Genomic DNA, 64872 nt, shown 5'->3' with positions numbered 1-64872 from the left:
TGCTCTGTTGAGCTATACCCAGACTGAGCAGAAGATGCAGACAGGCAGGGAAACAGTCACAAACAACAGGCAGCACAGGAATATCGAATGCTTAAAGAAGAACCTAAAAACAATATGGAAAAATAGTTTAAAGAGTAACAAAGCGGTGTATTTTAGCAAGTGCCCTCCTCAATCTAGGCAAACCCATTTTTTCCACCAAGTATCTTTCAAGTCTTTCTTTTGAAACAGGTTATTAACTCCAACATGACTTCAGGACAGCATAATACTCCTGCTGAAATCACAAAAATACCAGGAAGTTAAATATACACAAATGCGGGCTTCCCCTTTCTCTCCCACCCTTTCCCAAAAAAGAAAACATTCCTTCCTTTTACAACCTGCTGAATCATGGCACAGGCAGGCAGCCCTGGAGCTGGCTCCTGCCTGTGCTGCTTTGTCATTGAGGAGAACAGAGCAATGTAAGAGTAATTTAAGTTACCAAAAAAAAAAAAAAAAAAAAAAGAAGCATATCTTATGCAGGGATTTTCAAGATGTTTGAACTTAGATAAAAGAAATGCAGAATGAACACAAGAGAGATAATCCAAAAGGAAAACAAAAGGGATGAGCAAAGGAAACAGGAGAATCATGCACCAGAGATTTAACTTCTTTGGCAGCTGAGAAAGTGATATTTTTAGATTCCAGAGTGCCAGGGTGGGGAAGATGAAAGAAAGAGGATGGCAAACATGATATAGTCAAGGAAAAACATTTTGGTGTGTTCAGGCTTTATTGCAGCAGATTTGCTTTGTCCCACTGACAAACACTCAGGAATTGTGTTGTTATCTGACTTTGGCAGTACAGTGGAAAGGCAGAAATCAGGCAGTGCAGTGAGACTGGCACAGCCTGAATATGCACTCCTCAGAGGTGAGAGGCAAAACTCAGTTTATGAGTGCAGTAGAACTTTGAGTAATTCCATTCTGGGGAATTTTCTTGTCCTGAGTGTTATCAGACAGAAACCTCATGTGCTTTCCACTGTTATTTTCCTAATTGCCTCTAACTTGATCTTCAAAGTGTTCCTCCTTTCTCAATCCCTTCAGGGCACTGCCACTTTGCTAGAGTTCTCCTTGCATTTCAAGCACTAGTAGTACATTTTTCAGATTTGTCTCCTCTGTAAAACTGGCAAGAAGTGAGTGGAAAATCCAGCAGGTCACTGTGACACCACACTGGCAGTCAAGGCAGACAACTGATGAGAGAACAGTGACTTTTGCTCTTTCAGACTTTGAACTGCAGGAGGGAAGGCAAGCTCGCACCTCTATATGGAGCAATGTCCATGTGTCCTGGAATGCTTTCTATGGAAAACACGTTTTGTTACAAAGACGTCTCTGCAGACAGTGCTGGAGGGAAGGATGGGAAAAGATGCATGAACATTTTCAAAATGGGGTGGAGGATAATCATTGTAAAGGGAAATAATGAAGTCCTGCCATTTTCAAAGCTAATAAACATGGATGTAAGAAGTGTTATAAATTAATTGTAATAAGACGAAGCAGATAAATAGAAGAAAAATTAACAGTGAAGCAGTAACAGAGCACTCACAGATGGATGGAAAGAGACAGGCAGACACGGTACTGAGGTAGAAGAAGACAATCTATCCACCTGATACCATTTGCACAATCTGGGAAGTGTCCCTGGGAACAGGAACTTTACAGACAACTTCTGGAACCCAGAAATTCAGAGTTACCCAAGACAAGACAGTAGATGTAGGTTTAGTCTGGATGTAAGCTAGGGAAATCCTGATGACTGTACACAGCTTTCCTGGCTCCCAGGGGCATTGCACCAGTTTGCTGGGCACCATTTGGCATCTGTTGTGCCCCTTTCTGCCAATTCTTTCATGGACCTGGTGTAGGTTTGCTTGAGAGTGGCCCTCATATATCCCCAGAACTGTGTCCTTCCTGAGGGTCTTACACGTGAGTATTTGTATCCAAGCATGGTTGCAATAACAAGAGTTATTCCCTCACTAGGGAAATGCAGGTTACCCTTTGGATTTAACACAGCTGAAAACTTGCCAGCAGCAGCAAGAGGCTGCCAACACCTTGGTGTCCTGAGGGCATCAGCAATGCCCAAAACCTTTTGCAAAGAAAATGCTCAGTCCCCACAGCTCTCTGAGAGCCAGGGCACAGAGAGGGGCTGTGAATGTGATTAGGAGCAAGGCCAAAAGAGAGATGCTGTGCTGGAACAGAGTCTTTCTGCTTTAGATCACACATTTCAGATTCACCAGATCAGGGATTGACTGACAATAGCTGCTCTCCCCCAGCTGCTCATGGCACTGTGATAATTCTTCTACGATAACCTCTTGATTCAGTACCACCTTGAATGGTACCTCTGGGGGCTCTCTGGCTCAGGTCTTATGCTTTATGTGTTTGGAAGCAGCTGTTCGTTTTCAGGAACAAAAAAATCCCCCAAACCAAGAACCACCCCCAACCACCAAAAACACTCACAAACCCACAATAAAAACAAACAAACAAACAAACAAACAAACAAGCAAACAAAAACCGCTCCTCCCCCGCCAAAAAAAAAAAAATCAATCATTTTTCAATGGTCAAGTTTCTGAATGTCTGAAGTTTTGTCAGATTGATTGAATGTGATTAATGGCAACTGAAATTCCATTAAAACATAGAATATTCTAGGGAAAAAGGAAAGCGATAAATGGGTTTGTTATTTAGGGGGAAGAGAGGCAAGATGATGTCCAGACTGCCTCTAGGAAAGAAGCAAGGAAGGATGAAGAAAGGAAGGTTCTTCTTCTCCTGTAACAACATCGCAACAGTGATTGCTCTGGGTCACAGCGAGATCCCATGGCCAGGATTGCCCAGGAGACCCCCAGCCACATCCCACTTTCCCTTTGGCTTCAGGGGACAAAAACCTCTCCAGCCCTGCACAAAAAGCCAGGCATCTGGAGCCAGATGCAACCCTGAGTTAACTGAGCTGGCCTCAGCACAGTGTTCCTCCTCAGCTCTCTGGCTTTCCCCACCACATCCTCTTAAAAAACAAGCAAAATTATGGTTGAGTTGCTGCATTCCTGACATGCCTTGTAAATAGCACAAGGCCACCACCTGGAACCCCTGGCCCATCCTAATCCCAGTTTACTGAAGTCAATAAACAAGGTATTAGCAGCACTTAACTCAGTAACCTCTCCAGACTGGCCACTCTCCCACTTGCAATCATCAGCTGCTGGAGCTGGAGAGGCTGGATAACAGAAAACATACAATTCAGCCATTTTAATGGGTCTTTGTCTATGTCTGATGAAAAAACCCTCACCACTCTTCTTCTTTTAAGGAAGACAGAAACCCAGATGTGGTTGGTACCCTGCACGCTGTCTTTTGATCCCTATTTTTTATACTTCCCTACTGTTTTCACTTTAATCTTGCATGTGGTTTTGCACTGAGCCTCTTTCTATTACCAGCATGCCACCCTCCATGTGGCTTCCTCCTGCGTGCTTGTGTGGCTGTCCCGTGGCTGGTGTTGGGCGCCTGTCCCAGCTGTAAGCAAATCAAGTAAAAGAGACATGGTGTGATCTCTGCTGGATTAGCAGAATTGGCTTTTCGAGGAGCAGCAGGGATGTAGATGTGCCTGAACAACTTGAGAAATTGGACCTCTAACACCCAGTGCAACTACTGATGGAGGCAGGCTGTTGCTGAAACACTGCACTGTCAGAACAGCCCAGGTGGGACATAAGCCCTATTCAGTTGTCCCTGCTATGGAGCATCATCTTCTGGTGGATGACCTTTTGAGAAAACTGAGACAACCTATTAATTGTCTTTAAGAGCCCTGTAAGTCAGAGAGCTCTGTAATGTGCAGGAGGGACTTGCTTCGGAGAAACAACCCCCCAAGGAAAACCACTTCCCAGTAAAAACTCCTTCCCCATCGTGTATGAGATGTATGGAGGAGCAAGTGCAAGCAGCCAGCAAGGATTTTATGTGCATTCACTGTATCCCTAATAACCACAGGTCATAGTTTGGAGCTGCAGGGCAGAGGGACTTTGCACATTTAGCTCCCTCTTTAGAAACAGCAGCAGTGCCGCAGCTGCTCAAGGGGTGGTCCGTGCTGGGGTGGAGTCCACACCTAGGCTCACCCAGAAAGGTTTCAGTGGATGGGAGGCCGAGGCAAGTCTGATGCATATCTATTTTCCAAAGAAAATAATAAGAAAACTGCTTTCTCTCTACACTGAGGACAGCAAAGTGTAACAAGGCAGGTTATAGTCAGCAGAGGGAGAAGCTCCTTCTGCTATTTCTCCCTGGGGCAGGTCCTGCGAGCACCAGCTGTTCCCAACCGCAGCTCCTCGCTGCCTTCTGGTGGCAAAAATGCATTATGGATCTCTCTCCGGGCCGGGATTCTCCTCCCAAGCCGGCGCCAAGGCACTTGCACAGGGCGTGTGGTTTGGGGCCCCGTCTCGCACCCTTCCTGGCCTCGCGTGTCCTCCCCTCCCTGCGGAGCCGTACTGAAATTCCACCTCTGTTCTGCAGAAAAAAAGCTCCATTCTGTGCCAGAAAGGAAGGGGATAAACAAACCCTGTGTTTTGAAGGATCCAACTCTGCCTCCAGAAATGAGACGTCTCCAACACTTCTCTGCTTCACAGGAGATCCAAGATCCTGGCAGCCCTTTGCCAACATCTCCAAAAAGTGCAGGCGCCTCTGAGGCTCCAGATGCCCAGGGTTAGCTGGTCAGAAATGGTGAATGGATTTCCATTCCTGGTTGCTGGGAGCAAACCAGCCAGCAGTGAAGGGCTTACAGGATTTGCTGCTGTTTGTATTTGTGATAGACATCTCCTAGGAAAGGATTCGCTGCGGGATCCGGAGGTGGTCCCGCACCTGCCTTTGTTCCAGAGCCCAGCAGGAACAAAGAGTGTGCTGAGGATTTTGTCACTGCTGGAGTGCCCAGGGACAAGTTGTGCCGTGCCCAGGGACAGCAGTGAGTGGCACAGATGTGACACAGTGATGAAGAGACCAGGGCAATCCCCTGCTTCCAGCCCACTGCATGGGGCTGTGCGCAGTGAAGGTGACCTTGGCGGGTCCAGCCTGGTGCTCCTCCAGAATTTTCTGTGGGGATATGCTGCATTTTTTTGCATTGTTGTGGCTGGCAAAACCAAAATAACATTACAGTGAAGTGTGCATTCCCTCCCTTGGTTACAGATGAAAATTTACTGTCAATCGCTTGTTGTCAGTCTGGACTCTTCCCCAAAAAGTGTCTAGAAACAGGCAAAAAGTGTGCACTGTGGAGATGTACTGGAGGTTTCTTTTATGGGACTGTCTAAGTTTTTATTGTATCTCATCCAGGAGACCCTTGAAGTGTAGGGTGAACCTGAGACACAGCCTGTGTTATCCTTATTATCTTTGCAGACAACTGCAAACCCTTTGGCTGGGAAGCCAAGGCTGTCCACATCATCAGCAATCACCCTGAGAACCCTTCAGCCCTATCCCACACCAGAGAGCTCTGCTTTGGAGCTGCTTGTTCATGATAAAGTAGAGAGACAATGGTGACTGTATTAACACCAAACATTTCTGCCCGTTCTGGCTCATTCCAAGGCAATAGCAGAGCCTGTCTTCCAGGCTCACCTACTGAGTTTGAGCCTTGCTGCCACTGGTGTTTAATTATTAGAGAATGAAAGGAAATTATGCTTAGTGCTATTTCAGAAATCAAATAACCTTTTTAAAAATCAGATGTAAGCAAGAACATGTCAACCAAAGAAGGCAATAAGTGAGAGTCTGAGATCCACAGGATTTTCTTTCACTTCAGAGTAAGGAGAGTGAGCAGCCTAACCCTAAGGGTGTGATGTTCTTGAGGCTCTTTACTGTCCTGATCTTAGCTTCATCCCAGTCTTCAGTGCAGCTAAAGCTGGAGATTGTTGAAACCCCATGAACATGGCCATTCTAACACTGTTTCCAGGGAAAATAGTGAGTCAGAGATTATGAAGCAGCCCTGTGGCTGTGTGCAAGTGCAACAAGCGGTGCAGTATTCTCTGCAGAGTTAGGAGGTGCAGAAACCCAAGGGAATGCGGAGGTGGGGATTTTTTTCAGAACTGGCTGGCTACTAAAGCAAGCAGAAGTTGGGTGGTGAGAGGCTTCCTTTGCTACTTGGACCAATAGGAAAATGAAGGTGGTCTAGTCAGTCACCGAAAATGTTTGGCATGAGAGGGAGAGGAATGGTTAAGGTTACACAAGTGAAACATGACAACCTTTGCTTTCATTTTCAAGTCAAATAGCTCAGAATTAGATCTTATCACTCAAGACTTGAATTAATCATGAGGCAAGTATTTTAACTGAAAGAAATAGATCAAATTATAAAGGCAAGTTTCTACCAAGCTCAATGGAAACTCAAAAGAATGAGGAGGAATGAAGAAAGAGATCTGATTAAGATTAATAAAAATATCATCTGCACCTTAGGGAATGTTGGTGTTCTCAAACACAAATTCCAAACTCAAGAATATGGTGCTTTAGTTTTCCATCAAGATACTGGGCTGGGTAAGAGCTTGAATTCTTTCAGAGTGGGCTAAGTCCTCCAAGATGAAGAGGCTGAGCTGAGCTGCCCCCTCATTTGACTTTGTAGAAACCGTTGGTAATAAATATCGGGTGCATATCAAATAAGCTCACTATTTTGATTTTACATTTCTGGTTCATTTCTTTTATTGATTCTAAATGTCTCCTCCATTAGACTCTCCTTTTCACAAGTGCGTGTACATGGAACTGGAATCAGTCACTGACTTACTTTGTAGAAGCTCAACATTCTCTTCATTATTTTGGGTTATTTTAATCTAAAACTTTGTACTGTGAACAGGTACATTTTTAATCTGTCCACCAACTCAGTGACAAGGGCCTTTCCTTTTGTTTCTTCTGGACAAGCCCCATCCAAGTTAAAAGTGGGCTGAGCTGTGAGCTTTCTGAAGTCCTAGACAGACTTTTGTTAGAGGATGTTTTCTAATACTTTTTTACAAGAATCAAAGATCCTTCTCCCTTTATGAATATATGGATGTAAATCTGAGGTAAATTTAAATTTTACAATTAAATTTGACATTAAATTTGTTTCTAATTGTTTAATATTTTTTTAACTGAATACAAGCCAGGATCTGCTTTTGAGCTCTTCATAGATTTTAAAATATATATTAAAAATCTGTATATATATATACATAATCTATATTTAATGAAAATATACATAATAAAAAATCTACCTGTATAAATCTGGTTAAGAACCCCTGTATTAAGGATGAAGAAGATCACTGGTATGATAAATTATAAAATCTGAAAGTGTTGATCATTTGAGGACTTCAAGAGTGATTTTAACTAATTTTCACAGGAGTAAAAAGAGTGTTCTGCAGATAGTAGTTGACTGTGTTAATCTACAACAAGTATTGAACCTCTGGAAATTATAGGTGGAGATTTTTCTGTTTGCTTTAGTAATAACTTAAACACCGTTCCCTGATAAGTGCTGTACCAACAGACTGGATTCGTTTTGGATCTCTGCAAGTGCTGAACAAAAGCACTGAATTGTGATGTAAAACAGTGAATGCCAGCACTCATGTCAGGGCTTTCAAACAGCCCAGCCCAGGCTCCTGTGCACTGTGTTGAACTGTGCTTTGCCTCCCCAGGCCCTGGATAAAAGGCTGCTCCCATCCTGCAGTGCTGGGAGGCAGGGAATGGACGCTGTCCTGCAGACAGCCAGGAGGCATCAAGCACTGATTTGGCACTGAGAACTCTCCTAACAGGAGAGGCCACCATCAGGACATGTCAAGGCAGCATCCCAGTCCTGTGCAGTATAGAGCAGATAGGTGGATGCTGGAAAAGGGGTGTTTTAAATTGAGATACAACAGGCAGCAGAATGCTCACTCCCAGCGCTGTCCATCTCACCTTACAAATCTAAACCACTATGACCACATGGTTTGACGACAAACATGACAGTTTCTGAGGGATTTTTATCAATAAGAAAGTCTTCCTTAAGCATTGAACACCCCTCACTGTAAGAGAGCAGTGGAATCATGTCAGGAAACTGGAAGCAGTGGAATACTTCTTGTGTAAAGGCTACAGGAAATTCTGGAATTCCAGCAGGTTCTTTCTGCCTTTTTCCCCAGCAGAGGTCCAGGGTGCCAGTAGAAGAGCTCTAGCAAGGAGCTCAATAACTGCCCCATGTCACTCAATGAATCCTCTTCTTGTCAGAGCACTTACAGACACCATCCTTCTTCCAGGCTTTGAGGGGCAGAGTCACCAAAGGTAGCATCATTTCAGTTGCCATTTCAGCCTCTCAGTGGTTAAAAGCAAGGGTATGCAGGCAAGTCTAGTATTTAGCACTGTTTCATTAAATTCTTTGACACAGTTGTGTCATGCAGCCATTTCACACCCTAAAAATAAACCCAGCTGGTTCTAAAGCGAGCCCTTTGTCCCAGTGTGGAATTGGTCACCACATTATGACTGCTGAGCAGTGGTTTCTCAGGTTTGGCCAAAGCTCCCTGTTGTTCATACTTCTTAAAGGCCTCTGGGAAAAGGAAGATTTTCCAACCCTGTCTGACTGTCCTGGCTTCCCAGGGCACAGCTCCTCGCTGCCTGTCACTGTGGGCCAGCATCCCCACAGCTGGGGAGGCTGAAGTCACTCAGAAGATGCTAGAAGACAAGTTCTAGGATGGTGCCTGGTCCCAGTGGCACCTCTGGGATTGTTCTTAGCCCAGCTTTACAACCCAGAAGCTGGAACAGAAAGGGAAAGGCTCAGAAGATGTCTCCATTGTTGGTACTTTAAATGGTGCCCCCCAGCTTGAGATGCTGGGGTAGGAGTTACCTGCCCTTGCTGGGGTAAAGCAGAGCTGGGTCAGCCTTCACACAGAATCTGGGCTCCACATGAGGCTAGAGGAGTCACATTCCTGTGGCAGCTCTCCCCAGGGACAGTCCCCAGCCCCACTCTCCCTGCAGCTGCCACCACTGCTGAGTACACACAGGTCAGCTTGACCTTGGCCAGTCCCTGCAACACAAAGGCCGCAAGAAATGATGGCCAGTAACCAAAAACCTGTCTGCTCCCACACTCACATCATGCTCCCATCATCTGTAGGTGCTGCTGTCACTCTGGTCTGGTGCCAGCAGGACATGTGGAGGCTGGCTCTGTTAAAATTCTCCTTTGGAGATGGGATAAGAAGCAGAGCCTGTTTGTGTCCCTCTGTGCTCAGTGCTGTGTGACCCAGGCAGCCTCTTCACTCTGCTTCCAGTGCACTGCTGGCAGTGTCCCACCCGCTGCCTGGGCTCCATTCCCTGCCCATCACTTGGGGCATCTTCTAGGATGACAGTGAATGAGTTCAAAGAACAGTCTGAACAATTGTCTGCTTTCATTCACAGAGTTTGCCTTTGATTCGTTCTGAAGATACATTTCAAAACTTTTTGAGACTGCTGACGTCAATGGAGCTCTAGAGAAACATCTGTCAGTTTCCTGCCCTCAGTGCCTTCTGCCCTTGTGCAATTTTGTCCATGGGCCTCGTGCTGATGGCTGGACACCCCATGGTCTCACCCTCTGTATTTCTATTTACAAAATTTTATTATTTATTATTTATACAGTATATATCTCACCGGCTGAGCTGTGTCCCAGTGTCATGGATGGGGTGACACAGGGCAGGATGCTCAGCAGGACTCAGGTTTGGGCACAGTCCCACAGCTCTAAGCAAGGAGAGGAGAGCATCTCCAGTGAGAACATTTGGCAGATCCCCCCCAAACCATTTCCTTCAACCCCATATGGGACTGAACTTTGGCGTGAAAAGTCACCATAAGGCAGAGGGATCAGTGCCCTCCTGATTGCCCCATCCCTGAAGATATTCCTTTGCACAGCAACACCTCCCCACTTCAAGCAAACTCCCCTAATTCTTTCCATGTTTCTGACAAGCCTAGAGTCTCTTCTTTGCAGGAGACATATTAGGAATTCCAGTCTTCCCCCTGGAAAATGTCTCCTTAGGGCGGTCCTCACTCTGCCCCTCTCCAATGCCTTGCCCAGCTTTATGTCATAACCAGCTAAGGCCAGCCAGCACCTGGGTGTGCTGGTCCAAACAAGACAGAAGTGTTGAACAGCTCTATTTCTTCACCTCTATAATTCAGGAAAAGGGAAGCTGCACTTCATGTCTGCTCTTCAGACTTTGATGTATTCTGATGTACCCTGTACACTTGCAATTTTTTTCCCACATCATTGTAGGATAATACTAAGTATATATTAACATAAGAGCTTCCAAAGATGTTTGAAAGGCTTGTTTGTCCCTGTGCAAAGGGAAATCCTCCCCCTCCCTGACAAATGCACTTATTGCTCCAGAGTTTTATTCTTCAAGCAAGCCACTTTCTGGCATTGTTCCTTTTTGTTTATTAGCTATTCCTGACTTTCTGTTGAACAGGAGGCAGGAAAATTGGCAAAACACACAGGAAAGGCTTTCCTGGTATTGTGACAGTAACACAAGACAAGGCAGGGCAAGAGAGACATTTAATTAATACTTTTAACGGATGTTGATAATAAATGAAGGACTATAAATCATTTGCATGTACCGGTGCCTTCAGATGATGAATTAAGGGGAGAGTTTTTGGCATTGCTTTTATGCTGATGTGCCCTTCAGTCAGACTTAATGTGCATACGGATAAAGCTCAACAAACTCCATTAGAATAAAACTCTAAAAAAAAATTCTCCAAATTATCCCTTAAAAATGAGTATATATATTAATTTATGTGGTTTTCCAAAGACTCGGTTTTCCATCTTGCTTTCTAGAAAATTACTTTTGATGTTTTCCCTGTTTGATCTCTAAAGTGAAGCCCTTCACCTTTACTGAGACAAGAAGTGCTGTCAATAGGTGCTTGGCTGTGGTCCTGCTCCGTGCAGACGCATTCAAACAGCCCAGAGACTGGTTTGGCCCTAAGAAATTTTGCTATAACTAAATATTTGTGAACATTTATGTGACCTCTTTGGTCTGCCACAGATACATAAATGCTGGAAATATGGTCTGAAATTTGTCTGGATGAACAGGCCAAGTCACATCTCCAATATACAATGAGTTTATACTCCAAGAGATGAGTTGTAGAATGCCAACATGGATATAGCTGACAAAACCAACCAGCTGCTTTTTTGTGAAAGGAGGACCCTCTGGATGGATGCTCATTTTAGAATGACATGGTTATTCTTGTCATGCAAAGTTTTAATGTTTTTTTCAAAATTCAGAAGCCAGAACACATTTCAATGCACTCAGGAGATCTGATCCAGCTTAGGTCTTGCTCTGAGTCTGTTTGGAATCACAGAGCAGAAACTGTCTGCAGCTGTCCCCACTTCCTGAGAACATGTGGCCAGTTGTGCCCTCCTAAGGAAAAAATAAAGAATTCTTTTTTTCTTGCCGTATTTTTAGCGCGTCCTTTTCCAGATGGAAAATTCAAGAATTTCAGAGAAATCTCAACACGTGTGGATGTGAGGTCAAGAGAAGCCTCCAAGGGGATGGGAGATCACGAGGGCGCATTGCCAACCCCACCACCCCGCCCTGAAGAGCTGGACTTGAGCAGACTCTGTTGCTTGAGGCTGAGCGCTCTTTCTTTCTCTCCAACTAGAAAAATTCTTTCTTCTCTGTTGGAAAAAATCTTTCGATTCCTTTTGAATCTTTTGAATCTTCCCCTCCTTTTTTCTTTGTGGTTGTTACAAAGACTGTAACTGTTCTCGCAAGCAATCCCACAGTCACGGGTTTGGATGTACGTAGGGGCTGCAAAAGGATTCCGAGGGAAAGGAAGCACAAGTATGACCTGCACTAGGAGATATTTCCATATTTGTGCAATGGGATTGGAAGAATGAGACACCTCCATGCTTCACAGCTGAAGGGTGAGTTGCTCATCTGCAAAATATTCTCCCTTCCACCCACAGAAAGCTCTTGAGCCGTTGTCTGCTCCTGAAATGCATTTCCAGGGGATGCTACTGCATGTAATGGTTCTGGACTCAGCACTGCTGGCTTCTCCCTGCCCTGCTGCTCTGGGCAAGTAATAGGTGCCATAAACTCTACAGATGCTGAAAATTCCTCCCAGGCATTGTGTTGGTCACTTTTCTTCCCAAGATTATTGTTAATCCCTCTTGGTGTCACAGTTCAGCTCAGAGTGTAGCCCCACAGTGAAAATTAGAAGGCAGAAAGGATTATTGGCTGCAGGAAGAGGTGGCAGAAGCGACCATGGGCACAGAAATGCCTGCAATGATGACTCAGTGGGAAGTATGAGGACTTTGTGCACTCTGACTCTGAGGTGGAGCCACATTCACAATGGCATAGCTGGAGTGCAGAGCCGGGGAGTGGGAGAGGGGTACAGCATTTCAGTAGCTCCTGTGCAGCAAATCCACCCTGAGGTGGACCTGGGACTGCAAGACTTGCCTTTGCCTAGAAGGGAACTTGTCCATGTCAGCCTCAGAGGGTAAGGTATCACAATGCACTGTGGTCTGCAGGTGCAGAGACTGCCCACCTGTGACAGTCTCACCCAGGGGCATTTGGTGCTGGGACCACAAGGAACTTGTGCCTGTTCCTTGTAAGCACTGAGGGAGAATGGAAAATAGAGTTCTGATGGTGAGACACAGGGACAAGGAAAGGGTTGTGCTCTTCAGGAGTTTAAAAAACAGCTTGAAAAATTATGCTTAGGGAGCAGGGAGGAGGAGGGGGGAGACATCTGTGCTTGTTTATTCATTCATGTTTCTATTGGCCTTTGTTTTATTTAGACCATGCTAAATGATGAGACTAGAAGTATTTTGTGTTTAGTGATGATCCAGAGAGTAGGAGTGCTCTGTGGCAGTCTATGCAGCTCCTCCTGTCCCAGATTCCATTATAAACATTTGACACTGTTGATGCAGCTTACAGAGCACTGTCATCTGATGGAGGTGTAAGCTCAAATCTTTTCTGCTCAGTTGTTTTCTTTATTTTCTTTCACTGGGAGGCTGTTATCAGACAGGAGCAGAGGGAAATTGGAAATCAGAGATCATTAAGCACTGCAAGACCTCTGCCCTTCTTGAGCTTACACAGGGAAGTTCATAATTTCTTTGAACAATTAAATAGAAAAGAACAAAACGCAGTGTTCCTCACACTTCTGAACAGTCACTGCAGTGAAAAAGTTTCAATTCTGATATAAAGGAATTAATCTTAGAGCTGGTGTTAGAAAAACAATGGGGTGTGTATTTGATATTTGGAAAAATACTAAGCTGGGACATTATTATAGCCATTTTGGGTGCCTTTATAGCTTATAGAGAGGCAGAAAACCAGAACCAGCATATTGCTTCTTAGAAAGCCTATCAAAGACATCAGGTGTACAGTGTAATTTCTGTAAACTGCTTTAATATAACTTTCTATAACAGTGGTGTTCAGCAATCACTTTGTCTTAACCTGCCTTCCTTTTTCCTGGTCTGATAGGAGAATTCCTTGAATAAAGGGAGAAGAAGGAAACAAAGCTGGTGGTCCCAGCAGCTTCTGTCTGCAGCAGCTGTTGTGCTGCTAAGCTGGGAACTAGATAAATGGGTCTCTTCTGACATGTGAAAATGTAATTTTCTTTTTGCTATGTCTTGATGAATTCTGCAGGTTTTTCCCCACAAAGAACTCACTCTGGTGTTTATGGTGAGAATTCATTGGGCTGAGGATTGATCAGAAGCCTTAAATGCTCATCTCCCAGCCCTTCTGGGATGATGTCTGGCTCTGAAACCCCCTTGGTGTCTGACAGTCATTCTGCAGGACCCATCCCCAGATAAATATCAGTGTGCAGGACAGATCTAGGAATCTTTTATACTTTATCACATCCTCTCTTACCCCCTCAGAGCTTTGTTCACACAGGGTCTCAGTGTTGTGGCTGTAAGTTATTCTCTGTGCCCAACACTGGCTCTCCAGAGTCTGTGTAGAATTATCTAAACAGGGACTTGTACCTTGGAATGCTGCCTGTGCTCTGGTGTGACACAACAGACCAAACACAGCTTTGGTTTCTCCTGCAACATCAGCAAGGGGATGTGCCCTGGCCTAAAGCAAATACCCTGGGGGGAATGGATTAGTGGACTATTGAGATTTGTCCATCCATTCAGCTCCCAGTTCCCTTATCTCTCACATTTGTCTCTCTACTGGCTTTTCCACTTCCTCATAATTCCGTTCCTGGAAAAGGGCGGGCAGGAACGGAAATGCTCCATTATACCTCTCTCCACTGATTTCCATTTCCACAGTGCATATGATAACAGGCAGCCAGGCTCCTCCTGGGTGTCAATACCACACACTAAATCTTTGGCTTGTTTGTTCATTCAATTAGAACAAACCTAGGCTGCTAGATACCATCATAAACTGCCACCTCAGCAAGGACTGAACCTGGCCAGAGGAACTTGTGATCAAGATTTTTTAGAGTCTGGAAACGTCAGTATGTTGGATCAGATTCATTGGCTGGCAGCTGTGACAGTCCTGGGAGTCCTGGAGCAAGGTAGGGATGATTGGATGCATGTGCTCAAATACTGGCTGGATCAATCTACTGTAACTCCACTGATTTCCTTCTGCTTTCATATTTAACATCTCCTGTTGCACTGGCATTTCGCTGCTTTTCAGACAGTGAACTGATACCTTGTCTGGGTTCTGGAGAGCATTCAACCAAACGAGCACACAGGAAGCTCTTTCTGTGAACTGACTCCCTCCATTCAGAATTTTTTGGTAGATCTTTTTCTCTAAAAATATGTAGAATTTCCTTCTTTGCGTTTACAGCAGCTCCTGAAGTGCATGTGGATGTGAGCATACAAAGAGCTCTGTGGTGTGAAAAGGTGGAAGGATGGGTTGTGGTGGGTCACACAGAACATCTCCCAGCCATGAATCCACATTGTGTGACAATTTAATTCAGTGTCTGGTTGGCTTATCTGTGGCATCAGCTATACAGAAGAGGAAAACATAAAAATAAAATAAAAATAAAAAACTTTTTCCTAGAAGATGAAAAAATAAAAATATTTAAAAACCCTTGAAATTGTCAGTTTAAAAAGTACATCTGAATTGTGTAACAATTTCACCATCTGCTGATTATGCAAGAAAGCAAATAATACTGGTAGTATGTGAGTGTATATTCCTTGCTTCATTATAGCTCTGGGTTATTCCTTTTCCTTATCTAAAAGGTACCTGGGATTTTATTCTAACTTTCTTTGCTGTGTGGGATGTGGAGTTAGGAGGACACTGCAGATCTTTTTTCCCAGCCTCTGGCCAGCTCCTGACTCCACTGTACCCAGCCATAGGACTGACCACTGCTACTTTTCTTTCTTTTGCTGCAGCCTACTTCTTCCTCCAGGTGATCTATGCTAGGAGGCTGTTTGGCATTTCACCTCCAAAGATCTCAGGCCCTCCTGAATTTGAAAGGATCTTTCGAGCACAGTAAGAAACCCCTCTTACTCGATGTTTGTCAGATCTCATGTAACTGCACTGCCTTTCCCCTGCTTTGCTATTCCTTGCCTGGAATTGTAATTAAACAATTACCTCCCTTGAGGTTAATTAATGGGTTGAAGAGTCAACATCAGGATTGGGTTAGCTCTTGAGTCCTAAACCAGCTGTTGCTTATAGGAAACACTCAGGAATCTCTGCTGTGCAGTGAAGGGCTCCCAAAGACACAACCCTTGATGCCTGAGACAAGACTGGATTTATCCAAGCGCTGTCCAAACCTCAGGCAGCTTCAGCCCTGCTCTGAATCTCACTCACAGGGAACGATGAGTTCCTAGAGAGATCTCAGCTGGAGCTGGGATGAGGATAACCCAGCATCTCTGCTGTGACTTCTGCACCAGGGCTGCAGTGGGGAGGGAGGAGCTTCCACTTTTTGTTGTAGCTGACCACAGGAAAAAAAAACAACTGAGTAGCTGAAGCTGGAACCCCTCAGCCACCCCTTTCTTTGCTCCTTCACTAGCCCAGACTCAGCTTCATGCAGCATCTTTTGGTGATACTTTGGGAGGACAGGGCATGGCATACAAACAATCCCAGCAGTTCTGTGCTCCCTCCAACTCCTGCACAAAGCCCAGGCTGCTCTGGCCTTATCTACTTGAGGGACAGATCTTCCCTACAGCTCAGGGCTTTGGGGCATCGACAGCAGGGTTTGAGCTGCAGAACTTGGGAAGGAGCAGTGGGAGTGGTTCATGGAGCCTTTCTGTGCACAGTCTGACCTGGGAATCTTTTACTTAGTTTCTTGTACCCTGGAGACCCTGTTCTTTCCACTGTTTAATTTCTGTGAATAAAGCTGTGAGAGCAACTATGGGAAAAGGAACAAACCTAGAGGGTTTTTATGGCAACATCAGTTGTAAAAAGCAAAAGCCCAGAAACTGCTAGAGGAAACAAAAGAGGAAGAGCTTCCTTCCTTTCCCTAGTTTATGACCTTTCTCTTTCCTGATAGGGTGAACTCCTCTGAGTATTTTCCCATCTTCCTGGCTCTTCTGTGGCAGGCTGGACTCTTCTTCCATCAAGGTGAGAATATCCCATTACCTGGTTTATAACTGGATCTGTTTCCCTGTGTGCTGCCTCAGTACTCAGGTCCTGATCAACTTCTGAACAACAAATTAAGCAGTAATTCTGACTCTGATGGGAGGGTAGAACAGAGGACACAGGGTCTCTATTCCTTTGCTTTGGGTTACCTCCTTGGTTCCACGTAGCTCTGAAAAGCCTTTGGAGATGGTCACTGTGATCTCTCCTAAATACAGGTCTGGCTGCAGCCTTGGGCCTGCTCTATCTCTACGCCCGCTACTGCTACTTTATGGGATACAAGGCATCATCCTCAGAAAGGTAAACACACTCACAGACACTCTGGCATGCTCTTACACACTTACACACAGTTACACACTCTTGCACACTCTTATACACCTGCTCTTGCAGACTCTTACACACTAGGACACTCATAGACACACACGGAGTCACACACACACACACACACACAGTTACACACACAGACAGACACACAGTTACACACTCACACAGAGTTACACACACACAGACACAGAGACATACAGTTACACACTCACACACACGGAGTCACACACTCACACACACACACAGTTACACACACACAGAGTTACACACACACACAGACACAGAGACACACAGTTACACACTCACACACACATACAGCAGCACTCAGTGGAGTACCTGGTAACCCCTGAGGGGTTGTACTTGGGAATATAATGTACTTTGAGGAAGCTCAAGACTCTTGGGTGCTCTGGGGTTCCTGCATGACTCAGCCTCGTCTCTGAGCCATGATGTGAACATGGATATAGGGCTGGGGCAACAACACAGGTACAGGGCTGGGGACAGCCAGGGACTGCCTTTCCACCCACTGCTGCAGGGAGGAAGGGGCTGTCCCCAGATGGGAATCTCGGTGTCAGCAGCTGCCTCTCTCCCACCAGACTCGCCCCCATATACTTCAGCGCTGGAGTTCTCTGGATTCTCATTGCAGTGTCAGCCCTGGGCATCCTGCATTTCTTCCTCTCTCACCATGTGGGGCTGAATGTCCTCCAGCTTCTCACAGCATGACCCACTCTGTGCTTCATCAGTCCTCATCTTCGAGTCCTGCTCCTTTCTGCCTGCCTTAATAGACTGTCTGCAACTCAACAGCCCTCAATAAGAAATCCACCCAAGCCCAAGTTTTTAACACCTCCTTCCTCACCGTCCAGCACTGGCAGGAACTGCTGAGCTGTTTAGGAGGTATTTTTCCCCCATGGCACTTTGTGTGCCAAGTGCTTCACATCTGGCAGCTCCATCATGTCTGGTGCGGAAACAATCCCAAACAAGGACACATAAAAGCAAACTCTTCTCTCAGTCTGAGCTTTCCAGTGGGTTGACAAAAGGAAGTGCCATGTGTTCCCCATGCTCCAGTGGCTCTGCCCTCCACCCGGGCACAGAACACAGATTCATGCCAGTTTTCCAAGGCACACACCTAAGAAAGGCATTTGTTTGGAACCAGATGTGGGCTGAGACATAACAAAAGAGATGAGGGATAAACTGGAGCAGCCACCAACCGTGCTGGTTACCAGCCACTGCTGTAAATTGGACAGTGCAAACTCATCACCACTGCTGCACGTGCCACTCCAAACTTGGCCCAGTGACAACAGGCACAAATAAAAGGTCACTGAACTTGCTGTCCTGGATGTCTCTTTGTGAGTCTGCAGCTAGCAGAGAACAGAAATGTGAGTGTGTGAGTGCAAGGTGGCTGCCTTTGTTTCCCTGACAAGCAGTCCAGTGAAGCCTGTAACCCAGTGTGCCATGGGAGGAGAGCTCTGAGGAGGGAGAAGCGATTTTTGGAGATGTTGAGCTCGTGGATTGGGTGCTGAGCCACTCAGCACCAAAAAGTGGCTTACCCAGGTGCTCAGGTCCCTCCTGCATCAGGAGGGGCTGGATTTTCATGAATCTAGTATTCACAATACTGATGCTTTTGGCCACTGATGCCCTCATGTTGGTGTCACAGCTCAGGAAATGCCAGCAGTGCTCTGTGTGTCATCATGGGGGGAATTCACACTAAACACAGAGAGTGAAAATAATTGCATGAGCACAATGTCAGTCCAACCACATTGTAAAGCCCAATGCTCTGCCCTCCTTTTCCTAGCAGTAGGCATATCTGGACTGTAAGAACAAAAGGTAGGGGCTTTTTGGAGGAAATGATTAATTTTTCACATTGTTTCTTTTCCTCCTATGCATTTTAAATTGGTTTCTCCAGCAAAGCCCCCAGTCCATTTCCCTTTCAGGCTCTCCTGCCTTGGAGTCATGCTGCTGTATTGAAACTGGCAAATGTTGCAGAGTGAGGCTTAAAGCCAAACAAAAATAACTGTACAATATTTGTCTCTACAAAGCTTTCAGTGCAGCAGGGCCCCATCCTCACCGGAATCCTCAGATATCACAGCAAGATAAACAGTGACTTTTTCTACTGGCATCTTTGGTGACACATTTCAGAAAAGTCTGAGCACAGTTTAACTCTGGCTATGCCTTAGCAAGGTCAGGGAGGAACAGATTTCACAATGAGATTTCACTTAGCCTTTGCATTAGCAGGTCCTACCATCTCCCAAAGTTATTCCTCAGACCTCACCTTTTTATCAGCACAACCAGTCACCTCTCAGAGAGTAAATGCAGAAGGACCAGCCCCAGCTGCTGGTGCAGGTCCTGACTCAACATCAAAACTCTGCTTTCTGGGGTTAGTCCAAGTGGGTGCTCACTGGTGCTGCAGACACAATCTCTGTCTTTTATCCTACAACCAGTTTTCTCATCTCTCTGTATCAACCTGCCCACCTCAGCCCCGCTTGTGTCCGCTCTGTGTGTGACAGGGCCGCAGGATGACTCAGAGGAGGGAAATTAATGATTCAGCAGTGAGATTGTAGCCGACTTCTCCCCTTGGATGCACAGAACACCGTTAAAAATCCTGGCACGGCGCAGTCAGGCTCTGGCCTTGGTGGCTGCCATCACCAGTTCTGCCACAGAAAATCTGACAGGCACATCATCAGCCCTTCCAACCACTGTCAGAGGGGCCATTACAGCTGCCCCGAGCAGAAGGGAAGCTGCTCCCCTCCACCAGGGCTGCTGTCATTGCTCTGGTGCTTCATCAATCAAAGAAAATCACTTTACACTGATTGATGGTTCAAACAGTTGATGATTTTGGGATTTACTCAGCTCATGATGCTGCTGCCCAGCATGCTGTGCTGGCGTTGTAGGCACCTGTTTGCCCACCTGAACGTGCTGCAGAAATGCTGAGAGGCCGCTGGGCTGGCACAGGGTGTGCTGGGGGCTGCACCTGCCACCCCGGGTGTCCCGCAGGTGTGACAGCCACCTCGTGAGCGCCACTTTAAAGGTGATCCAGCTGCCAGGGCACTGCTGCGCTCCCCTGGCTCTGGTGCAGCGCTGAGGGGGGGTCCCACCGCTATCCTCACTATGGGGCCAGCCCCGCTCCCGCCGGATTCGTGTCCCTATTCCCTCTGAGATGCTGTCCCCGCTCCTCCCGGGCTTTGTGCCCGCCCCGGCCCCGCTGCTTCTCCCCGGCGTCGGGAGAGGGCGCTGGTGCCCCGCGGCTGAGCGGGGCCGGCCCGGGGGGTCCAAGGGCAGCGACCACCGACGGCTCCGGGCCCGCCGCCCGCGCCCCAGCACCGCTGGCTGCACCCGACACCTGCCCGGGGCACAGCCGGGCCTCCGGCACTCCCCACGAATCCGCCTGCTTCAGGTTTGATCCGTGCTGGGCCAGGCTCTGCCTTTAAGATATTGGGTAGGAGAGTCCTGGAGCCTCGCAGGAAGCTCCTGGGGACGCTTACGACACACTAAAGCAAAGCGCTCTGCGGACTCCAGAGCTCCTTCCTGCTTCCACCCCTTACGGCTGCCCGTTCACTGCCAGCAGCGAGGAGAAAAAACGTTTGGCGAGCGGTGTTTGGAAGCAAATCCGCTCTGATAGTGCCACACGCTCCCAGCATAAACAGCCAGCCGGATGGGAGGCCAGCAGAGAGCAAAGGAAACCCGCAGAACCAGCGAGAACTTTTTTATCACGAGAGCTGCAGAGGCTGAACTAGTAAACAAGGCTGTGTCCCGGCGGGGCGGGTTCCACGCGAGGGGCGGTGGAAGGGCAGAGCTCTGCCCCCGCCGCACACACCGCAGCACGAAGGCGTTGCCATCACCGTGTTCTCAGGATCCCAGACAGGCCCCTGCAACGCTTTTGGATCACGGTGCAGAAGTTTGTAGGTTATTATGGTGAAAAGTCCAAGGGCACCCACGTGTACTTCCCTCTCCGTGAGGTGCTGGGCCCGTGCCGTATCCGGGCGGGATAGGTCTGGTGCGGGCAGCGGCGGCTTCACGAGTGGCCACCAGACCGAAATGTTGTGCCCTGGCATGAGGAAGAAGAGCGCTGGTGCCCCCAGGCCCACGGAGAAACCCTCCAGTCCCTCCGGAGCACGGCTTGGTGTGACGGATGGAGGACACCCTTGAATTTCCCCGGGAAGCAGGGCTGCTTTCTTTGGCGGGGTGTTTGGGAGGGAAACTCCCGTGGGGCCGGGAAAGGAGGGTGCAGCTGGTGGCCCCGGCTTTGTGGCACTGGCATGTCAAGCAGGTTTCCATAGCACCAGCATCCATAACACGGGGCCGAGGGGAGGGAGAGAAGTAGGTCAGACAGGGCTAACAATACCCAGACGTGTCTATCTGCGGCACAGCCTGACCCAGGAAAGGGGTGAAACAGAGAAGAATGGGAGAGGGAAAGAAAAAAAAAAAGTATCCACAGTCTGAGCAATGCATTTCTTTCCCTCAGAAAAATAAGGACTTTTTAAAGCCACCTTTGTGTATCAGCGCTGAGCAACCGAGACTAGCACCCACCTCCTGCCCATCTGACAACGGGCTACAAGGGAATTCAAATGCTAATTTGGAGCCAGACTTCTCAATGGGCCTTTATTTCTGCAGCAGCACCAGGATCAGAGCTCTCGGGAGCCAGCCGGCAGGGGCTGTGAGGATGCAGTCTCAGAGCAGGACTGGGGACACTTCCCTTTCCCCTCACCATTCCTCACCTCACTTTGTTACCCCTTATCTTAGTTTGACTTGTTTACATGCAAATGACTTCAAGGGCAAGGAAAAAGAAAGGCGGGCACATGGAATTGTGTGAGTGAGCCCCCGCTACTGACCCATTTTATGTGCTGAGCCTGCAGAGGCCTCCCTGTCGCTGTCGTTGTCACAGCATTTTGGGGGTTGGGCTACGTGTCCATCAAGGCCAAAAGTAGGAAGAACATTATGGGCAGTGAGATCCAGAGCACTCTTGATCTAAGCAAACACATGGACACACCGCTGGGTGTGTAACAGAGCAAGGTCACGGGGAACTGGAGAGGGTGAGTGCAAGAGCACAACCATCACTGGAGAGGCTGAGATGGACTAGGGCGCAGAGCGTGACTGTGGCTGACCTGCATCACCCCCACACCATCACGGAGGAGATGGAGCAGTGGATGCAGGCACAGGGTGATTCAGACCGGCCAGTGAGAGCAGGCCTCTCACCTGCAGGCAAGTTCTCACTTTATATTAACCACAGGCCACAACCCAGTGCAGTAAAAACCGTTCTCGCACTTGATAGTGCAGTACGGTCTAAGCAAAACCAAAGCTATCTGCAACTTTGTATGTTAGCAGGTCGGGAGGCCAGGAAAAGCCACACTCCGAAGTTACAATTTGCCTAATTCTCATCAGTTTCTACCTCCCAGCAATTACTAGTTGTAAGAGAAGTCCTAGAATTCCCCTTTCCCCAGATAAGGGCAGAGCCACACTATACATAAGATAGACATGGCTTAACATGGCCCTTTGTGAGTGCCTTCCCTCCAAAGGCAAACTGACCACTTGCCGTGGAACCTTAGGGAAAAGCATGCCCAGCTCCAGCCTCCACCAATGCTGTGCCAGATTCTGTGTTCAGGAACTAAAGGTAAAAGTTATGTAGGAAGAGACAAAGAAAAGAGTCAGCACCCAGGAGGACTCACAGAGCACTTCTAGAGAGAATAAAAGATCTGTGCTGGAGCACGTCCATCAGCTGTGTTGCTTTGATGTGGCACTCGTCGACAAGAGAAAGCTGGGTGACCCCAAATTACTAAGGCAACGTTGCCTGCAAGGGGTAAAAGTCAGGGATCATCATTCCAGTGAGGTCGAAGCCAGTGAGCTGTTGTGGTCTCTGCTTCTGAGCCTGCAGTTGGCGAGTGGCTAAAATAGGCTCAGTTTCATGAATGCGGTTTGCCAGGATAACAAGAGCTCAGGGCTGCTGTCTGCCCTGATACAGCACCACAGCACTCTCCCAGCACTGGACTGAGTCACCTCACTGTCCGGTATCTACAGCTTCACAGCTCATTTTCCATTTGGGAGGGTGTAAAGAAATGCAAACAAGGCTCCTTGGAGGCATGCGAATGGCCACTATCCCACCTCTCTCCTGGCAGCACACTGATGAAGTGCCAAAGTACTGCGAATGTTCTGCCTGAGTGAAGAAACCTTTCCCGGGAGCAGCCTGATGAGCTCAGCACGACGCTGCTCAGCCAGATGGCTCCTGGACCAGAGCTGACTCATGCCCACAGAGCTCAGGCAGCAGGACAGGCAGATACCTGCAGCACGCTGTGGGAGACACTCACCCCGGCTGGCCCTGCACTCACAGCGGTGCAGCTCCAGCGGTAAAAACCAGGTGTTCTGCCCACTGCTATATTTCTAAATTACAATTATAACGCTGCAAAACTGAAATGGTGACAGGCCTGGGTTCCACAGACAAACACCAGGCTGGTGAACTCTCAGCCCAGCCCTGAAAGGGTGCAACCATCGAGGGAGCAGAACTCTTCATTCTCACAGTGGCAAAGGATGGTGAGCACAATCTGTCGATAAGCTGATGGCACAAAGGGAAGGGTGATAGCTTCTAACAGTGGCCTCAGAAAGAAAAAGGGACTCGGGTATCTGCTTTCCACTAAAACAGTGTTTATCAATCTCTCCAACTATTTTCCAGCTTGGCTTCTTAGTGAATTACAACTTGGAAAAACTGAGAAACATGAGCTACATCCAATCCATGCTGCAGACCATTTCAGAGAAATCAATAAAGGTAAAAAACAAAAGTGAAAAGGAAGAAAGGTGAAGGATAGCCAAAAATCCTCTTAAATTGTCTAAAGCAAATATGGGAGGGAGACTGCACTAGTGAAGCTGTGAATGGGCAGCATTAGTGGGTGGTGAACATGGCCATGTTATCTAATATGGCAGAACACACATCATGCATTTTTAATAGCATTGTTTAGCTTCTATTTGTCACAGCATTACAGCTAGAGGCTGTTTCAAAAGGCATGGGAAATAACAGGAAGGTTATAATTGAATGGTAGGGCTTTTGACTGGAGATCACACACACAGAGAAACATGCAAAGCATCGGCATTATAAGACTTTCATGTGTTCCCTGTTTTCAGAGCCCACATGAAAAACAAGTCAGCTGCAGCAGTGTTTACTGGGAGTTAATCAGGCTTGCAGATTAACTGCAAGATCCTGAATTATAGGTGCTTATATGCAAACATGAGGCACATGCAACACACGTAGCTGATACATGAAAAATGAACTCTGTGATGTCGGCAGCAGAAGAAATAGGTAACAACTAAGGAGGAAAGGGAAGGCACATACAGTGATGATGGACTGAGTTCTGTTGTCTCTTCAGAGCAGGTATTTAAGTTCTGATCAATTCTCCCTGTAATGGCAAATGCTGATCCATGAAAGAATAGTTGGTAATTATTTTTTGCATTGCAACAATATCTCCAAAACCTACTCAGAAATCAACATCTGCTTCACTCCAGACACACTCACAAAGTGTCTCCATATGCTTGGATGACTACAGAACTCTCAAGCCAGAGCTACAGATTTTCTCCATTATTTTCTTGCTCTGGAAAGAAGCACAATCAAGATAACTGGTATAAAACAGAAAATTCTTGAGCAGGTTTCAAGAGCTTTACTTTGGTCCAGCTTAACACTCACATATGTACTGAGCTTTATGCATCTCTCTGCAGGCTGGACTGGGGCTCGCTCCTCTCCATGAACCTGCAGGGAATTTGGGATGTTGCACAAGGGCTGTGACTATCTGGCAGATTTCTACTCTGGAGGCCACGTCTTTGGCCACTTTCTACCTGATGCACTACAAGAGCCACCAGGCTGAGCTTGGCTTGGATTATAGCCCTCACTCCCCCAGTTGACTTGAAAGAGGCAAAACCTTCTGGTTTTGAGAGCAGCTCCTCTCCCCTGCTGTCTGGGCAGCAGGTGTGCCTTTCCTCTTAAACAGTTAATTTTTTAAGTAGAACAAAGCCCTTTCAGGAAAAAATGTGTACCCAGAGCTGTAGAGTCTGTTGGAGGGGAAGGTGCAGGTGTCAGGCTCACACCACAAAACAAAAAGCCAGATAAACATGATGCCTGAATTCTAGAAGAAATCATGGAAGGAAGAAACTACCAATATTTTCAGGAAGATTTTTGTCTCCTATCTCCCTCTGTGCAAGTGCTCACATACCATGGGACCAGCCCCATCTGCAAAAGCCCTTAACCAGCCAGGGCCTCTGAGGAAAAGGGCTGCTTTGTTAGCAGTAATTCCATTGGAATTGTTAATTATTTTTGTCTTTCAAACGCAGCATATACATTGGCTAATCACAGCTCTTCTGATAACTATGTCATTGCTTGTGCCTGCTGCTCACAGTCACATTCTTCCCCTGGAGGTGGCTGTACCAAACTTATTGTGGGATATAGCAAAGGCAGGATGAGTTTTTTGCTTAAGATTAGTAGCAGTTACATATTTGCAGGAAGAAGTCATATGACCTTTATTCTAATACTGGAAGGATATCCAGAACTTCTTGTCAGTGTGAACAGAGGATGATTTTAATTTCCTCAGAGACCTCTAAAGAGAGGTCCTACATCAGAATCCTGTTTAACTACATAAACATAGGATCAAGAAAATATTAGGCAAATCAGGCTTCAATTCTCACTGTAAATTAGACAGCAAGAGAACAGCCATTATGGCTCTCTTTAAAGCCATTTAACCATGTAGATCATGATACATAAACAACAGAAACACCATTTTCTGTCCTTTTTCAAACGTGTTAATGGGGACTAAAAATATCAATCAGGACTAACAAAATGACACATAAACGTACCCCAGTGTATAAATATTAATACGTACTATAAAAAGCCAAAAATTATCATTATCTCATTGCTAGAAATGCAAAGGCCTCAACGCGGATTAGCAAAGGGATTTGCTTTACACTAAAACTCGGCCAGAAACAAAGCTCAGCTCGGAGTCGATGCCACACCGCCACAGTCCTAAGGTCACATCTTATCTGTTCAATCCCACAGCAAGGCTCCCTTGCAGCTATTTTAACCTGAAGCTGCTTCAGCTCATGGTTCTTTGTGGAGACGGTCAGTGTGGTTGGAAGGTCTGAGGGCGCAGAAGGCCCGTGAGAAGCCATTCCCAGCACCCTGCCGGGATTCCAGGCGCAGCTCCAGCACAGGAATCTCCTGCACCAAACCCAGACACCCCAGCAGTGCCTGAGCGGGGCCTGCTCAGGCCGGGCTGTGCTCCCCACACCCAGGCTGCCGCACAGCGGCCCGCCAAAGCGCGGGGAGCCCTCAGGGCCCTCCCGGCCAGGCCCGCGCAGGCCCCGCCGTGCCCGGCCCCCGCCGCGGCGGGAGGCGGAGCCGAGCCCAGCTGACACCGGCGGCGGGCGGTGCTGCAGTGCGCGGAGCCGCCGATCGCCGCCGGAGCCCCGCGGCTGCAGCTCGCCGTGAGCGCGGGTGCCGGGGGGAACGGGGACGGGTGGAGGGCGGCGGGGCGGGCGGAGGAGGGAGGGATAAGGCCGCCGCCATGTTCGGGAACCGGGGAGCGGAACGAGCGGGGGTGGGACTCGAACCGGAGCGGAGGCCGGGGGTAGAGGCTCGAACCTGGGTCCCTGGGGACTCGAACCCGGTCCCGCGGGGGGCACAGGGGCTCGCGAGACCCCTGGGGCGGTCGCGCTCTCCCCCCTCCATTATTCCCCTCCCCCCCCGCCGCGCGCGCGGGGGGCCGGACGTGACTGGCTGCGTTCAATTTGTCACGCGGCCATTGGCTGGCGGGGGCGGGCGGTGCGTGACGTCAGCGCGCGGCGCTGCGCGGCCGGCGGCCATTTATAGGCGCGGAACGGGCGCTGCGCAGCTGGAACGAGCGGGCGGTACCGGGAGCACGGGCGGCTGAATCGCGGCCCATCCCCACGGGAGTGCTGAGAAACCCCCCGCGGAGCGCCGATCCACCTTCTCCGAGCGCCCCCGCGGCCGCCGCTGAGCTTTTTGTTTCTGTTCGCGCAGCGCTTGAGCGCCCCCGCCCAGCTTTGTTCTTCTTGCGGCCCCTGCGGGGAAGGCGCGGCCAAGATGGACCCTTGTCACACCGAGGAGACCGAGGGCGAGATCCCCGGCCTGGGTAAGACCCAGCGACGGCGGGGGGTGAAGGGGATGACGGGGAGAAACGGAGAGCGGGGGGGGAGGGGGCGGATGGGCGATCGGACCCTCGCGGTGCCGCCCGCCCGGGCCCGGTGCCGCGGAGGCCTCACGATGGCGCGGGCGAAGGGAGGGGGGTGGTGGGGCCGGGCCCGGCCGCGTGCGCCGCTCAGCCCCCCCTGCCGCGTGCGTGGTGTCGGGCGGGGCCGCGGGGACTCTCCGGGGTCGCTGTCCCGCCTCCACCGCCGCTGCCGCGCCCGCGGGGCCCTCCCCGTGCTGGGGGGTGGGGGTGAGATCGCGAACGAGATAAGCGCAAATTACAGTTTATTACAGGTCTAACGTCCAGCCTTAAGTAGCGTAAATCCCGTGGAAACGGCCACTCAGTAAAGCAGAAGTTGAAAGTAAAGGTTTCTGGACGCCATAACAGTCTCGTCTTAAAATGGTGAACCTGTGCCAGTTATTGCAAAACAACCCTGCTCAGCGCCTGCTATCTGTTTACTGGGTGTCGGCCTCTGACAACCGCTGAGCTCCCCTGCGGGGAAAGCCACGCAAGAGGCAATATGACTTTTAAATCTTTATTAAACAACAGAGAATATACAGGAAAAAAACATAATCAAAACACCCCATATTTCTTCTTTTTAGCTATACAAAAAGGTCTATCAAAACAAGAGCTCAGACAAGGAAAAAATAAACACCAGTGTTTTTACATTTCTAGCTTGCTTTAAAATAAGCTATACAGGTAATGCATTTGTAAAGTACATTTTTTGAACACAGATTATTAGGTGAATTTCAGGGATTTGTTATTCGAATTAATTTTAATCTTCTAAAGAAGTCAGGAAAGACTTGACCTATGAGAAAAGAAAACAAAACACATGTATTATTCAGTGCATTAAAAGCTAAAGTACCAGGCTTTTCCCTTGCTTTGTGAAGAAATTGTTACTATAGTTTTCCAGTGATGTTTTGCCCCTACATTTAATTCATGACAAATGCATGTAGTCTTTCAGAGGGGCAAGGGTAGAAGATGACGTGTCTGAGTGTTCAAAACAAAGCTATTAATTGCTGGTTTCCATGAGGATGTAATGACAAATACCTCCACAAGTGATTACTGTGCGCCCCTTCCCAGTTTATTTAGAGCTGTTTAATTGAGGGAATTAGGCTCAGTTTGAAGGAGTCATTCTTCAGTAATCTCAAATTGATGACCCAGAACAAGATGAAGAAAATTGTTTAGTTTGCTAGGCGAGCACTTCCTCATGCTTTTAAGTATTAGGAGGTTTTTTTTTCCCCCCCATGAACTGGTCAGACAACTCCACCAGAGTTTCTTTTGGCATTTACTTCCCAAGTCTTGTCTTTCCTTGGAACTGGTAAACACCATTTTGACTCAAGCGCCTTCTTCATTATCACCTTGTTTCCTCAAATGGTTGTTTACTCTCCCTCCCAACTCTATTTGGAAGTGTCACTGCTTGCATGATAACCTCAGAAGAAAAGCAGATAGATCCCCCCTGATACTTGATACTTACTTTATCAATCAGGTACTCCTGTTTAATTTTGTCATTCTTGAAATCTTCATTAACATCCAAAACTAGAATAGGAATCTCCTTGATGTACTCAAAATCAACTCTGTTAAACAGAAGAACATAGTTTGAGTAAAAACTACCTAAAATACTCTGTATACAAGACCTTTCCTCTTGATTACCACGTGCACCCAAGATGCTAAAGCTGATATCCATAACTTAAATGTAAAGCCCATGTCACATTTATCTTTAAGTGGTCTTCATATACTTCATGAATGTGGACTCTTAGTATCTATCTGTAATGTACAAGTAGGGGGGAAGATAGTTTTTTTACCTTAATTTCCTTTACCTCATTCTTGTCACAGAATCAGTAACCAGTTATTGATTTTGTAAGATGAAGTATTTTTTTTTAAGTATCTCCCTTGTCCTGTGTCTTCCCCACCTAATCCACTTACCAAGATGTATTTTTAAAGCTTCCTTTCACGAGGATGATCTCTTTAACAGGTTAGAAGACTGGTATTTAAAATGTGTTTAGACATAAGCAAGACCATTTTGGCCTCTGTTTAGGAACAGATGGGAGCAGTAGTTAGTCTTTCTTTTGAGTGTGGAAGGCATTTCTAAAACGCAGTACGTGTGCAGAGCAACAGTCTAACTTGTGCTTGCACACTTCAGTGTTTATTAGAAACACAGGAAGTGCTTGCTTACAAGTTTGGAATGAGTACACAACATAAACATTGCCAGAATTCCACACTATGCACTGCCTTCTGTCTCGTAAAGATTTGGGTTATTCTATGTGAGACTTCAGCAAGTAGATCAAGCTGATAATGTACTTTTCCTGGAATTGTAATGCTTCCCATTCAGTAGAATATTTTGGGCTCCTCTAGGGGAAAATCCAGAATCTGCTTTCATGTTTAGAGATCCCTTAGATGAGAAAGCCAGTAAGAGTCAATGAGGAAGTAGAGATCACCCAGCTGCTGCTTAGGTTTCTTGTAACACATCTGCCAAAAGACTTTCTGATTACTGTTTAAACTGAAGTTAGGATTAATATTTAAACCTTGTTGAAATACAGTCCTGCTAGTTTAAAAGTAATTGGGGCCTTGTCTGTCCCTTACATTGCAGCAGAAACTGCGTGGTGAGAAATTTATGTGATTGGCTCCTGAACACCATTTTAAGTTCCTGAGTCCTTCCAAAATCCATGTCCTTGCTGGAGTTACAACTGTAAAGCTTTCTAGTTGAAGCTAATGCTTAACAAAGGTTTTGAATTAGATGAAATTCCATCTCTTGAAACCTGAAGTGGGTGTAGATATAACTCTAACTCCCTGAGTGAAGCTAGACTTACTAGTTAAACTCGATAAAACTAAGGCTTAATGTAGGAAAGAGCCTTGCCTGCAAGTTAAAACTTGCTACAGAAAATGGGTTCCTACCTCATAGTCCTTTCATGAAGCCAGGTTTCGTGTTTATAATGGAGGTTTTCCAAATACTCAAGCTCAATTCCTTGCTCCTCTTTTCTTCCCCTCAGCTGTAGCCTTTCCATGCATTTCTGGGGAAAAAAAGTATAAACCTGGTCATTAATCATGTGTTGTAAGTTAAATGAGTTAAATGGATCAAGTGGCCCTTAACTTGGAAGGACTAATGCTAGACATTAGTGAGCATTAATTTTAACTGCTTGGTTGAACATAAATGAGTTAAATCTAGAAGAACTTTTAAAAATACCCTCTTAAGCCCCTGGAAAACAAATTTGGAGCTGAACAGCTTCCACTTTTAGCAAGCATACCTGAGGTGTGGTTCTGAGATAGATCATGCCGTCCAGTTCTATATCTGATTGAAACTGATTCAAAAGCCATGTGTGCCAGTCCTGATAAATAGACCACTCTGTTTCATTGATGTTTCCAGACTCGAACAGGTTAGAAGCAAACACATATCTACGATGAAAGACATCAGAGGAATGACAAAAGTGCAATACCAACACTTGGCATTGTAACAAAATTATGTTATTGAAAAAAAAGCCTTAATCAAGCCTGCTCCCTTGCAGATACTAGTTTAAATATTGTTTCCTCAGCTCCATTTAAAAGACCTGGAGGCTGTTAATGTGAGTTCTTGCCGTGCTGTGAGAGTAATTACCTGTCACTGTACACAGATCTTTCAAAAAATTGCACTGGATGTTCTGCTTCATGTAGCTTGGCTGAGACAGGTTTTAATTGTGCTTTTACTCGGCTCAAGCAAGCATAAGTCTGAAATGTATAAGCCCATCTTGTGGGTTTGTCATACAGCATTTGAAGTAAGTTTCCTCCGCTCTTCTGAGATGTTGAAAGTTCCTAAAAGGCAAGAGAAAAAAGTTAACATGAATGTACTGCTTTTCTCAATCCAGAATTCTGACAGGTTTAAGTAAGAATTCATGGCTTTCTTTTTATTACTAAGAAAATGCTGAGGCATAACATCTTTGAGACTTTTTCCTCAGGGTGATGGTGGTTTTCATGGCAGCTTCTTTGAGTAGCTTGTTTGAGTTTCAGGTTTGAGTTTCAGATTTGAGTGCGATTCCCGTGAAGTAGGGGGATGTGATTTGGAATATACATTCCGTAGTATCTCGCCTTTACAATTTGGGTGCGAGTGCCTGACCAACTGTGGTATGATAGTGGGGATGATCTGGCTGCTGCAGACTAAGTATGGCTGCATTTTGGCATAGCTCCCTGGCAGTTTCTTTCGGCCAAATCCTGCGCACCTACCTCATACTCATCCTCGGCTGTCTGGATGTTGCACCACTTAGCGATGGGCTCGGGGATGATCTCCCACTCATCGCTGTGTTTCTCCAGCAGCCTGACAAACGTTGACTTCCCCGCAGCTGCGAAAGATTAGAGCGGTTCACAAAGGGGTGGGGGTTGTTTGCTCCGGTGCCCTGCTGGGCAGGGGGGCAGTTGCAGGGTTGTTAGCGGCTGCTGGGGCGCGGGGCCGGCCGGGTACGCTGTGAGCAAACAGCGCTAATCGGCCGTGCCGGAGGGGCCGCGCCCGGCCGGGCGGGCGATAAGCGCGGCCGAGGAGCTGCCGACATTTTAGGAGCTCTCGTGGCGGGCGGAGCCTGGCGGGAGAGCGAGGGAGCGGCCGCGCAGGCGCTGACATTTGGCGCGGGCGAGCGGGCGCTGCAGCCCCGGACGGGCCGGGGGGCATCGGGGGTTTTGGGCTTCCGAGCCCGCTCTGCGCCTTGGTGTGACTGACGGGCACCCTGCCCGAGGGGCTCCCCATCCACCCCAGCCTTGCTCCGGGTTCGGCTCCCGGGGCGGCTCTCCCTGCAGAGCCCCCCGCTGCCCGCAAAGCTGTGGGGACAAGCACCGCAGCCGCCTCTCTCTCTCTCCCAGTCTCCCCCGGCATCCCAGGCCCTGGGGGGATGGCTCCCAGCTCCTTCCCTTCCACATCCCCGGGCTCCCCTACCACCGAGCCCCCTCCCGCACCAACGCGCTTACCGATGTTTCCCTCGATGGAAATCTTCCTGAGGCGCTTCTGGAAGCTGGATTCCAGAAAGCTGGGGGGGCTCTGGCAGTGGCGCTTGGCCGGAGTGGACATGGCGGTGCCGAGCGGGAACTCCGGGCTTCCCAGCTGCTCCAGCGCCCTTTAAGGTTCCCGCCAAGCGGGTGGGCGGGATGGCCGCTTCCTGCCGTCCTCCCCGGGAAGAGGCGGAGGCGCTGCCCCCTCCCCCGCCGCTCCTGCCCTGCTCCTGCTCCTGCGGTGTTACAAAATGGGCATTCGGCGAGCAAAATGGAGAAGAGAGCTTTGTGAAGGAAGTGACTGTAGCACGGTTCCACTTACTGATCTAATTTGCATTTCTGTAAACGAGTTCGCCATGTTGTTTGATTTACTTACGTAAACTTGAGCATGCATTTAAAAAAAACCTCAAAAAGCCTCTAGCTGTGGGGGTGGGGTAGTTGTTAGCATTCCGGAACGCATCAAGCAGTTACGTGAGAGATGAGGCAGTGTAGGCTCACAGTCCGTTTTGGTACTGACTGGAGAAGAAACACTCGTGGATGAATAGTCAGAGCAGCTCCTGGGCTCCACATAGCTAGGTGGACAAGTTGAAACATGAACTGCTTATCCGAGGGGAAAGGGGATGGAGGATTTTTAAATGAGTTATTTCAGATTCCTCTTTCCTCCTCGGTAATACTAAGATTAAACGTGTAAACTAGCTAGGTCTGGTGTGTTTGGAGGAAATAGGAGGGAACTAACTTTTCCGTTCTTTTATGATAATTGTGACCCATTGTCTCTTCTTTCCCCATCTCCTCCAAACACACCAGGCTTCAGTGACCGAAGCGAGCAGATTGTTTCACGTGGGGTAGCGTCAGCCTTTGAAGCTGGTAAGTGCTAGTTGCCACGCACGCACGGTGTGTGCAGCCAGAGCGCTCCGCTGTCCGCGCTGCGCGGGAGCCGCGACGGGCGGGGCGGGGGCGGCCGCGCGCGGGGCCGGGGCTTTGTTCGGCGCGGCGGGCGGGCGGCGCGTGCGCACAGGCGGCGCGCGGGGGCTCGGGGGCGGGGCCGAAGCACACCGGGGCACATGCGCCCCGCACCCGCCACGCCGCAGCCGCTCTCGTGCTCGGCGCAGGGCTCGCGGAGCTCAGTACCCGCTCGCCACACGCCGCTCTCTACGAACCGGCCGTGGGCGCTGCGCCATCGCCGGGGGCCGCGGGCCAGCCAGGGCGGCGCCTGGGACCGCGCTCTTTGTGCGGAGGAAGGCCCGGCCCAGCGGAAGCGGGAGCACCCGCCGCCATTTCCTAGCGCGCTCTCGCCACAGGCTCGCCCGCTCGCTGCCGCCTGACCGGGACTAGGCGCTCTCCGGACAGCGGATCAGGCTCGGAGCCCTAGAACCAGCGCGGAGCCCCACCATGTGTGCGTGCGGGGAAAGGGCAGGGCGCGGGCCGGGGGCGGGAGAGGCAGAGGCGCCGTGTGTGTGAGGCGGCAGCGCCCGAGGCAGAGGAGGACCAGGGAGGGCCGGGACACCGGCCAGGGGGGCCGCCGGGCGCTCTGAGGGGGTGCGGGTGGCGGCCGTGCTGACCAGCATCTCAAAGGGCCCTTTCTGGTCTTTGCAGCAACCACAGAAGCAGAGACAGAGCAGAGCCTCACCCCCAATGTGATGCTCAACTCGGAGAGCAGCGAGGGATACGTGGTGAAGGTCCGGGGACTGCCTTGGTCGTGCTCCACCGAGGAGGTGCAGAGGTTCTTCTCCGGTGAGTGGGGCTGTGGGGGAATAAGAGGTGTGGGAGAGGGGCTGGGCTCTTCTGTCAGTTCTGGGTCCCTCCCAGGGACACTGTGACAGTTCCTGTAGTTCCAGGAGGATTCAGTAGCCAGTGCAGTTTGTAGTGCAACAAGTGCTTCAGCCAGAACCTAGTATGCAAAGCCATGTTCATGCTACCAGGAGCTCAACACAAAGGGGCTTAGTCTGAGTTGCTGGGATAGCCACAACTACTTTTTGCTTCTTGAGCAAAGGGAGAGAGAGAAGGTTCCATTTTAAAGAAAGTTCAATCTGAAGCAAAAATTTTGAAGCTAAATCAGTTTAGTTCTTGTATTGTCTCAGTAGACTCTTGTTAAGTGTTTAGTGTGTGTGTGTGTATCCTTCCCCAAGTTATTACCGTTCTGCAGTAATAAGTAGTGATAAATACATGCTTTCTGCAGCATCTGGATCTTTTAAAGCTACTTCAGGAATTTGATGTATTTGACTTGGTTCTGATTTAGTTTATTACACATGCACTGATTGTTACTATTCCTTACTTCATGCTAATAAGAAAGTTGTGATCAGAAGCTGATAGTGTGTTCAATTTGAGGCAGAAAAGCTTTGGAAATAGCGTTTTTGTAGTTCTCCTTAGTACTGATCTGTAGGCTTGACTACAACAGTAACTTTAGTTAGCATCTTAGTTAATTGGTCATTTTAATGTTGTAACAAGAGGGCTGCCAGTTTTGTTGGCTTGATATAATTGATACTCAGTACATTTTTGGTTTTAGGCTCTCTGAAACTTTCCAAATAACACTATTTCTGTAATAATTAATATAATTATGACCTTCCTGTTTCATTTTCAGATTGCAAAATCCTGAATGGGGCTTTGGGTATCCGTTTCATCTACACCAGGGAGGGCAGACCAAGTGGAGAAGCATTTGCTGAACTTGAGTCAGAGGAGGATGTGAAATTGGCCCTGAAAAAAGACAGAGAAACAATGGGACACAGATATGTTGAAGGTTTGACTCAGTCGGTCTAGTAACTGACTACATTGTGTTTGTGTTTGATGGGTTTTTGGTTAATTGCTTTTTTTGTCTCTTTAAAATGCATGTGAAAGGACAAATGGACTTGCATATCATAAGTTGACTAGTTTCAAGGCAAATGACTTTAAAAACTCTTCCTTACTCCAGAATGCATTAATTCTAAGTGCCTTTTACAGTTTTCAAGTCAAACAACGTTGAAATGGATTGGGTTCTGAAGCATACTGGTCCCAACAGCCCTGATACAGCTAATGATGGTTTTGTACGTCTTAGAGGACTCCCATTTGGCTGTAGTAAAGAAGAAATTGTACAGTTTTTTTCAGGTATGTGGGATAAAAGTAGTAGCTATAGCACTATTGGTTTATGCTAAAAACCCCAACAAACCAAACAAGCATGGATTGCCCAATAGTACTTCCAACAGTATTATCATGGATATTCAAAGTAAACAACCCAATTCTTCACTAGTTTTTTGGGCATGGGGAATCCTTTTGATCACTTCCTAAAGTACTTGATAATTAAATAATTCTGAGAATGCCAAAAAGGTGCTGGAATTTGTACTTGTTGGGACATGCTGTTCCAAGTAAGGATTGTAGAAAAGTGTCTTGCTTTCCAGATAAAGCTGAACAGTTCTTATGGGAGGATATTTCCACCCCCAGCCTTGGCTGATGGGCCCTGGCCAGTGAAGGATGTAGAATACCCTCACCACTGGGCTCTGTGTGAGGAACAGGTTCTCAGTAAGAGCCCATGACCTCTTCCCAGAGCTAGTATTGAATGAAATTCAGAGAAAACCTGCTGAACTCTACCCAAATACAGATTTATAGACTTGCCCCTTTCTCTACCTATGGTGCAAAAAACCCCACCAGACCCTTGATATTGCCTAGCTCAAAGTTTTTATGGATGAAGAGATGATGTCTTGTTTTGACTAATTTTTACTTTTTTGCAGCTGTTTTATGTTTTACAAACTGGAATTAAACTATTAAAATGTCCAAGAATTATTGTTTAGTATTTCACTTGTTATTATTTTCAAAATACTAGATTTCTAAATGTTTTGCTGTAACAAGATATGATTGAGCTTGCTGTTTTGCTTTAAAATACAGTAGAAACATTTCCAGTTTTACAATCTCAGAATTTGTTTTTTTTGTTTTCTGAATTGGTGATGTGAACGAGCAATCTCTAAGCATGTGCATTTTAAGATGTTTTTTTCTTACATGGTGAAGTATTTCAAACTTTATAGTTGTTAATGTGCTTAATATACAAAATGTGTCTTTTCTGTTCAGGAACTAATACTTAGAAATTACTTCATGATTTTTTTCTTAATTAAGCACTCCTAAAGATTAAAAAAAAAACAAACCAAAAGCAATGCTGAAACTTGATGTTTGCATAAGACTAATTATTTTACCTGAGTGACTTCTAGTAAAATTACTTGTTCTATATAAAACTGTTTAACTTACTGTGTTTAAATTTAAGTTCTCTTAAAAAGTGCATCTTAAATACTTTCGCAGAATTGACGAGGTTTGTAATAATGTGTGAAGTTCTTAACGCACCCTGCATTAGATGCCTTCTCTGAGGGGCTGTCCCTGACCCTCAGAGCATTTCTGAGCTCTGCAGGGTGGGTTAAGAACCTGAACTGAATGGTATGTGATCATGGAGCTCTTTGTTGACGTGCCTTTTTTGTTCTGGTGTTCTAGAATCAACATACCATTCTCTTAAAAGTGTTTAAATTCTGGTGTTTTTAAAGCTATAAGAAAAAACTCATGACTGGGCTTGTGATGTTAATATTGCCCCCCTACTGGGGTTATTTGTCCTTGGGTTGAAGGGTTGGAAATCGTGCCAAATGGGATAACATTGCCGGTGGACTTCCAGGGGAGGAGTACGGGGGAGGCCTTCGTGCAGTTTGCTTCACAGGAAATAGCTGAAAAGGCTCTAAAGAAACACAAGGAAAGAATAGGGCACAGGTGGGGATGGATGGTTGGTTGGCTCTGTCACTTTTCTTATGGTAAACAATTAAATCCATATTCTCTCTTCTGAAAGTGTTAATACCCAAATCAAAATAGTATTTTGGTCTCTAACATGGTAATAAGTAAAGGTATTGGTTGCTACAGTGTGTGTGGCACATACTGTTTAGATCTACCCAAAAAAATACAAGATAAAATTGGGTTAAACTAAAATATACTTTGGAAAATCAGTAATAACAGGCATTAAAAACTATAGCTTGGAAATGACAAAGTTGAGAGACTATGGCTTTAACTTCTCAAATAGCACCAATTCTGCCTTTAGCTCTAAAGACATGCACAGTATTCTTACTACCATAAGAAAATGTGATACTTTCTAAACTTGTTTTATAAATTGAAATGTAACAAATTTACTTACTTGTATTAATCTTCAATGTAATAAGCATAGCTTTCAAGAAATTGTCACAAAGGGTTTTTATTCAATTTTACTTGTGACTATTTTTCATTGAAGCATGCACCTTTTGCCTACGCTGAATCTCTGAAGCATAGGCTGGGTTCAGTTGTACATGCAGAACTTTTTGTGGCATCCTGATGGGTTAAACTCTCGGTGGAGATCGGGTTTTTAACCCTCTGTTTCTGTTGCCTTGAGCAACAGTGCTGAGTTGAGTGGACACTGGTCCCTCCTACATTGTTTGACTAACATTTTAAATTGGGGGGAGGTGGGTGGGGAATCAACATTGCTCCCCCACCCTTAAGGTTGGGATATACTGCAAAGTATGTGGAGCACATAAACCCTTCAGTAATTTTAATTTCTTGAAAATACACTGATTTAAATGTAATGTAGTGCTAATAATAGAATGTCATTGCCTACATAATGTAAGGAAACCTGGCTTAAAATTACTGCCAGTGTCAAGGCTATGACTAAATGGCTTGTTGTAATGTGAAGTTGTGAGGTGTTAGTGGAAGGAATCAAAGACTGACCTCTCCCTGTGCAAACACTCGTAGGTACATTGAGATCTTCAAGAGTAGCCGAGCAGAGGTGCGCACTCACTACGACCCTCCCCGCAAGCTGTTGGCCATGCAGAGACCTGGTCCGTACGACAGGCCCGGCCTGACGCGCGGATACAACAGTCTGGGTAGAGGAAGTAGCTTGGAGAGAATGAGGCGTGGAGCCTATGGAGGAGGTAAGTGCACAGAGGCCCAGGGAGCTGCTCGTTTGAAAAGCAGCAACTCTCGGACCTGGTAGTGTCTCCCCAGCTGTGTATGTGTCCTTGGTCTTAATTCTTGTAGAAGAAATGAAATGTTGTAGTAGTTGTTGTTTGCAGTGTGTACTGTGTATTTGGATCTTTCTGTAGTCGAAATGAAAGTTTCTTTGGATCTTTGTGTAGTTGAAATGAACATGTCCAATCTGTTTCTAGGTTATGGAGGTTATGATGACTACAATGGGTATAATGATGGCTATGGGTTTGGTTCTGATAGATTTGGAAGAGGTAAGGATCTCTAATAGGAACAGTAACTGAACTTACGACATGTCCCAAAAGAAACTAAAATACATCTGAAAGACCTAGAATGGACTCTTTTCTCCGCAGGGATGTCGGACCACAGGTACGGCGACGGATCGTCCACCTTCCAGAGCACGACCGGCCACTGCGTCCACATGCGAGGTCTGCCCTACAGAGCCACGGAGAATGACATCTACAATGTGAGTGCCACCTGCTGCTCCCCAGTGCATGGCTTTGGGTCCTGGGGTCCTTGTGGGATGTGCCAGCTGTACTGCAGCTGGAGTGTTCCTCTGGAGAAAATGGCTTGTTGTAAACCCCAACTGTTGCATTGGTGCGTTTTAATCTGTGTGACTGTTCTGTGTGTAGTTCTTCTCACCTCTGAACCCTGTAAGAGTACACATTGAAATCGGACCAGATGGCAGAGTAACCGGAGAGGCAGATGTTGAGTTTGCTACTCATGAGGACGCAGTGGCTGCTATGTCCAAAGACAAAGCAAATATGCGTAAGTCCAACTGCTTGGAAGAGGTGGCTTTAGGGAGCTCACAGCGCTGCAACTGCCAAAGATTTCACTGCAGCTTCACTTGCAGTGAGACAAGCTGTGTAGGTTTGGTGTGAAATACTCTCATGGAAAAACTTTCTCCTTCCAGAGCACAGATATGTAGAACTCTTCCTGAATTCTACAGCAGGAGGAACTGGTGGTGCCTATGGCAGTCAGATGATGGGAGCAATGGGTATGTAACAGTCTCTGTGCACTTCCAGCAAGCGCTTGCTATTGAAGGAAGCTGGCTCGTTTGTACAGCTCCTGCTTATTGTGTGCCTGGCATCAAAACTGAAATTCAACATTCTGTCTTAATCACACAGTCAAGGAGTCGGAAGGGGTAGTCCAAGATTGGAACACTAGCACATTGCCAGGTACATATAAACCTTTTGGGAATACATTAGAGCTTTAATAGGTTGAATAAAGTTGTGGTGTTGTGTGTGGTGTGCCTGGTGGGATGAGTGGCTTCTTTGGAAGTGTGGTAGTGCAAAATGTGGGAGATGCCTGTCCTTTCTATTCTCCTCCCCCTTCCCTCTTGGGGATACCAGAATGGTTCGGTGATGGAGGATGTATCTGTGGCACGTGACCTGCCATTCAAGCTGAGTCTTGGTGGTGAGAGAGAGATACTTGGAATTGGGAGAAATTGTCTGAATTGCTCTGGCAAACCCCAAAACTGTTTAAAAATCTAAAATGTGTGTTTTCAGCACAAGTCTTAAATGCCTGTTGCTGTTGTGCCTCTAAGACAGATACCCTCCTGACACCCAGCTGGGCTGGTTTCGGAGATGAAGGTGGGGTTGGTTTCTGGGGGGCTCCTTTCTTGAGGGTGCTGGGGGTGGGGGTGTGTGGATGCACTGCTGCTTTTATAGTATTTGGTTACAATATGTTTGTAGTTCTAATGCTAATACTGAAACTGCAGAAAGGAGTATAGGCAAGTGATGAGGTCAAGAGCAGTTGTTCAAATAGAGGTATCTGTCTGAGCCACAGCACTGCTGTGATGTGATGCAGTCTGGAGCAGAATTAAGTCTGTCAGGACCATGTGCACATGAGTGCCTCCAGTTAATGAGCTGCTGTTCTCTGGAAGGGCAGCACTCCTGGGTGAGGTCCCTTAAAGCCAAGTTTAAGTCTTGTGGGGTATGTTACAATGCAGATAAATCCTGTTTAGTATAGTCCACAGAAATTGTAAAAGTAACTTCTAAAGTTCTTGTTGCTGCTTGGTTGCAGGAATGTCTTTAGAAACCCCATCACTTTCCTTGAGCATGTTAAACTTCCCTTGGTGTGAGCAAGGTAGTGCCAGAGTGCAGGGGCTGTTGGTTGGGTGAGGGCTGGGTTTGTTGATGATGAGCAGATCTTGACCGGCAAGTTTTTAATGTTTTTGCCCTTAACTTGAAAGGGAGCCAATCCAGTTACGGTGCTCCAGGCAACCAGCAGCTGAGTGGGGGTTATGGAGGAGGATATGGAGGTCAAAGCAGCATGAGTGGCTATGGTAAGAGCATTTTTTTGCTGGTTTCCATTGGGCCAGGTGCAGCAGGCTTAACATGCCCTTCACTGGTGTTGAAGGGCTGTGTTATAACCTGGGCAGCACAGGCTCTGAAAGTTAAACATGTGGCTACTGTGAATGTTGGGAATTGCGGGGGGAATGGTTCAAAGCTGCAATGGGGATCTGAGGGGGGAAATGTGGAACACTGTTCTAAAAGGGGCAAGAAATGCCAGTCTCAGACTTGCATTACTCTGATCACTTCTTGATCCAAAAACTGGAGACCAGCTTTGTTTAAACACAGTTCAAATGGGGGAGGGGGTCATGGGAGGCTGGGTCCTCCCTGTTCCCCCAGAGCAGTGGTAAAGCTCTGGCTTGGGAAGGGGGTTGATGCAGAGCTCGTGCTGTGGTTGAACATCCGATAACTGCCTTCGGGTACGGAGCTGTAAACTGACACTTTGCAGCATTGGGCACGGTAGACGGTATTTACGAGGTGGCCCAGCAAGGACAGGCGTTGGGGCAAGGATGCTTCGAGTCGGCCTGAGGCAGCTGTGAACCTGCTGTCGGTTTCCCCCTCAGACCCCGGGAGCCAGGGCGCCATGAACAGCAGCTACTACAGCAGTGGGAACCGCGCATCCATGGGAGTGAACGGCATGGGCGGCATGTCCAACATGTCCAACATGAGTGGTGGCTGGGGAATGTAACCAATCGCTGACTTTTGGTCACATCTTTTTTTAAAAAACAAAAAAACAAAAAACTAAGTTTAACAGTTTTGCAATACGAGCTTGTGATTTATGCTTTACTGTAAGTGAATTCAGGATTGTTTTAAAACCTTTCAGGTTCAGTATTTTTGAACATAAAGAAATGAACATTCATCTAGGATGTAATAACCAAGTAAAGACTATAACTGTTAAACAATTTGGAGCGTTTCTCAAGTTAGTTTTGTTGTAGGAGTGTATTTAAGCAGTAAGCGTATTTAGGTTAAAGCTGTTCGAATTATGTTAAATGTTGCTCTTATACCATATTACATCCAACACTGTTTTGAATACATGTTGAAAGAGACATGCTTTTTTGTAAAGAACCAATATAGGAGCTGTGTCTGAAAATCAAAGTGAACATTTGGCATGTTAGTTCTAGTTTATTTCTTTTAATATCCTGTAAGGCATGTTAAAGCTTTTTTTTTTTAAGTTAATGGGGGAAACATGTTGAGACGCAATACGGCTACTTTAGGATTTTGGTCTTGGTGTTCGTATAAAATTCTGAGGCCTTGATTTAATCTTTCATTGTATTGTGATTTCCTTTTTAGGTGTATTGCGCTAAGTGAAACTTGTTAAATAAATCTTCCTTTTAAAAACTGGAACTCACTCCTTCTTGATCTCCAGTTTCTTGTAACCACACTTGCACGCGTGTCCTCTGTGGCTGTTTTCCCTTGTGGTGCAGCTGCGGAGCAGTGATTGCTCACAGAGCACTGACCCATGAGTGTTACAGTGACAAGGAGGGGGGGAGCAAAGGACTCCACCCCCGCTGCGGGGGGGTCCAGGGGGCGTTGGGTGAGAGCACCGCATGGCAGTGCCCTGAGCAGGGGCTCTGGACTCTAAAACTGCTGGGGCTGGGGGTGATTCTGTACTTTCATGTAGGCATTGGTGGACTGGGCCGCTTACGGCAACCATGTTTCAATAAATGCAACTTGTAAAACAGCCTGCTTAAAGATGTGGTTTTGTAAGCAACATAGTTGCAGCTTTTTGAGCACTGCCACTTCCCCTGAAATAATAGGGAATGTGCTTCCATGCAGTGGCCATAGTCTTTCATTTGCTCTTGGTAATGAACCATTTGTCCCTTTTCTCCTGTTCTGTAGCAGAGGAACTGTAAGGGTGGAATTCTAAGCACTGGGTAGTGCAGTCATGGCTGTTTGCCATGAAAACTTCCAGAGGGGAATGCTGACTGAGCTCAGCTCAATGGACTCGTGACCCTGCTGGGGATCACCCCTAGGTTTGCAGTGTTCCACATGGAGCCTTTGGAAGAAGCTCACTTGGTCCAAGAGCTGCCCTGGAACCTGGGATCCTCCCAGGTGCTGTGGGTGCTGCTGGGGACAGCGCTGCCTTCCCCATGCTGCTGGTGAGGTGACAGCCCTGTGCACTGGCACAGGAACACAAACTCCTTTGGGATCCCCAGTGCAGCTGAGCCCAGGCTTGGCAGGACAGGGACCAGGTGCTCTGGGGCTGGGGCAGCAGCTGCTTCCCCTCTGTCCCCAGGGGTGGACAAAGCGAGCTGGAGTCAGTTCCAGCAGCAGAGCTGTGGCTTCATCAGGCACCTTCCAGGGAATACCACAGCCTTGGTCAGGTATCCCAGACACATTCTGGTGCCTTTAGCTTAAACCCTGGATCTGCAGGGCTGGACAAGAACATCCTCTTATAGGATCTGTGACTGACAGATGTTAAAAATTAGAACTTTGCTTGCTTTCAGTATTTGCAAAAGACTTTATTGTGTAACTACTGCACTGTGGTCACAGCGACTTCCAGAACAAGTATAACGTGCAGTTTTTGACTCTGCAGTGAACTGAAGGCACATTCATTGACACTCCTTATAAAGCTTTCTATAGACAATTCATAAATCGACCTTTTCCTCTCTGACTGACTTAGAGCAAATACAAAACTGTACATGAGCCAGGGGAATACACAGGAGCACCTACAGTGAAGGTAAAGAAATTAAGTTCATGTACAGAGACAATGATGTCTACAGGGATCAAATAAACGTAGAAATGCCATATACAAATTTTAATACAAATATCTATAAAAATCAGAAAAATGAATCTTAGTTTCAAATAGAACTTTAGGGAAATTACAGTTGATATAAGCTTCTTAATTATTACAGTTGGAGAAGCATTATCTTGCACAATACCTACAAATTAATTTACACTGATCTTACAGTGGAAATTATCAGACCAGCCAGTCCAGTCTGCTGCAGAGAAGATACCTGCGATTCAGAATTAAAAAAATAATGGCTACTTTCCAATGTTAAAGTGGCTCTGTCAAGGGTGGGAGAGCCTTAGGAGGAGTTAGAGGAGCACTGCTGGAGCAGTAATGTGTGACAATTATCACAGACACGGACGGGTTTTGGGTACGATGGCAGCGCGAGTTCATTACTGGAACAAGTGTTGCAGAAGATGTCCCCGCAGTTTCTGCAGTGGTGCTACAAAAACAGAGTCAGAATGAGCAGAGCTGCCTAAAAATAGCATCAAAGAGAGAGAAGTCAGGCTTTGGGAACTGTGTCCGAGTCCACTGAATGCCTCCACTTCCCACCAAGCCCAGCGCTCCCAGCAGCACTTCCTCCTGCGCAGGGCCGTGCACAGGGCGGGATCCCAGCGCAGCCGCGCTCCCTCCGCGGCCAGGAGCTGCACCCGCCCCGGCTCGGGAACAGCCCAGGAGCGGGAGCAGGAGCGGGCCGGGCCTGGCCGCCCAGGGAAAGGCCGCGCTGGGATCGGCTCCCCACGGCTGCCGGGTCCCGCGCTGTCCCACACCGCGGGCCGGGCACTGAGCAGTGCCTGCTCAGCCGGGAAGGAAGCCTGAACACAGCCAAAGCAGCTCCCCACCGAGAGCACTGAAGCAAAAGTATGTTTGGGTGGTAAATGCCAAATTATTCCCTATGTATTTATCATGCCAACAAGATTCGGAATTGGTACAGGTTCAGTCTTCCCTAGCAAGGTATGCAACAGCACCACTTTTGTTTTCCATGGATTATTTAAAAATAATCTGCTGAACAACATTACCTTCCTTCTTGAGATAGAGAATTCCTTTTTACATTGTTTGCAGTGGGTTGCTTCATCATCCTTCAGCCATGTATGACCCTGGAAAATTGGAATTAAAACCATGCTGGAGATACTTTTAGAGGTATTTTACCACTGTTTTTGGTATTTTTCAAAAGCCTCCTTTTAAAGCAGAATAACCAGGGTGAAATTTGAAGGTGTTAAATTAAATTCATATGCTTAGTCAAAATATCCAGGAAACAGTACCTTTAGTGCTTTATTTACTTCTTTAATGTCTTCCATCTTCAGCTTCGATCTGGAAAAAAAATTATGCCCTGCATGACTTTTTATTTAGTTGTGATTGGTTTTCCCTGCCATTCCACTATTGAGACACTGAACCCAAACCCCAATTCTTCAGTCACTTCCCTGTTACCCCTCTGAACCACTCACTATGACTGAGAAACTTTGTCAACTCGGGGTCTGCCTCTTTTTCAATATAAACAGAAGAATGTAGGAAAAGCACAGTTCCACTATAAACATTTCCTTTAATGTTTCCTCTCAGCCAGCTCATTCTGACAAGATCCCTCACTTTCATTTCACGGCTCTTTAGTTTCTCATACATAGTAATTGCCTCCTAAAATTCTCAGATCAATTGATTTTTATAAGTAGATGGCATTTAAAATTCTTGGTATTAGTCTGATACTCCAGCTTATGGCACTTACAGGAGTTCTGTTCCCTAGAACTTACTGGCTGAGATGAAGTCCCATTTCTTGAAGAGCTTGTTCCTGCTCCTCACGGACCTTCTTCAGCTGCTGCTTCTCATCTTGCAGTTTTCTCAGTTCCTATAAAATCAACCACAAAATCAAGGTTTTTTGTGCATTTGTGCACTGTTTGACCTATAACCTCAATCAGTCTTCCCAAACTACCCAAGCAGTTCACAAGAATCAGCTCCTTTGGAAATGCCCCTATTTCTAAGGCTTCATTTTTAAAATTACATCGAAAACTACCCACAGGTTCTGCACAAACAATGGAATCATTTAATCATATTTACCAAGAAAAGGAAGATTTTTAGGCTTTGAACATCCTTTAACACAGCTAGAACATGGCATGTGCCAACACAGGAGCACACAGACAGATAGAGGTGCACAATTGTGTCCTCAGAAACTGCTCCATATGTGGCATCAAATCCTCTTCAGGTTAACAAGAATGCTCATGCTTAAAAAATAGATCACATTCAGTTGTTCTGAATGGTTGAAATTGTGCATACCTTTTTCAGTCCTTCCATCTGCTGCAATTCTGTTTTAAGCAGAGTAGTTGCATCCTTCTCTTGGTGCAGTTCTTTTTGCAAAGTTTGTCTCTGTTCCTTTTCGGATTTTAACTCCTTTTCCAGAGTTGAGCTATTTAAAAATAATTCATTCTAAAAAAAAAACCCTATAGCAGAAGAATATCCTACAGCACTTAAGGATAGCAACAGTGTGAGAAGTAGAAATCTTGTCCAAAAGAGAGCAGAACTAGAGTGGTGTTCTGGGAAAGGAAAGAACAGGCAGCAGACATCAAAAATGTTAACACTGTTAACATTTAACATATGTTAACATTTTTAGGTCACAGAAAACAAACAGCAATGAAGGACTAGAAGAAATATAACCAACCAAAAGACCCCCAAAGAAACCAATCCCCACAAATAAATATTTCACCACCTGTGTTTAAAGTGTTGTGTTTAAAGGAGACACTCTACCCTGAAGTCTGAACAGTGAAAGAGGCTTTTTCTATCAGTATTAGAAATCTTTAGAGGATTAACATTCCCCAAGAACACAGTCACACTCCCTTCAAAAGTCCCAGTCCCTTTGGATGACAGTCAGCTCTATGCTCAGCCTACAAGCATGACCACACTTATCTCCTGATTTATTAAAAAAGCAATTGAAAACTCCATTGCTAGCTGGAATGGGCAGATTTTTGCTGTTACTCTGTGCTCTAAATTAGACATTCTGGAAAAAACATATCAAAATCCTCATGCTAGCAGCACACTGTACAGAAGTGCTGTGCTTCCTTGGGTCTTGCATACATCTGTCAATGCTGAAGTCAACAGAATTTCAAACTCATCCTGTCCTTCGACCTGAGCATAAAAGGAGTAGAAAACACTTCTTAAAGAAATGGCAAAGGGAAGCAAAACACCTGCTCAGATTAAATACCATTTGCAGTCCAGCTGGGCCATCTGCTGCCGGCACGAGTCGAGCCTCCCAGCCAGCTCCTGCTTCATCTTATTGCACCGTTCCTCTGCTGCCTGCCTGGCCTTCTCTGCCTGCTGCAGCCTACACGGGAAGGAACACAGACATTTGTTTCCAATTCACTCCTTCCCTGCACCCTCTCACCCTCTTCTTTTAGAGTTACCACAGAGATCTTTACAAAAGCTTGAACTGAAAATGCTAGTGGAGAAAAAAATGATTTTGAAAGCAGCTGTTTCTGAGAAAAAAACCCAAAAGCAAAGTCACACCTGTTTTTAAAGTGAAGTTAAGATGTTTTTCAACAGCCTGCTTATGGAAAGAGCTATGGCTTTCCAGTCAGTTATTGGCATGTTTGCCTGGGAAGTGAGAACAGCAAGCACAGAAGGATGGAGAAAAAAAAAGCTCATGCTGGCACACAGGCCCAAATGTCTGTGGGGCATATGGAAGGTCATCCTGAAAAGGTTTACACTGGAAGCTTTCTACTGACTTCAATGTTGACTTTCTGATCTTGCAATTATTACCTCTCTTCCATTCGTTTCATAGAGGACATCATCTCATTTGTTTTTCCTTCAAAAGTGGATATTGCTTCTGTTTTCTGTTGTAATGAACACTCTGCATTCTGTAGGAAATAGTGAACAGTGTTTAAAGTCTGCCACCAGATAAAGAATGTTCAGCTTGCTAAAGGCCATGCCTGGGTCCGACTGGAATGTGCAAACAAAATGCTGATAATGCCAGAGCAGACATTGCTCCAACTGTTTTATTACAACCTCAGAAAAAACCCAAACCACCTTAACTAAGCTTTGACCTACGAGATCAGCTACAAGCCAAAAATGTTCTCTTCAGAAAAAGCCTGAAGAAATAAACCAGATTAAACTGACAGGATAAGAATACCAGTGATGATTTGAATGTAAAAACTGCACTCAGTGGGCATGGAACCAGGAAGCAAAAAAACCCCAAAAAAACCAAATAAATAAAAAGCAAAGGCACATCTCAGGGGTTTCACTGACTTGCAAATGTTTGGGAAGGAGGCAAAGACCTGGGTAAAGCCTGAACAGGCATTAGGAAATAGGCCATAAAAATTGAGAGAAATCCCCTCTGGATTTCTGGCACCAGCTGTGGGAGACTAAGGCTTGCTGAACTCTCACTTCATGCAGGGAGAGGCTAGTTAAACTTTTTTTCATTAATGGAAATAAGCTCTGTGTATTTTGTGTGAGCACTGCTAGACCATGGCTTCCTTGTAGAAATGCTTATCATACAGTTTTGTTCAACTGAAAAAAACAACATAAAACCACAACCCACCCAAACAAAACCATCCCCAGCCCCCTGTACACACCTGAGATTTGTGAAACATCTGCAAGTTAATGGCCTTCACTTCTTCTAACTGTTGGCGAAGGGCAACTAAAGTGTCTTGTTTTTCATGAGTATCTTTTTCCAGAAGTTTCATGGCAATTTCCATTTCTGTTTTCATTCCAATTTGTAGCTCCAACTCTTTCTCTAATTCCTTACAAAGAGATTCCTAGTTACTGCTACGCAGCCAAAGGTCAGGAATAAAACTCAGATAACCCCATACCCAAAATGGGTCTATGCTATAATAACGCCAGTGGTTTCTTAAAAAGAGGCCTTTTATTTAAACATTCCAAAAGCCCCAGTTCCCAATGCTGGGAAATGACAGACACTGTTAATGACCAAAGCCCAGCATCTTGCTTGCAATTGTTCTATGAATTGGGAACAGCTGCAAAAGGTACACAGCTGTCATCTTGTATTTGTAATGTTACAGCAGGCTGAATCCCGTGTCTTTCACTTCACTTTCTCTAGTTAAGTTTCCTTACCAGCCTGATTTTTTTTTCTTCTTTCAACTGCTTCCAAACATCACTGTACATTTCATCAAGACCTTGGCGTGACTGCTTGTAAGTATCCAATTCTACTTTTGTATCCTCTTTTGTTACCTACAAGGAACATAGCTACATAAGATTACAAAGTATTTAAAGTATCCCTTTAATTCTTGTGTGTAACACAGTGTTTCAATGTGCTACTTCAAGTAAAATCCTACTGTTTTACAATCAATGACCTGGCAAACATTAATAAGCTGAAATTTCAAAGATACAGTAATGATAAAAATACTTTAATACGTCACACTTTTTACTTTCATACTTCTATTTCTTTGAATTCGTTCTTCCTTTGTTCTTCTGCAAGTGTATTTTTGGGTGTGTAGTAAAGAACAGTAAAATCTAATGCCTGAGCATGCAACACTCAAACCCAGTGACCTGCATAACAACGTGCTCAACTATGCTGAGCACTCCAGTGCACCGTGGGCACGGGAGAACTCACTACAGCTGATCAAAAGAGTTCACTTATTTTAAGGATCCTCATCATCTCTAAATAGGTGTCCCACCTCTACACTTTTCTCACTCCGTTCACGAATTAATTCATTCTGTTGTTTTAGCTGCTGCTGCTCCTCCTGAAGGGATCCAATTCTGTCAGTAGCTGCTGCAAGCTGTATGAAGAGAACAGATCTATATTTAATCACTGCGCAATCATGCAGCATCTGGAGCAATTCTGAAGTCAGCAGCTCAGTCTCTGCAGCAGCTGTGCTGCTTACTTCCCCTTTTGCTCTCCCCAGGAGCTGCCTGATCCTTCTGCAGCTGTACCCACTGTCAGCCAAAATTACTGTACTCACCAACATTTGTTCATCAACTTCTGCTTCATACCCTCATCAATTAATTTTAAGTATTAACTGAGCAAAGAAATGCACCATAGTGTAAAAGGCTAAAATCCACCCTGGATCTGTGGCATGACCTAGAAGTTACACCAACCCATGCCAGTCCATCCAGTCCCCACAGCTCACCAGTATCTACTCAAATATTTCAGGTATAAGGTACAGTCTTAGATAGTTTTGTTTCTGATGGAGAAGAACTGTGAGAAATATTTAACAGAGCAGATACAAACCTCTTCCTGGAGTTTTGAATTGGTCTTTTCTAAACAGTCTATTTTGTTCTGGAGATCTGCAACCGTGCAACTGTAGCAAGGAAGAGAGATGCATAAAAGCAATAAACAGAGTGTCAATGTTCAACTTTTACTCCCATCCTCAACAGTATTTTTACCATCTTGCATTTGTTAAAAATTAAGGACTTTGGTGAGCTGGGGAAAACTCTGAGAAAGAACAACTGTCACTCTCAAGCACTGAGAGGACCATGTCCTTCTGCTGGCAGCCCTGTGCTGGCTTAGCTTTCACCTCTCCTGCTCAAGAGGGTAAAGAAGGCCAGCTCCTCCCAGTGGGCAACCCATGGGGGAAAGAGCAGAGACTCTTCCTCTAAGGAATGAATTTTCAGATGCACTTGTAATAGTTTCTCTTGAAAAAAATAGTTCTGTTAATCACTCAAAAAAGTAAACTATTGCACACGCTTTCTGCATTGCATGCACCCACAGAAGAGTAGGACTACAAAATGAAGCTAACATTTTTGGGAAATAATCAGAAAAGGCATTTCAATATCAAACAAAAATCTACAAGACTGGCAGCAGAGGCATGCAAAGCTATGCTGGAAAAGCTAAAAAGGACAAGTGTTTGTATATGAGAATAGATGAAAATCCCACCTTAGATGTCGGTTCAGTTCTTCCACATAGTGCTTCTGGTCAAGAACAGCTGTGATCCCTCCATCTCTAGTTGTAAAAGCAAAAATTTATTTATTGAGAAGAAACTCCTTCATTCTAAAGTGCTATTCTGTACTAGGGCTTTCAGCATAGACCTGCAAACTGAGCTAAAATCTTCTATCTTTCCTTATAAAAATACTTGTGTCTGAGCTGGATCAGAAGCACCAGGGAGGTGAAGCAGCTGCTTGGCTGCTTCTCAGCAGCTCCACAGAGAAGTTCTCTGAAGTGACAGAAGCACATAAAACACAAAGATCATTTGCTACAGGTCTTAGAAGACCTTAGAAGACCCGATCTGTGCTGGTAACTGCAGTCTCAAATCTAATATTTCACTTAAAATTACATTTTTTCCTCCAAAACTGATCTCTCCCTCAAAGACAGCTACTTAGTTGAGAAGGTTTCTGAAACTGTGCTTAGAAACAAAGCAGTGAGTTGGCAATGGGTGACTTGGCAAATCATCTCTTCTAAAACCAAATAAAACCACAATCTAATATTTTGTGTACTTTTAATTTGGTCCAGCTCAAGGCTCAAACTCTCCAAATTATTTTTAAAACCACCACAAATTCAGTCTCTGAAAGACACTACTTTTGTTTAAGTAACAAAATCTGGTTTGGGTTCTCCCTTTTGGATGATTAATAGTTTGAGATTTCCAGCACTCCCATCCTCTGACTCATTGTCTGACAGAGAGCTTTTGTTCTACAAAAACTGTAATGGTTTAGAATTATTAATTCACCATACATACTGTTTGCCATCAGTGTCCTGTGTTTCCTTAAGGTACAAGGAAAAATCAATCACTCCAACCTGCAAAATATATTTAAGATATTAACACACCTTCACAATGCAATTATGTGTACAAGCAGGCATTACTGTATATTTGGAAAATTATAAAAAATTGAAGTTTAGATTTAGAGAGACAAATAATACCTGTATTCTTCCTAGCTGATGCAAACATACAAGCTAGCATTTATCATAAAAGCATCAAAGTAACCACATTATGTGTGACTAGTTTCCTTGCAGTTATTAGTTTTGACAGTATTCCTATAAACTGCTACTTTCTTTCAATTCACTGAGGGAAACCCAACAAGCTTCAACACAGGCCATGCTGGAAAGAAATCTGGACCCATCTCAATAAAGTATTTATAGACGTACTTAATCTACAAGAATCTTATACCAACTGATCCTATTTAAGCTTTAATCTTCACCTGGGAATCCAAGTCTTCTCCTTTCAAGCAGAGGTTTGCATCAATAACATTCAGTCCAACCAGTAGACCCACAATAACTGCTCCTTCCTCCTCCATCATCAATGCATCAGGTTCATAAAATTCACTGGAACAGACAGTATAAGGCATCACTGCACATCAAACAATTACAATGGCACTTCTATCACTGAAATAATATAAACAATAATGCAGCCTTTACAAAACTCGGCTGAGTTCTCACTCATTTATTGCATAAGACAGAAGATTTAAAACTTTCAGAAAACTCTGCAAATTCCTTTGTATTTTCACAGCAAAAACAATTAACCACTTGCCTCCTCTGCAGGCTGCAAGAACAAGCTTAAACTTGTTAAATTTAAGGTCAATTAATGACTCTCCCTGGAGCCACAGGAGATGTCAGTGATTCAGGAATATTCAGGAATATAATCTGTGCTGTTACCTTAACAGATGCTTATGGTCCAGGAGTACTTTGAGATAATCTGCCAGTTTCTTTTGCATGAGTGCTAGATAAAGCCAAGCCCTCCCTCTGCCCACAGCAGTCCTAAAATGAAAAGTTGCATGTTTTGGTAAAACAAAGGTGCTTTTATTCTATTATTAAATATTAAATATTCTATTATTAAATAGTCTATTATTAGATTTGTACAATGCAAAATTCTCAGTTTACAAAATGAGGGGAAAGATATTATTTACTAAAAAACAACAACAAATCTCTGGGAAAATTAACTGCTGTCTCCAGAACACAAGAACATTTAAGTATATTCCATTCTTCAGGGAAAATATATTGTAAAGTCTTCTTAAACATACATGTTGTCAACTACCACCATAACCCAACTATTAATACATCCTAGTATTAAAATCAAGTATATTTCAATCATCCTGAATTACTCAAATCAAATACTACCAGCACACACACAAAATGACATAAAATCATGAAAGTGGGGTAAAGAACAGGAAAAAATGCCTGTGAAGACTTCAGTTATTTTTAGCAAGGTTATAAAAGTTTCCAATGTTTTCAATCTGACAGCATTGTTTGAGTCAGAAACTCAGAATATTTTGAGATATCCTCCTTATCTCTTGGAGAAGTCAATGCTTCTACATGCCCTATTGTTTTTTCTTTGGGAATAAGAGGTTGTTAAGGAAGCTAAAAGACTACTTGAAGGACTCCTATTCCCAGCAACATGAGCAAAAAGCATCATCCCCAACAATTAACTTACTTCAACTCTGGCAGATTTTTAACACTAGTTGCTATATCTGATGCTTCAGGACAAAGTTTTTCCACAAGTTCCAAAGGACCAAAAAACGATTTGTTCTGTCCAATAAAAGTCTTCTTCACTAAAGGGAACATACAGAGAGATTTGTGAGGAAAAATGATAGGCTTCCAGCTCCAGAATTTTAGACAAAATTTACTTTGTTACTTTGTCTTATCAGCTTGTAACATGTCTGTGGAAAGGGAGCACTAAAAATACTCTGACAGTTTAGGAGGCAGAAAATACAGTGTACAAACCTAACCACATAGTTGTATTTGTATTACTGGTTAGCATCGTATGTTTACAGAATTAATAATGTCATTCAGAAGTCAAGCTGGAGCCATAGCAGGACATGACAGAGACTCCTTGACCTGCTTCTCCTCTGCCTGGCAGCCAGTGCCCACCTTTGAGCCCGTGCTTGAGGCAGTGCTCCAGCACCACGAAGAACTGCTGCAGTGGTGGGAAGTCGGAGTCCAGGGTCCGGCCCAGGCTCAGGGCTGACTGGATGAGGATTTTGATGCTGAGCTTCATCATGTTCATGAGGTTGGCACGCTCCTCCATGGTGTGACACCGTGTACCTGGGGGCACAGGAGTGGGGAAAGGAAAGCTGCTTTACAGTCACAGAATCAATGAGGCTGGTAAAGACCTCTGAGATCATCCAGTCCAATGTATGATTAAACTAGGCCAGAGCACTGAGTACCAGATCCAGTTTGTCTTTAAATAGCTCTGAGGACAGTGAGTCCACCACTTCCCTGGGCTGCCCATTCCAACATATAATCAATCACCTTTCTGTGAAAAAATACTTCCTAATGTCCAGCCTAAACCTCCCCTGGTGCAGTGTAAGATTATATCTCCTGTTGTCTTATCACCGGCTGCCTGGGAGAACAGACCGACTCCCACCTGGCTACAGCCTGCTGCCAGGGACTTGTAGAGAATGATAAAGCCACCCCCGAGCCTGCTTTTCCCCAGACTAAACACCCTCCACTCCCTCAGCCGCTCCTTACAGGATCCGTGCTCCAGAACCTTCCCCAGCTCTGCTCTGCGGGCCTGCTGCAGCCCCTCAATGCCCTTCCTGAAGCGAGGGGCCCCGAACTGATCACAGCACTCGAGGTGTGGCGTCCCCAGTGCCGAGTACCTGGGGACAATCTGCCCGGAGACGCCGCGCAGCTTTTAAAGACCCCTCGCCGCGACGCCCCCGCTGGGCCTCCATCCTGCGGCGGGGGCGAGTTGGGTAAACCCCCCCTCAGCGGCGCGCCCGGCCCCCGGGAGGGACACGGCCCCCGGGAGGGACACGGCCCAGCCCCGGCCCGTGGTCCGTACCTGAGCGGCTGAGGGACCCCGGCCCGCCGCGTTACCACGGCTACAGCGCGCGCGGCGGGGGCGGGGCCGCGCCCGCCGCCATCTTAGAGCAGCGCGAGGGGCGCGGGGCGGGCTCGGCCCGGCCGGGCGTGCTGTAAAATGTGGAATATGTACAGAATTACTTCAGAAAGGATGTTTTTCGAACTTTGTACAATCTCAAGCCTAAGTAACGATAAGGGTGATTTAACCCGTGAAACATCAGCTAACGAGCAAGCTGTAAGTGACGCCCGAGTGCTACTGATGCCTTGGGTTTTAGCTTTTATATTTTTCAGAATCTCTGCTGTTTAGTGCGTAACTCTGAAACTTCATATTAGGTGTTGGTAAGGTCTCTTCACAGGGTAATTAGACAAAACAATTCCTTTTTGGCTGGAGAATCAAGGACAACTGGTACCCAAAAAGCAAAAACAACGCGGAGGGAAGGGGGCAAGCCAGGGGGCTGAGACTTCATAGCCCGGGGCTGTGCTTGGACAACTGACCCCAATGTGGAGATGAACCAAACTTATAAAAGTGTAAAAACTCGTGACCGGGATCCACCTTGGATTTGATTTGGGTGCAGCCCCAGTCAGGCTCTTGCACTGCCTAAGGTGTATCCTTTCAATAAACACCTATTTTATTCCTTTTGCTCTGTCTAGTCTCTCTTCCAGCTCAGCCTTCCCAGGCAACATTACAAAGGCGAATCACTGGTTGGTAGAATTGCCTTGCTAAGGTTTAGGGTTGGACACCTTCAGTGTCCTCAGGCCTATGGGAGGTTAGTAAAAGGATGCAGCAGTGATAGTGGACTCAAAGGATGCAGAATTTGTGCACCACAAGGATAGCCTGAAGCTGAGTCAGGGGAGGTTTAGGTTGCAATCAGGAAAAGGTTCTTCAGCCACAGGGTGGTTGGGCACTGGAATGGGCTCCTCATGGAAGCGGTAACAGCACCAAGCCTGACAGAGCTCAAGGGCATCTGTACAACACTTCAGTGGTGTGACTCTTGGGGATGGTCCTGTGCAGGGCTAGGAGTTGGACTCAATGATCCTAGTGGGTCCCTTCCAACCCAGCATATTCTATGATTTTATGACATTTGGCAGAACCCCTAAGATAAGGAAGAAACCCATAAAGCCAACACAGCAACTGTGCTCAGTCAGCTCTGACTGGGTAGAAGGTAATTCTGACAGGCAGATTGTGACCACTGACCCAAGAAACTCACTGACCCAAAAGAACAGACAGATTGAACATGTGGACTAATGAGTGTGAGAAGTGAGGATATCAGTGACCAACAGACAACAGAACAGTAATTAATAAGAGAACTAGGGAATTTGTAGCCAATGAACATTAATGCCTTTGAACATTAATTCCTAATGCCTAAAATAGTAAGAAGTTTTGGTAGTACTGCTGGCTTTGTGGATTTGCCACCCAGCCTCTTTCTGTGCAAAACAATAAATAAATCAAATCCTTCACTCCGTGCATGGATTGGCCTCTTGCAGACCAAGTAAAAGAACCTGTTTTGGGACAGCAGGGGAAGTGGGACCAGGACCAGCTCCCTTGCTTCTTAAGGCACCTACAGGCTCTGACAGGAGCTGCCAACCACCAAAATCACATTTTAAGCCACTGCTGTTTCAGTAGCACAGTCTTTGTGTCACCCGTGGGTCACACACAGCCACACTCTGCAGAAACAGCAGTGGCAGAAGCTCCAGCCCTGTGTCAATCCCCCTCAAGGTGGTTAACAGTGTTTTTAAGATTGTGCAAAAGTCTCTCCAGCATTTTTCCTTTCGTGCTCACGATGTTAATTTAGGGTTAAAAAAGAGCAAAACTCCTCCTAGTGTCAGAAGAGGGAAAACAGAGTCATTCTAATCTAACTGACCTTAATAACCACAATACACACAAAATGCTGTCATCTCTGCAGGCACCTCTATAGTTCATTGTATATATACTATATACAATAGTATATATAGTATATAATCAATAGACACTATATTACATATATACATGTATAAAAATATATATATAAGGAGTATACTGTATATTGTCTATAGCCAATGGATGCCTCTCAAAAACTGTATAATGTCTTGACATGAGGCTGAGGATTAAAAGCACCATAATATTTAGAATTTTGATCTCAGTAGTATCAGATTACACATTAGGAACAGAAAAAAAGCTGCACAAACAGAAAACCAGTGAGTTTTTTGGGTGTTTCAAAGCAATGCTAACCATTTTGATAGTTTTTAGAATCTGAATTTTTACTTACCAGGAATAGTTTGCCTCTACACCTTGCTCAGGATACACATATTACCCACAAGACTTAATAAAATACCATGAATGAAATGCTCTTTATGAACTAAGAAGTGGTTTGCATTATGTTAAATAATTACTTGAACAATATTTTTTACACTGTTGCAAATTTACACAGTCAAGTACATCCTTTGCAAAACTGTGCAGGTCGGTACATGCAAAATAAACAGGTATCAGACACACTACCAAAGCCAAGCATCAAAGATTAGAAATCAGGTTACCTCAGTGCAAAAGATCACAGATGTGATGCTGCAATCTTTAAGAATGCAGTCACACAGTTTTGTATCTTATTCAACTCAAGAGATTTGTTTCAACATCTTTTTGAAGCCACATGCCTTGTTTACTGTAATTATTCAGCACACTTTGAAGTCAGAAAACACTGAAGCACAAAGGAAAGCTCACAGTTCTCCATCCCTTGGTCTTTAGGACTGCAAGTCTTTCTTGATTCGTTTTCTTTAGATTTGAACCTTCTGGCCTCTCTGCAAGTGGCAGACACTGGTTTTAGGATGGGTTTTTTGCATTTAGAACATGTGATCAACAGATCTGAAGTAGCAGATAGAGGTTATAAAATTTCTGGCAAAAGATTACAGCAGGCAACAAGCTCCACATTTTCCACAAATAATCTTGCAGGCCTTGGCTTATTTCTTATATACCTGCTTTAAATTATATTTAAGTTCTTGGTCAAAGGCAAATAAAATCGAACAGGTAGAACAGGTGCCTTAGTGCCTGTTCATATTTTATATACAAGTTATTAACTGATTTTTCATACAAAATTTTCCATTAAACTTATCAAAATATTATCTAAATCTTTTGAACAATGTGGGAAGTTTGTGGTGTATTCCCTTACTTGACAAGGGAGAAGCTGAAAGATTATGGTAAAAGTTCCTTTAAAAGTGGGAGCTTCATTTCAGGTAAGAGAAAATTTTATTCCATGCCCCTTACCAAATGCTGTATATTGTTTTCAATTACATCTATCCACAGCATTATTCAAAAAGCAAACAAAAAGAAACTGGGATATTCTGCACTTTGTCAGGTTAGATCTCAGGTGTGCAAGAAGGGCACTTGGGAAACAAACCTGTGAGAAGTTTGGTGTGAGACTTTGAGAAGCAGGAAAAGAAAAGTGTCTATTTTTTCAGGACAATTAATCTTCAACTCTGACTACGCAACACTGAGGAATTTTCACAAAAAATGCAGAAGTCCATCAGCAGTAAGATTGCCCCATGTTGTCCCAACTCAACTCCATGGCACTTCCCTTTGAATACTCAGTACCATTAAAAACAAAAAGGTCAGCAGCAAACAGAGCAAAGCTGAGCTCCAGTGCTCCAGAACAATTAAGCACCAGTCTGAGACTCTGGAGTACAAGGCTCCAGGCCCAATTTCTCCTGCATTTTGAATGGGTTTGGGTTTTTTCCCCCACGTTATGAATATTGCTGAGATTTATTTTCCACATGATTCAACTAAAGTTATTTTAATGCACTTCTAAGAGATCTAAGTTCCACAAATCTGTAGGGCTGCTAGATCCACAAATACCAATGTTGAACAAAGCAAGCTGTGGTTAAACTCTAGGCATTTTTAGTGTAGTTTAAAAGTAACTTAAATCTGTATCTTAGTTTCCTTGTCTAGTCTCTGACATGAAAGGTAAAGAGATTCCTTCCCAGAACCAGCAGCACTCGAGGGAGGATGTGGAATTTTGAGAGATCCCTCAGTGCAGCCAGGCTGCTGGTGCTTTAAAAAGGAGAAAAGGCAGCAAATAAAACAAAAGTAATTTTTTCTGAATACAAGAGTTTAGATTTCCTCTGGTTATAATGCATTTCTTAAGTTCTACATCTGCGTCGCTTGTTTAATTTTACTTCAATACAAAACTACAGCATCTTAAAAAAAAAGAAATTCAAAGTAACACCCATGCACCACTGACACGACCCAGCAGCACTTACGGGAGCGAACTCATTTGCGCACCACAAAAGCGAGTTTACTAAAGAAGCGGAGCCGTACTTGTCTTTGCCGGGCTGTCACTGCTGCCGGGCTTGGACACCAATCCCACCAGGGATGCGGACTTCAGGGCGCTGCCATAGCTCAGCGCCAAGTTTTCCGAGGCTTTCCTGGCCAGAGACAAGATCGGAGCAGACCACCGCGCTTCCTCCGGTTTCGTCTTCTCCTCGTTCCTCAGCTCGGCCGCGTCAGGGAGCTGTTTTTTGTCAATAATCTCAAAATCTTCCTCCTTTCCCGCGGCGGGCGCGGCGCGGCACTCCCCGGCAGCCATCTTGGACGGGTCACATGACCGCGGCCCGCGGCGAGGGAGCCGCCCCCGCCGCGGGTGAGGGGAGGGAACCGGGAGGGGACCGGGAACGGGGGCGGGAACGGGGAAGGGACCGGGAACGGGGGCGGGAACCGGGAGGGAATGCAGAATTGGGGCAGGAAGCGGGAGGGGATCGGGAACGGGGGCGGGAACCGGGAGGGAACCGGGAGTTGGGGCAGGAACGGGGAGGGACCGGGAACGGGGGCAGGAAGTGGGGCAGAAACCGGGAGGGAACCGGGAACGGGACCGGGATTTGGGGCAGGAACCGGGAGGGAACCGGGAACGCGGGCAGGAACCGGGAGGGGATCGGGAACGGGGGTGGGAACCGGGAATGGCGGCAGGAACCGGGAGGGGATCGGGAACGGGGGCGGGAACCGGGAGGGAACCGGGAGTTGGGGCAGGAACGAGGAGGGACCGGGAACGGGGGCAGGAAGTGGGGCAGGAACCGGGAGGGAACCGGGAACGGGACCGGGATTTGGGGCAGGAACCGGGAGGGAACGGGAACACGGGCAGGAACCGGGAGGGAAGGGGACCGGGAATTGGGGCAGGAACCGGGAGGGAACCGGGAACACGGGAGGGGATCGGGAACACGGCAGGAACCGGGAGGGAACGGAGAATTGGGGCAGGAAACGGGAGTGGACCGGGAACACGGGCAGGAACCGGGAGGGCTCCAGGAATTGGGGCAGGAACCACGAGGGAACCGGGAACACGGGAGGGAACGGAGAATTGGGGGAGGAAACGGGAGTGGACCGGGAGCACGGGCAGGAACCGGGAGGGAGCCGGGAACACGGCCAGGCCCGAAGCCCCGGCAGGTCCCGGGACCCGGGGCGGATCCCGGAGCACCGTGAAGCACCTGCCCGCAGAGCAGGGCTGTCAGACAGGCCTGGCCAGGACTGAGCACTTTGCCTGGTGTTCAGAGTTAAAGGGCATGGAAGATGAAGAAAGAGTTTACCTTTGAACAAGTTAGGAAAGGAACAAAAAGTACCGGTTTTTAGTGCTGTCGGTGTCCCCAGACATAATTTTCAAGAAAAAAATTAATGTGTTTTGACGTCTCAGATTTGCACATAAAAGTTGTGACAGCCTAACGAGATCTCTGTTACCTCTGCCTATGAATCAAGTCGTTGTGACTTAAAGTGGAAGATTGGAATGACAAATGCACTGCTGTGAAAAGGGGTTGTCCTATCACTGTCATCAAAACAAAACTACTTAGTAAAGCCACTTCATTGACGTGTATGGGCTGGGTTTGGTAGAAAAGTCTATTATGAAGGGGAACTGAGATAACCCAGTATGAAAATTTGATCTTCTGTGTGCCTCAAATACTGCTGCAGCCTACTGATGTATGGCTTGTGAATTGTTTTTCCATCCAGCAGCTGCATATGCTTGAGATCTGTCACTCGTTTAGTCACGAGGTGGTAGATGCTGTGTGTGTTTTTTGTGCTACACAGAGGAAAGTATTTTGGCTGTTTGTTGTGTTTTTTGTTTGGTTTTGGTGGTTTTTGTTTGTTTGTTTGTTTTTTTAAGAAATAGGAGAAAGAGGATTGAATAGGAGAGTTGAGGGTCAATTTCCTTAGTCTTGCAGCAATATAAATCTTCAGGTCTCTATATATATATATATTTTTTTTTTCCCCTAATGCAAACTACTGTATGAACAATTCTGTCTTTTCGGCTTTTTAGACACTGAAAATTTAACAACTTGTGTTACACAAAGCTCACAGAAGCTCTTAAATTTTTGTTGAGGATTCAGAGATCAGCAGCTTCTTATTCACCCATGATTCAGAGCCAAGTATAGGCTTCAAGATACTTTTGCTAAAGGCTGCTGGAGATAAGTTCTGTTCCATTTTGTGGACTCCAGCAGTACTGGACTGCTTGTAAGGAAATAGCTCAGGTCTGTGGGTTCCTGTCTTGCAGCTGAATATATGAATATACCTCTTGACAGGAGTGAGACTTGATAGTGATTTTCTGCCTTTCATTAACTGCCCAATATTAGAGGCAGGGTGGAGAAGGTAGTCTTAGCTAGAAGCAGAATTCTGAATATTAAAAGAATGTTTTTTTCCCAATGCATCTGAAGAATAGGGCATAATGTGACTGAAACATAAGAGTTAACCATAAGAGTTAACCAAGAGTTACCTCATTATGTTGCCTCACAATTAGCTGTTTTGTAAAAATATGAAGTGAAGCTGTCACATAGTCTGTGATATCTTCTCTTATGTTACTATTAAAGAAACATTTGATAATTTTATTTCAAGTGTCTGATGAAGAGAATTTATACTGTGCATAATAAATGTGCTAAAACTTTTGCTACACATGATTTAATTATGCTTCACTTACTACTATTTGGTCAAAATTACTTAATAAACCCCCGATTGCTTTAAATGCCCTCTGTCCTCACACTTTTTATTATAAAGCAAGCAAGAAGTTACAGAGATTTGTTCACAAAATACAATTTCCTAAGGAGTTATTTGGGGCAGCTAAGGAGGGTGAAGTTAATACAGAATACAGCTTTAAGCATGTTAAATAACAAATGAAAAAATTCAAAAACATGAGTGATGTAACTTTGGTTTCAGTTCACTGATTTATCAGGGAGGGGCACTATGCATGAATAGCATTGCTTAGTTTTAGCTTGGAGACTGGGCTTATTTTGGTCTTTTGCAGATTATGATATTTCACCACTCTTCTTTTTGCAGACCACTGAGCCAGCTCTTGCTACTCATGTGAAGATAGATAATGTTTTATTTGGGAAGTCCATTCTGTGCCTAATTTAGGTCTGCCATAAATGTCAGATCTGTGTAATCACAAAAATACTTCCAATAGTTGGGGCTCATTGAAAAGTTAGGGGACTAAATGACCCACTTACTACTTTTTGCTTTTCCTAACCTGAAAAATCAAGGTGTTTCTAATGAAAAAATACCATTATGAAGCTGGGATAAGTAAAGTTCAGTACTTTTTTCATGCAGATTTTGCACAACCTTATTTGGTTTTACTGTTCCCCCTCTTCTCTGTGTTCTTATGTGACAGGATAAAAATTCACTTTTGAAAAATAGTGAATTCAAGGAATAGAAAAAGATTATTCTGGAAGAATTTTTATTTTACTCAGGATATTTTACATTTAATACAAAAGTCTGGCTAGCAGAATGGAAGATAATTTTAGAATAGGAGAAGCTCAATTCTTACTCAATGATATTTAGCAAGGCTCTTTCTTTGGCTAATTCCTCTTTTTCTCAGATTTATTGTTTTTTGAGGGGGTAATGTTTTAAGAAACTTTTTTTTGCCATTTAACATTTTGAGTTAATCACACACTATAAATATTTAAAAGCATCAAAATGCCACTGTGTGCTAAAGGGTAAACTTTCTGTGATTAGCTGTTATTTATACTTTGCATTCCTATACTTTTTCAGTTAGCAAAACAGATATTATTGCAAATGATCTGGTTGAGTTTTTGACCTTTAAAAGGCTGGTGGGAATAAAAACCAAATGCAGCTGTAATTGGGAATAACATAAAACCCCCCAAATAGTGTGTTATGTGTTTGACAGCATATTACAGAAGTTTTACAGAGCAATACAAATCACAGTATTTATTGAGAACTCAGTGGTTGCTGAGTAGAGATGCACCCACAAGTCCTGAGCCACCCCTTTGTGCAAGCAGGACCACAAGCCGTGCATGGACACGGTGCAGCCATCCAGAGTCACCTCCCAGTGAGAGCAGCAGTGTCAAAGAGCAGTAAAATGTTCCTTGGACTCTTCTCTCCCTCCCCATTCCTCAAATTGCTGAAACATTCTTCCCTCTGACTACTGGGGTGAGTGTCACTTGAGGAAAAATGGTATTAGGAAATGATAATGTTTCCTTTGGGACATCATCAAAAATAAACCCCAAACCCTCAACAATTTCCATGGCTATGAATGAATTCCTCTGTGATTAAGTAATGATAAGTGATGAAGCAATTAGGAACAGAAGGTTTAGCTGTTATTCTACCTCTAGTGCAGTTAGTTAGTTAAGATACTTTCCAATCACTTCTAATCAAAAAGTATTTTAAAGAAAACCAAAATTCCAGTTGTGTTACTGCATCTGTATTGAGTCAAATAATTTTTTAAAATTTAAAAACCACAACTTTATGTTCCTTGATCCCACTGCACCAGCTAGTGCCATCCTTGGAAAAACTCATTGGTAATGACAGAATCAGCTGTTCAAAACTCCTTTCTGAAATCATGAGAGTCCCTAAAAGGACATGGAAATATTTATAGATGGAAATGTGTGTCATTGTAGTAAATAAAGGAAAAGACAGTGAAATGTGGAAGAAAAACTTGCATTGAGATATTGGTGTGGAATCAAAAGATCAGCAGCTCACTTAGTATAAGTTTAAATCAGACAGGATCAAACACCCACCAGGTACATATTGAATGACAGTCTGAAGAAAAGTCCAGGATATTTATTGTTCTACTCTGAATTATTGCCTCGTTTTTAGAAAAAAATAAAAAAAATCTTTCACTAGGAGTATAGTGGACTAGAAGGTGAAGTATCGGAAAGAAGGTAAAACCCAAACACACCCATTTTCCTTTAGTTATTAAACATTTGTTGGTCCTGTAAAAAGAGGCAGGGGCAGAACTTCCCAGCAGGTGACACTATGGCACCACTTTATTCAAGAGCAGCCTCTAACGCCCAGCACACACGAAATTGTGCAGCCAACCTGAGAAAACACCCCAGAGCTCCTAAGGAAAAGAAGAGAGACAAGTTGAGATGCTCATCTGAGCGACCCCTGAGGCTGCTCTGTGGGAGTGGCTGCTCTGTGCTAGCAGAGCTCTGGAGAAAGGAAGGAGCTGCTTGGTTCCCTTTACAACAGCTTCAGTTTGTGACTGTTGGATGAGTATCCAGGAATGCTCTCTAATGGAATAATGGAATCCTGTCCATGGATCAGGATCATTTACCAGTCCTAGAGCTTCATGTGGGACTATGAAGTTAGTAGTATTTAACAAAAGATATTTTCCTGTTAGAAGTTGTTACATGATGTTCCCAGGACTTTAGGAGTAGGATGTTTTGGATAAATAGTACCATTTGGTCCAGTCCACCAGTAATTTAGAAATCAGAGCACATATGTTTGCATACCTTAATTTCTAGACTTCATGACCTATGTGGTTTTACATTATATTTTTCATGGCTTATCTGGCTGGTTGGTTGGTTGTTTCTTTCCCCTTTTCTTTTTTTTTTTAATTTTTAAAATTTTATTTTTAATGTAATTCCTCTTACTATTGCATGCAGGCACTTTTGTATCAAGTTCAATTTTGAAAGTTTTATAACAGTGCTGTAAATTGACTCGACTGAGGGGCATAGGGTCAAAGGAATTATAAATGTGATTACAGGCTGAATCCTAGTAAGATGTGAACACAGTATTTTTGAAACGTGCTGACATTTTTGCTACTTAATGCAGTTTGCAACTAACACACATGAGAATAATTACATGAGAATAATTAGCTGAAAAAAAATGGGCTCATATCGTTCTATTAGTGTAACAGAAATTATGCAAATTGCAGAAGAAAATGTTGTTAGTTCTATCAACCAATGAAATACATTATACGCTCCCTAGACAAGTTTAGGAAAATGCCTTTATGATATAAAAAATCACTGTTAGTTACTTTAATCATCTGTTTCAAAAGCAAATTTTGGAAGCTCATACAAATTTTAATCCGTTATCCATAAACTAAAGAACATTAAGGTGCTGCTTGCAGTTGTGGTGAGGCTGCACTCGTGCACTTGAGGGCGCCATGTGGCACAAACTGGCTCAGGTTTCTCCTGAATTGAGATCTTATGACCGAGTCCCCTCTGTAAGGCGCAGGACAAAAAGAGTTGGAAAAATTGCAACGAGTAGTATGAGAAATGTAATTCCTGACTTTTCTGCTGCCTTTGATTTTCTCATTTTCTGATTTCTGTATGAGTGACACTGCATAGTAATTAGTAAGGTATTTAGAGAGCTTAAACCAAAAATGAAGTCAATAAACCTTTAGCTAGATTTTTCTTTGTTTTAAATAGAACCAATATCTTCTCTCTCTTCTTTCCTTTCCTTCCTCAGAGTGTTTTTCCTTGCAGAGCTGTAACTTAAATTTGGTATAACTCACTAAGGGATAACTCCCAGACCCTTTGATTCAATTGAAATTTTTATAGGGTGAAAAAGAGAAGAAATGTTTTGCAGATGTAACAAACCACCTTAGTTACTGACAGAATCAAAGGGAACCCTGAGCTTTTGGTTGATGCAGGTGTGCAGCTCAGCTTCACCATGTCTCTGTTATCAGTTCCCCTCACATTACAGCTTAGGCTAATTTCTCATCAGGCCTTTCCATGCTTGATGGAAGCTTGGGTGGGCAGGTTAGATGTTAACAGTGAGATTGCTTAGTGATCTCTGACCAGAAATCCTTTGAAATATTTTCACTAATCCATCTGAGGGAATTAATCATATGTAAGCATGTCACCTTTGGAAGCAGAACTGAAAAACGCAGGGCTCTAGTCACTCTAGTGGTTTAAACTAGTTTAAAGGGCCACTGGAGTGCTGCTGTTCTCCTTTTCCTGCAGCTGTGTGTTCCCATTTCCTTACATAGCCCTGCTTCCCCTCTGAGCTCCTGTGGAAGGTGAAAGCAGCAGGAAATACAGGCTGGGGCTCTGTAGCACCCAAAGCCATCTGACTGCAGACTGCCTTCTTGTCACCTCTTGCCTCTGGCCAAAGCCCCTCCTCAGCTCCCTTGGCCATTGGCTTGCTGAGCCATTCAGTGCACTGAGTTGGCAGAAAACTAATACAT

General features: G+C 45.4%; 4 protein-coding genes across 21 annotated transcripts; 2 read left to right on the top strand and 2 right to left on the bottom strand.

Moving 5' to 3' along the window:
- Positions 1-14257: 14257 nt before the first annotated feature.
- On the top strand, positions 14258-18081 carry LOC117003421 (leukotriene C4 synthase-like). The gene is made up of 5 exons (XM_033073347.1): positions 14258-14417; positions 15244-15343; positions 16347-16417; positions 16651-16732; positions 17350-18081. Exons 1-5 carry the CDS (start codon positions 14360-14362, stop codon positions 17474-17476), a joined length of 438 nt encoding a protein of 145 aa, XP_032929238.1. The 5' UTR covers positions 14258-14359; the 3' UTR covers positions 17477-18081.
- Positions 18082-26118: 8037 nt separating this feature from the next.
- HNRNPH1 (heterogeneous nuclear ribonucleoprotein H1) lies at positions 26119-41457 on the top strand. 14 transcript variants are annotated; one of them, XM_033072873.1, is made up of 16 exons: positions 26119-26200; positions 26757-26868; positions 32677-32736; positions 33466-33603; positions 34451-34606; positions 34807-34950; positions 36444-36582; positions 37585-37763; positions 37998-38069; positions 38169-38281; positions 38448-38583; positions 38729-38812; positions 38943-38993; positions 39841-39903; positions 40010-40102; positions 40673-41457. In XM_033072873.1, exons 2-16 carry the CDS (start codon positions 26820-26822, stop codon positions 40795-40797), a joined length of 1602 nt encoding a protein of 533 aa, XP_032928764.1. In that variant the 5' UTR covers positions 26119-26200; positions 26757-26819; the 3' UTR covers positions 40798-41457. The 14 variants fall into 14 exon arrangements, with proteins under 14 accessions (XP_032928764.1, XP_032928761.1, XP_032928765.1 ...); XM_033072870.1 differs by having other exon boundaries at positions 38148-38281; XM_033072874.1 differs by having other exon boundaries at positions 38148-38281; positions 40558-41457.
- On the bottom strand, positions 27219-32670 carry LOC117003184 (deoxycytidine kinase 2). 2 transcript variants are annotated; one of them, XM_033072887.1, is made up of 7 exons: positions 31852-32670; positions 31120-31235; positions 30518-30711; positions 30171-30318; positions 29821-29936; positions 28403-28502; positions 27219-27733 (listed from the first exon to the last, which is right to left on the bottom strand). In XM_033072887.1, exons 1-7 carry the CDS (start codon positions 31949-31951, stop codon positions 27701-27703), a joined length of 807 nt encoding a protein of 268 aa, XP_032928778.1. In that variant the 5' UTR covers positions 31952-32670; the 3' UTR covers positions 27219-27700. The 2 variants fall into 2 exon arrangements, with proteins under 2 accessions (XP_032928778.1, XP_032928777.1); XM_033072886.1 differs by having other exon boundaries at positions 27219-28502.
- Positions 41458-42550: 1093 nt separating the features above from the next.
- Positions 42551-58097, bottom strand: RUFY1 (RUN and FYVE domain containing 1). Of its 4 annotated transcripts, none has more exons than XM_033073326.2 (18): positions 57789-58097; positions 52571-52744; positions 52134-52251; positions 51359-51460; positions 50905-51028; positions 50445-50503; positions 49649-49714; positions 49004-49073; positions 48450-48551; positions 47887-48003; positions 47391-47558; positions 46579-46676; positions 46025-46144; positions 45103-45232; positions 44583-44677; positions 44103-44151; positions 43860-43937; positions 42551-43282 (listed from the first exon to the last, which is right to left on the bottom strand). In XM_033073326.2, exons 1-18 carry the CDS (start codon positions 58054-58056, stop codon positions 43139-43141), a joined length of 2082 nt encoding a protein of 693 aa, XP_032929217.1. In that variant the 5' UTR covers positions 58057-58097; the 3' UTR covers positions 42551-43138. The 4 variants fall into 4 exon arrangements, with proteins under 4 accessions (XP_032929217.1, XP_032929218.1, XP_032929220.1 ...); XM_033073327.2 differs by having other exon boundaries at positions 57731-57816; XM_033073329.2 differs by lacking the exon at positions 57789-58097 and adding an exon at positions 53487-53562.
- Positions 58098-64872: the final 6775 nt, after the last annotated feature.

Source organism: Catharus ustulatus, chromosome 15 (assembly GCF_009819885.2).
Source record: "Catharus ustulatus isolate bCatUst1 chromosome 15, bCatUst1.pri.v2, whole genome shotgun sequence".
Taxonomy (NCBI): Eukaryota; Metazoa; Chordata; class Aves; order Passeriformes; family Turdidae; genus Catharus; species Catharus ustulatus.
This window is presented reverse-complemented; position numbering and strand designations above follow the sequence as displayed.

Excerpts from the sequence above, each read along its gene's own strand:
- LOC117003421 (XM_033073347.1), top strand. The coding sequence starts at position 14,360 with ATGTTGGATCAGATTCATTGGCTGGCAGCTGTGACAGTCCTGGGAGTC. Across the intron at positions 16,418-16,650 it reads TGGACTCTTCTTCCATCAAG|GTCTGGCTGCAGCCTTGGGC; the intron begins GTGAGAATATCC and ends TCCTAAATACAG. Across the intron at positions 16,733-17,349 it reads AAGGCATCATCCTCAGAAAG|ACTCGCCCCCATATACTTCA; the intron begins GTAAACACACTC and ends CTCTCCCACCAG.
- HNRNPH1 (XM_033072885.1), top strand. The coding sequence starts at position 26,820 with ATGGACCCTTGTCACACCGAGGAGACCGAGGGCGAGATCCCCGGCCTG. Across the intron at positions 32,737-33,465 it reads AGCGTCAGCCTTTGAAGCTG|CAACCACAGAAGCAGAGACA; the intron begins GTAAGTGCTAGT and ends TGGTCTTTGCAG. Across the intron at positions 39,408-40,009 it reads GGCTGGTTTCGGAGATGAAG|GGAGCCAATCCAGTTACGGT; the intron begins GTGGGGTTGGTT and ends TTAACTTGAAAG.
- LOC117003184 (XM_033072886.1), bottom strand. The coding sequence starts at position 31,951 with ATGTCCACTCCGGCCAAGCGCCACTGCCAGAGCCCCCCCAGCTTTCTG. Across the intron at positions 29,937-30,170 it reads ATCTCAGAACCACACCTCAG|AAATGCATGGAAAGGCTACA; the intron begins GTATGCTTGCTA and ends TTTTTTCCCCAG. Across the intron at positions 28,503-29,820 it reads CTTCATGAAAGGACTATGAG|AGTTGATTTTGAGTACATCA; the intron begins GTAGGAACCCAT and ends TCTGTTTAACAG.
- RUFY1 (XM_033073326.2), bottom strand. The coding sequence starts at position 58,056 with ATGGCTGCCGGGGAGTGCCGCGCCGCGCCCGCCGCGGGAAAGGAGGAA. Across the intron at positions 46,677-47,390 it reads AGATGTTTCACAAATCTCAG|AATGCAGAGTGTTCATTACA; the intron begins GTGTGTACAGGG and ends TATTTCCTACAG. Across the intron at positions 43,283-43,859 it reads TCTCTATCTCAAGAAGGAAG|CACCACTGCAGAAACTGCGG; the intron begins GTAATGTTGTTC and ends CTGTTTTTGTAG.